The 72,089-nt window shown below is 36.6% G+C and overlaps 1 protein-coding gene and 2 long non-coding RNA genes across 6 annotated transcripts; 1 reads left to right on the top strand and 2 right to left on the bottom strand.

Moving 5' to 3' along the window:
- Positions 1–29,485: 29,485 nt before the first annotated feature.
- On the bottom strand, positions 29,486–37,063 carry LOC145086415 (kinesin-like protein KIN-UB). 3 transcript variants are annotated; one of them, XM_079024164.1, is made up of 4 exons: positions 36,104–37,063; positions 35,794–35,979; positions 35,119–35,184; positions 29,486–29,739 (listed from the first exon to the last, which is right to left on the bottom strand). In XM_079024164.1, the coding sequence occupies exons 2-4, from the start codon at positions 35,947–35,949 to the stop codon at positions 29,596–29,598; spliced, it is 366 nt and encodes a 121-aa protein (XP_078880290.1). In that variant the 5' UTR covers positions 35,950–35,979; positions 36,104–37,063; the 3' UTR covers positions 29,486–29,595. The 3 variants fall into 3 exon arrangements, 2 of the variants coding, with proteins under 2 accessions (XP_078880290.1, XP_078880291.1); XM_079024165.1 differs by lacking the exon at positions 35,119–35,184 and having other exon boundaries at positions 36,104–37,042; XR_013700439.1 differs by lacking the exons at positions 29,486–29,739; positions 35,119–35,184 and adding an exon at positions 35,202–35,427 and having other exon boundaries at positions 36,104–37,033.
- Positions 37,064–37,851: 788 nt separating this feature from the next.
- LOC145086416 (uncharacterized) lies at positions 37,852–39,789 on the bottom strand. Its single transcript, XR_013700440.1, has 5 exons — positions 39,339–39,789; positions 39,131–39,249; positions 38,988–39,033; positions 38,530–38,628; positions 37,852–38,405 (listed from the first exon to the last, which is right to left on the bottom strand). It is a non-coding gene; the product is annotated as an uncharacterized LOC145086416 (long non-coding RNA).
- Positions 39,790–54,470: 14,681 nt separating this feature from the next.
- Positions 54,471–57,561, top strand: LOC145086414 (uncharacterized). Of its 2 annotated transcripts, XR_013700438.1 has the most exons (4): positions 54,471–56,675; positions 56,773–56,849; positions 56,928–57,020; positions 57,126–57,561. It is a non-coding gene; the product is annotated as an uncharacterized LOC145086414 (long non-coding RNA). The 2 variants fall into 2 exon arrangements; XR_013700437.1 differs by having other exon boundaries at positions 54,471–56,849.
- The last annotated feature ends 14,528 nt before the right edge of the window (positions 57,562–72,089 follow it).

Raw genomic sequence — 72,089 nt, 5'->3', positions numbered from 1 at the left:
TTTTGGTATTGATCAGTGGTGGAGTTCGTGTCGGAAGTTGGAGCAGCGTGATCTTACTTCTGCAGATCGGCTTAGCGAGGTGAGTTATCCTCACTATATCAATAGGGTCTAAGGCACCAAGGCTGGCCCTTTATCGGATGGAAATCCGGGTAGTTGTTGTGTTATGGCTTTGATATATGTTTGCATCCTGGTACTAAGAAGGTATATGTTAGAGACCTGGTTAAGGTCGGAATCCTAGTATATAGGATGATGCTATGTTAGTGACTGGTTAGGTCGGTATTCTGGTTAGGATGTTGTTATGTTATGTGATCCGCTATATCGGTTAATTAGTTGTGAATTGCTATATGATTATATGTTTATGTGCACATGGTTGTTTGACTGGGGGTTGGGTTGAGGCGGGTCCTGTTTTGTGCTGTAGGCCAACATACCTAGGGCGGACTAGATATCCCGAAGGCCCAGCGAGCGGTCCGGATAGGTTGTAGGCCCCATGAGGGCGGACCAGACGTGTCGAGGCTCGGAGAGTGGACCAGGCCGACTGAAGGCCCGGTGCGGGCGGACCAGTCATACTATAGACTCGGAGAGTGGACCAGGTGGGTTGAAGGCCCGGTGCGGCCGGACCAACCACACTGCAGACTCGATGTATACGGCTAGACTCAGAGGGTGGACCAGGTGGACTGAAGGCCCAGTGCGGCGGATCGGTCACACAGTAGACCCGTAGTGCATGGTTGTTCTGTTCTATTTATGATATGATATGTTATGTGTATGGTATATGTGGTTGGTATTTTGGGGGTATCTCACTAAGCTTTCGGGCTTATAGTTGTTGTTTAATGTTTCAGGTACTTCAGGAGACCGTGACAAGGCAAAGACGTGATCGTACCGCTCCTCATGTTTTATGTGTTATGACATGATTCTGGGAAATACTCTGATAATAGTCGTATTGAAAACCTTTTTGTAATAACTTAATGAAATTGGGTTGTTTTTGAAAAGTTTAAATTGGTTGAAATTTTTGGATGTTACAAGTTGGAATCAGAGCCTTGGTTTGAGTGAATTGGAGGAACATTCGTGTGAATCCAGTCTCAAATCAAGGAGGGTTTTCAAAGAGAAATTAAAAATGGTTTTCAAAAATAAGTAAAAGAGGACGCAGAGGGTACGATCAACCGGAGCCAGTAAGTTACCCCAAAATTACCGTACAAGTTATTTGTTTATGTGATATGTTAGAACAGCATGCTAGAGTTAGGCTAGGGATCTTCAGGAAGTGCATGATAGAGTTGCCTGATTGTGATGCCTGCTAGCCTAGGGTCTCCTTTTATGAGAGTTTCAGTGTTCCTCTAGGAGTGAGGATAGAGCGCTTTCCATGTTCGTTAGTGCTTGGGGTGTTGTGATGATACTTGAGACAAATATGGGTAGGTGTAAAAGGTAGTATGGGCCCGTACTACTGAAAGCATAGGACCCATACGCGTTTCAAGGAAGTCACAATCCCTAGGTGGTTGATTAGAGAGTCATTCTGGGTGGATATGCGGGGTTTTTGAGGATCTCATGGTGTATTGCAGAATGGCGATTACGAGACGTTTCGAGGAAGGATCCGGTTCGGGATCAGTAGCGGGAGAGGGCGGTCAGGAGGGGTCAGCGCCACCCGAGGTCGTTCGCCAGATGAGTACGGACGAGTTGGATGCCAGGATTCGGGAGATCCTCCATGATGAGGTTGCTTCTATGTTCCGGGCTGAGTTGTCGGAACTATTTGGGTCGATCAAGACCGTCATGATTGAGTACTTTGATGAGCGCTATGCAGCTCTTACGGAGATGGCTGCCGCGGCTGCTACAACGGCTGTAGCCGTGGCAGATAGGGGTGTTCAAAAATATCCGTATCCAAGAATCCGATCCGAATTATCCGACATCCGTATCCAAAAATATCCGAAAATTCGGATATCCGATTTTTCGGATTCGGATACTGATAGTGATTTTGTAAGTTTTCGGATATTTCGGATATCCGATATCCCAAATTTTTTTTCTTATTTATTTATATTTTTAATATGAAAAGGTGCAAAGTATTAATATATAGTCTCGAGTTTGATTGTTCACATTAGATCAAATGTGTTATTGCTAATGAATTTTATAATTTATTTTCACTAAGATTTTATTTTACGTTTTCTTATGCTAAAACTCTGAAGATTTTTTGATGAGATATATTCATCTTGGTCGTGTAGGCATCTCCATAATATTATATTATAATAGTGAGGGATGATAAAGATGTTTATTTTAGTCTACTTGTGCAAAGTTCAATACATATAAAGCCCTTATGTAAAACCCTTAGAGAATATATATAAACCATGAACTGATGATGGAATATATAATGGTAGAATTGCACTACAGGTCATGTACAAATGCAAAATAAATTTGAGTTATTATGTTACTCTTTTTTCACTTTATTTATTTGTTTTCAAACAATTTATTTAAAATATGAAGATGCTTATTTTAATCTACGTAAGTCTTAAGCGGTGCTTTATTTTTGAGATTTTTTAATTGGATTGACAAAAAATAAAAAACTTTCGGATATCCGAATTAATATCCGTATCCGTATCCGAAATTTCGGATATCCGAAATTCGGATACGGATTCGGATATCAATATCCATTATCCGAAATTTCGGATATCCGGTTTTGAACACCCCTAGCGGCAGGAGGAGGAGCTGGTAGAGGTTTTCAGTATTGGGACTTCGATAATACGAAGCCCCCTACTTTTGATGGAGTTCAGGATCCGATTGTTGCTATGAGATGGTTGTCAGACGTGGAGGGATGTTTCTTTACATGTTCATGCCCTGCTGATCAGAGGGTGAGGTGTGCTCTGAACCTGTTGAGGCTCGGGGAGAAGGATTGGTGGAGGTTTACTACGGGGTCGTATTCGAATACGCAACGGGCTGCGGTTTCTTGGGATCAGTTTCGGAGATGTTCAGCACTCGTTATGTTCCCCGGGTTGAGAGAGAGAGAGCGGTTGGCTCAGGAGTTCCTGGCTGAAGCGGGATTCAGAGTCGGTGACGAAGATCACCAGGATGTTCACTGAGAGGGCGATGTTTTGCCCGGAGTTTGCTTCGGAGCAGGCTCAGATGTCCCGATATCTGAGTATGCTCAAGAGGGACATCAGGCAGTTTGTGTCCACGCAGAGATGTGATACCTTGTTAGAGTTGCAGGAGGCCGCCAGGCGGTGTGAATTGGAAATCGATTTGCAGTTAAGAGAGCAGAGGCAGGCCCCGACGCAATCGCAGTCGGCGCCGAAACGGTCCTAGACCGTTGATTCTAGGTTGGGAGATCCCGCACTTGTGGAAGGTGCGGGAAGGGTCACACTGGAGTTTGTAGGTACGGTGGTGCATGCCACAAGTACGGGAGGGAGGGGCATTACGCGAGGGATTGCCGTCAAACAGCCCCAGTCCAGGATATGAGGATTTGTTATCAGTGTCATCAGGTTAGTCACATGAGGGCCAACTGTCCACAACTTACTGCTGGACCGGTGCAGGCTCCAGCACCAGCCACTTTGAGGATTACGGGTGGAGTAGAGCCTCTGAGGGCTCAGGGACGTGCTTTTCAGCTTACAACAGAGGAGGTCAGGGCAGAGCCGGATACAGCTGCAGGTATGTTTCCTTCTTGATATTTTGTTATCTTATGGTTGTTATGGAGTATTTTATATCTGCTAGTCTCGTTTGCATGATTCGTGGTATGGTATTCGTTCATCTTTTCGTCGGGTTTATCGTATGATCAAGGATTTTGGTGTTGGGAGTCTTAGTTGGTTATCATCCTTGGGGATTGATGGTGGGGAATTAGGCTTTTTGGTCCGAGTGTCGTGTATAGCATTTGCAATTTGAGGAATACTCAGCTCCGGGTCGAACTCCCTTAGAGTTCGAGATGTGCGGTATCGGAAGGTGATTTTGTAGAGGTTGCTCGTTTCAGAATCAGATCAAGTATAAGAGAATTTATTGAGTAGGATTGTGTAAGTGATGCCGGTTGGGTCACCGGTGGTTGGTAGTCAATGCTCTAAGTGGGGAGAATTGGAAAATTCTCAGGAGGATCGATAGCATGAGGGGTCAATTAGCTGTTTGGGTTTCAGCAGTGTTTCAGTCAGCCAAGAGCGTGGGTTGGTATGAGTAGATCAGACGAGTGGGGCGGGATACAGACCAAGGTTGGGCCTAGGGTTAGGGTGGGATTTGAGTATATAGAATGGAGTTCAAGTTCGGAACCCCGTGAGGGCTAGAACAGTATGTAAGGGAGAGGTTCCCGGAAGAAATGGTTCAGGGTAATGTTAGACAGGCTTGAGCGGTCCGGATAGACTGAAGGCCGGAAGGCATACCAGTCAAACCGAAGGCTCGGGGAACAGTCCAGACAGGCTAAAGGCCCAGGAGGGTGGTCCAGATATGCTGAAGGTTCCGAGAGTGGTCCAGATAGGCTGAAGGCCTGGTAAGGCGGTCCAGTCATGTTGAAGAGTTTGTATGTGTTCGTGGATCGGTACGAGGAGAATGAGGAAAAAGCGTCACCAGGGGATGATAATTGATATGGTCTGGCCCCAAGCATTGATCATGTTAGTGGAAAGTGGTGCATGGACCCGAGAGTCCTTGCGATCAGATTCAGAGTATATGGAAGTTCGAGGATAGCAGTTGCTCTACATGGATAATGTAGAGTGAAGTGTAGCTCAGTGGCACGTGTAGGTGCGGTAAGGGTTGTTGAGTGGATTTCCTGGAAAGGAAAGGCATGTAGCTCCGGAAGGAGCATGGGTACTCCAAAAGAGGAGGAAGTGGAGTAAGTGGATTATCGACAGTGCTTCAGCTATTGGTAGTAAGTACTGGGATTGTACCAGTGGTATGGAAACACATCCGGGTTGGGTGTCTGTTGAGGTTGCGGAAGAATTTCCGATAGTATAGAACCAGAAGAGTTCGGAGGGGATGCAAGGAGGGAGCCTTGGATTTTCCAGTATGGTTGTGATAAGGAAGTTGTATGTAGCGGTAATTCATCTTGGGGATGGTTGAAAGTATCGTCAGTGTGTCGGGTTTTCCAGCCCGAGGATGTTAGAGCAGGTTCAACATGCGTATGTGACTGCAGGGGGAGCTCATGAGAGTTGCTCAAGAGCTGAAGGATGTGCCATCCTGTCAGTTCGGAAGGAAATGAGTTGGTTTTGGAAAGGGAAGTGGGATGAGTCCCAGAAGTGAATTCGATGAAGGATATGCCAGTCGAGGAGAGGGGTAGCACCTTGGTACCGGGTCAGGACCCGGTGGTTCAGGGTGATATCTAGCTTGGTAAGGGTCAAGTGATTGTTGTGAATTGGAGGGATGAAAGTGTCATTGGGTGATCATTGATTATTAAGGGTTGTTATCAGAGAAAGAAGTCGGTGGCCGACTTGAATCAGTTGTCGTAACTCTGGGAGGGAGGAGTTGGACTTTATAGAGGTCCGGTATCAGTGTTCGGAGGAACCTGGGTCGGTTGAGACCAGGAACTGTATTTAGGGAGTGTCATCTGGGATGTGTCGCTACAGGCTTCGAGGAAGAAGTCTAATTTAAGTAGGGGAGAATTATAACACCCCGAGTTCAGAAGTGCAAGTTCAGGGTGCTTGGTGTAGTTAAGGAGGATCGACTCGATGAGTCCATGGACAGACTCGGCGAGTCGAGTCGCGATTTTGGTCGCGTGTTAAGTGACCAACTCGGCGAGTTGGTACTGGAATAAGAAAAACCATAATCCGGAGTTTGTGCTATATATAAAGAACATAATACCCTATCTTCAGCCTCTTTACATTCCCTTTGAGTCCCAGAAACCCTAATAGCCATGAGTGAGAGCTTGGAGAGTGTTTGGAGCTTTGAGAAGTGAATTTGGTGGAGGAGACTTGAAGAGCAAGAGGCAGCCATCAAGGATTTCGTGTGGATCCAGAACCCACTCTAGTTTAGGACACAATTGTGAGGTATTAAGTTTTTACCTTGACCTTTTCTTCTAGAATCATTCATATGTGGAGGCTAGGGTTTTCCTTGGTTAAGGGAATTGTTATAGAAGTTAGATCCGAAGCTGATACTTCAGATCTGAACCTCTTTTGAGTCCTAAGTTCATAAAGTTTCAGTCCTTGGATGATTGGTGAAGCCCCTTTTGTCTAAAACCCAAGCCATAGTATGTTTTGAGTTTATATCTTCTTGATATCACGTAAAGTTTGCAACTTTACATAAGGGATATCTTGTAGAAGGATAGATCTATGGATTTGAGCCCAAGCATGGCTTAAAAGGCCACTGCATGGGTTACGAGCTGGAGATACTCGGCGAGTCGCATGAGTGGACATCGCCGACACATGATTTTAGAATTGCTCGTTCAAACTTGAGCTCTTCGATTTCTGTGTTCGCATGCTTGAGCTTGACGGTTTAAGTGTGGAGTTGAGTGGTGCAGATAGCAAGTTCGTCCATTATTTTACTTTCAAGAGCCATATCGTCTTGAAACTTGGTGAGCCTCGAAGAAATGGAAAAGTGAAATGTTGTGTTATCAGTGGAGATACCTGTACGAAGCTATTCCAGTTTCTCTCTTTCAGTGTTAAGCGAAGTGATAAGCTTCGTGATCACATCATTTGCCTTGGTAGCATTCGCTTCAGCTGCAGTATGAAGCTCTATCATAAAAGTCTTTGTTTCCAAGATTAGTTTCTTGATTTTTTCAGTCGCTTGTTGACGTGAAAGAGTGGAATCTTCAACTGCTTGGTTTGCTTTTGCAAGATTGGCTGCATGTTCTTTTACAAGAGTATCAAGCATACTCTTAACCGCTGCTTCAAAAAAGGCTTGGCCTGAGGAGGCAGTAGAAGATGCAATAAGAGTATCCAGCTTGGCGTTCAGATCTTTGAGATGCTTCTGAGTGAGAGGGGCATCATCATCACTCTCGCCTTGGATCGAAAATGAACTATAGTGAAAAGTATCAAAGTCAAGTCCTTTAGCGCCGAGAAAGTCATCAGAACTATGTTGAGGTTGAGGGAAAATGGGAGATGTGGTAGTAGTAGTTACAAAACCTGAAGTCTTTGCCCCCGCATCAGATGTGTTGACATTGACAGGAGGTTCACCTGTGGTGGTAGTTGTAGTGGTTTCAGTGAAAATAGGTGACTGTTGAGGAATAGAAGTTGGTAGTTGAGTGATAACAGGAGGTGGGCAAGGAGCAATTATGATAGGAACAAATGAGGAACCAGGTGATGGTGGAGGGGATGGAATAATGAAATTTATCTCCTGGTTAGTTCGGTTGACATCCTCCTCAGATTCGCCTCAATTTGCATCATCAGATTCGCTTTCAGATGAAGTTAAGGAAGGGATGCGAATTTTACGAACTTGCGTCTTGACTCTCTTTTGTTTTGGAGAAGAGGGAGTTGACTTGGAAGAATCTCCCTTTGTCTTTCGCTTTTTAGAAATCTGAGTAAGGGCAGATGGACCCTCTTTCAGTTGCTTTGGTTTTACCCCTTTCTTGACCTTATCAACTTCATCAAGAGTATGTTGCATCTCAGGAGTGATGGCCCTAGGTCCTGAAACTTTAAGCTTCTTATATTCCCCAATAAGTTTGCTTGCCCCAGACACGCACCTGTACACGGATTCAGGAATGGAACCTACGAAAGAAAACTTTGAGTTGTCAGCCACAATGATCTTGGTAGTGTGAAAGGTAGAAATCGAAGACATCAAAGAATCTGCCATCACTGGTATGTTGAGCTTGGCGATTACATGCTGTACCACTATGGTCCAAAATCGACCACAAGAAAGCTTGCTATATCAAGTAGTAGAGTTTGTGCTTTGCACCAATTGAGCCCATAAAACTAAACCATAGTCTAGGTTGATCCCATGGTAGAGCCCATAGAGGATCGTCATGAAGGACTTACTTGTGCAATCTGAGCATGTTACCCTTTCAGAAAATGCCTTGAAGAGAAGGGTATAGAGTCCATTCCATAGGGGAAGAAGGTTAGATTTCTTGAACATGGTGACGGAGGGGATGAGATCTGTGTACCCCATCGGATAGAACATGTCGATGATTTGAGCAGTGGAGATTGAATCTGGGTTGACCATTGAATCATCATGAGCAAGACCTAGAAGAGAGCAAAATCTAGCCTTCGTGAGGGAAGTCTTCTTCTCAAATATCTAAAAGGTAATCCTTTCCTCCTCCTTGATGTAGGCTGTTGTAGAATAAGCTTTGGATAGTAGTGACATCGGAACACATTCGACCTTGGTTAAAGAGATGACTAGAGGTGAGTATGTCACACCCCGAACCAGACGGCGGAAACGTCCGAGGGCGCGTGTGACTTAAATTGAATATCATCACAATGAATATACATGAATCATAACATAAGCATCACCATGCATCATTATATTACAACTGACATTGTTCAGATCAAGTACATTGTTTTAACATTTCAAATCCATACATAAATTGTCTGATAGTTTTCAAAAGCAAAATACACTGACATACTTGGTACTTATTCCTCAGCTTACCTGTTACCTGAGAATAAAAGTTATTTTGAAAAATGGTCAACATATGGAATGTTGGTGAATTCATAAGCAGGTTTGATATGAAAATGTTTTATGTAGTTTGAACGAAAACAACCCAGAAAATCCGATATTTTCTGTAAAGACCATTGTTTATAAAAAAGTGTGAAGATCCGTAAATATATGCATGATGATTTCAAAACATGTAAAATTGAAAAACTTTGTATTAAACGTACAAGTGAAAATGTTGAACTTCCCCGGAAAACCCGATGTTTTCCAAAATAAAAATATCATATAACGGTTTGAATGGTTATCCATTACGTGAATGATTTTGAATTACCTTGATTACTTGATTTATATTGGAGTTATTTATGTGAGTCGTTATAACCATGCATGATAATGACTAGTTCGTTTGTCTTGGCACTCTGGTGAACGCCGAAATTGATCTTAAGATTTTGTCACCCTAGACTGGCCGAGTCTAACTGTAGCGAACAGCTGAGGTGTGGGGGAGTCACCCTCGTATAGATCTATACACACTCTCGCTCTCCCTCCAGGAGACTTTGATTATAACTACAGACTACGACCTACACACGTTGGTGCCACCCGTTATTACTCACTAAATCCCAATTGACTTTGATTACTATTGATTATCGACTTGTATTTGTTTACTTTGATTACGCATATGCCTAACAAACGAGGATAAGAGGAATACAAAGCCCTACTTCTTTCGTGAGTTATTTTAGGCTGTTGGGTATACGAAGGACACGTTGCCCATTTCGCATTTGATTACTTGGACCTTACTAGCAATGATAATGGGCCACTAAGGCCCAATAGCACTTAAAAGCCATTGAGGGTCCCTTAAATATGAAATTGGGTCATAGAAGGCCCAATAACATTTATAATTACCCCTTGGGCCCAAAAATCATGTTAATGGGTCACAAAGGCCCAATAAGCATGTTTGGAACTTTCAAGCCCAAAGAATTTAATGTTTACTTGTTTTAGGTATAGTATAGTTGTCGGAATGTTTAATTGAACAATTGTTAAATTTGTATCGATACGAGACCGGTTGGTCATTTATAACGATATTTGGAAATTTATGTATATTCATCTTGCCATTTTTCCTAAGTTGTGGTTTGGTATTTTTGACCCAAATATCTTAATAATAAAATAATCGACTCAAAATGTTGGTTTGACCATTTCAGCCCTTCTTTGATAAAAATGACAATTTTAGCCCCTTATATATATAAAAATACATTTTAGGCCCTAAAAACCATTTTCTTGTCATTTTTGGCCATAGACTTTGTTTAAGTAATGGTTTTAGCTCAAAATTTACTTTTATCAGTTTCAGCCCTTCCAGAAAAAGTATTTTTCGGCTGAAGTACAAACTTTTTGCAACTTTTACAATTTTGGCCCAAAATCCAAAAACTTTACATTTTCGATCCTTTTTGGTAAGGAAAAGCATTTTAACCCCTGAAATGATTTTGTTTACCCTTTTTATCCCCTGTTTTGAGAAATTCTTCATTTTAGCCCTTTAAAAATCAGACTTTTCGCAACCTTGGGCTTAATGGGCCGAAAAGCCCAAAAATTGGCCCATTGAGCTATTATTTACATTTCAAGTCCTTTGAAGAGCATAATTGTCACAAAAACATTTATTTTAACTGTTTTGACTCTTTTGACCCTCAAGAAAACCGTGAATAGCAACTTTTCACCCAACTTTTGTTTATTTGACAATTTAAGCCCCAAAATTTGTTTTATGATACAATATGTCTATTTTAAATCTTAGAGGGTAGTTTTCTTGACTTTTTTTTAGTGTGGTATACCTTAGATCATGTTTTTTTCCTTATTATGTCATAGATCTCGATATTTCTTCTCTTTTTGTTGCATTTTTACCACATAAACACTTACAATCACACATACATGCATAAAATCATACATAGCACACACATACACATAGATCTACACATTTTACTTATATTATCCCCCATAAAACTTGTAAAAAACGAAAAAGAGGGGTATGAACTCACATTTGCTTGTTGTTTTCGATTTAGAAGGAAGAGATGAAGAAAATTTGGTCCTAGCAAGCCTTCTTGGAAGGTCTCGAACTTAGAGGTTTCTAAGATGGTGATCATGAGTTTAAATGAGTTAAAAAGAGATTTTTGATAAAAAAAAAAAAAGAAAAAAGAATCTAGATCATGGATCCAAGCATCGACTTACCTAAGATGATGATTTTTGTGGAAGAAACTCTTTGAAAAGCTCTAAGTCTTGAAATTTTTGAAGAATGAGTGCAAGTGTTCTTGAGAGGATTTGGAAAGAGTTGGAGTGAATTTTGTGAGTGTGTGTGTGTGTGTGTTTTTCCCCTTGGATGAGAGTAATATGAAGAGAAGAAGAAGAAGAGAGAGAGAGAGAGAGAGTTGCATGGATGGATGGGATGTTGCATGGGAATCCACAAGGTAATAAGGAGGTGGCTAACCCTCCTTATTTCACTAGTTTTTTTTGTTTGTTTTCTTCTTGGGCTGAGAAAAGAGAAAAGAGAGAAGAAGATTTTGGGCCTTGCATGCTTAAGCCCATATCATGATCCAATTAGATGATTTTTGGCCCAATTGGTCTTGGGAGAGGGTTCACGGCCCAAATAAATCAAGTATAAGTTTTTATGGCCCATTAGGGATAATTAGGTAAGTTATGGCCCAATAAGGTCCATTAAGGTATTTTATTTCATTCTAGGCCCAATATGGCCCAAAATATTAAAATAATGGAAGTGGGTCCAATTAGAGCCCATTTAAGAGTTCTAAGCCCAAGATAGTCAAATTGGAAGCTTATTGGCCCATTGGTCCCAATAAGGGAATCCTAGTCCAAAATGGATTTAAACCGGGATTTCTCGAGTTTCCAATTCTTTGTTGACTATTTGCAGTGCTTGTATAAAGTGTTTGATGGAAGTTTTGTTGTTATTGAATAAGCATCATACATGCTTTCCCATTTTTGGTTCACATTTGTTATCATTGTTGTTGTTACAAAGCATCAAAATTCCTAGTTATGACAGAGTACTTTAGGCATTCGAAGACGGGCAACATGAATGCATCGTATTTGAACAGAGCCAAATCGAGAATCAACTTTTGATTCAGTTTGATAGTGAGGAGAGACGACTGAGCAGACTGTTCTTGAACTGAGGAAGAGTCGGCCGTTGTTGCAGATAGGAGAAGAAGATGAACAGTTTAAAGAGAATTCGATTAAGGGTAAGTGGGTATCCCACGACTTTCCAAAGTCTATCACACATGCGCGAAGCATGTCTTCAAGCGTTTGAATGGTTCGCTCGCTTTGACCATCCGTTTGCGGATGATAAGCAGTGCTCATGTCGAGATGTGTTCCGAGTGCTTTTTAAAGTGATTGCCAAAAGCGTGAAGTGAATCTACAATCTCTATCCGAGATGATAGATACTGGCACTCCGTGAAGTCTCACAATTTCCTTGATGTATATCCTCGTCAACCTCTTTATCTTGTAGGATTCTTTTATTGGCAGGAAATGAGCGGATTTCGTCAATCTGTCGATTATTACCCATATGGTGTCCAACCCATCTGTTGACTTGGGTAACTTGGTCACAAAGTCCATACTAATCCTTTTCCATTTCCACTCGGGAATTACTAGTTGTTGTAATAATCCTGAGGGATTCTAATATTCCACCTTCACTTTAGCGCAAGTAAGGAATTTGCTAACATAAGTTGCAATCTCTGCCTTCATGTTGGGCCATCAATAATGTTGCTTAATATCCAAGTGCATTTTATCTTGTCACACCCCCAAACCAAGGATGGCGGAAACGTCCAGGGGTGGAGGACTTCATGTACAGTATCACAACAACATGTATAATAGTGCTCAAAGTAAATACAACCATCATAAATATAATTGAAAAAAGTTACACCAAAGTATATGCTTACATGTTTCAAAATCAATTACATTATGATGACAAAAATAAATTGTTGACGGTTTAACGTCCCATCCTCAAAGTGCTGAAGTTTTCCTGTTTCACTGATTTCCTGAGAATACAAGTAGTTTTGAAAAGTGTCAACAATTAAGTTGGTGAGTTCATAAGAGTTTTTTTTGGAGTAGAAACCGTTTTCCTTTTAAAAGCGATAGGATATGAATCCAGAAAATCCAATATTTTCTTAGTTAGGTGTAAACAGAATATTCCTATATGATGTGTTGATGTATCCTAGATTGACCCGTAGATTTCCCCTATAATTGTCCAGCGTATATAAGTTATATAAGATTTAAGTTAGATAAAACGTCGAATGTAGTGGGTCTGCCCTAGGTCCACAACCCAACGAGGAACAGGAGATGAGGCGGGCACCACCAATTCTAAGCCAATCTAGACTAAATTCTTGTATGACTCAAGCATATACGCTCAACGATTATAGTTGAAGTCTAACAATGCGAACCTTTAATGTGAATATAACCTATACATATCATAGTTCACCGAGGAGTAATAGAGATTAGTGAACCTGAACTATGCATATGAATAGCTTATCGAAAGTGATGGTGATTGTGAATATAACCTATACATATCATAGTTCACCGGGGAGTAATAGAGATTAGTGAACCTGAACTATGCATATGAATAGCTTATCGAAAGTGATGGTGATTGTGAATATAACCTATACATATCATAGTTCACCGGGGAGTAATAGAGATTAGTGAACCTGAACTATGCATATGAATAGCTTATCGAAAGTGATGGTGATTGTGAATATAACCTATACATATCATAGTTCACCGGGGAGTAATAGAGATTAGTGAACCTGAACTATGCATATGAATAGCTTATCGAAAGTGATGGTGATGGTGAATTCCTTTCTTGTAATTAAGTTCCTAGGGTAGATGAAACATAAACTATACCTATTATAGTTTATCACTTTGTTTGTAATATATATTTACCATAACTATACCGATTATAACTAGCGTGTTCGTTTGTGGGGGTATAATGGCTTAACTATACTTATTATAGATTATCATAATTGTCCATAGTGGCAATAACTCTTTTGTATGTGTGAAGCCTTTAATAATGTGTTTGTTATATAAATAACCCTAAACTATACCTATTATAGTTTATCAATTATTTGTGTGGGTAGTGAGCATAGGCCTTTCTTGTCATAATTTACCAATGTTTGTATTTTAATGGGTATAGCCTTGTAATATCATTTATATATTTACCATACTTGTGGAGGTGTAAATCCATTTATTTTCTGATGTATGTCTATATAAGAATACAAAATTGTCATATATTGCAACTACACATAAACACATAACGATGTATACCTTGCTCAACATGTTACAAGGTGAAATGAAATTTATAGTATTTTTCTGTTAATAACGTTTTCTGTAACTGTTATTGGAAAAATTGTAGAAAAATCATAAAATGTCCAAATCAAGTTCTGTAACTTCTGAGAGTTTGGAAAATGAGTCTAGTTTGTTCATAATTTTTATTATAATTTTTAATGACTTCTTACTTATGTGAAAAAGTCCATAATCACAGACTGGTCCGGATTGATGTTTGAAATGATAGGCAGTTTTGTAAAAATCACAATAAATTGTAGAAAAATCGTATGGAGATGTGCAAGTAGTCATTTTAAAGCTAAGAAGTGGAACTACATGTACCTAAAACAGTTTTGAAAAATAAAATGTTTAAGTTGTCCAAAACAGTCCGTGAATGGGGTTGAACTTTTCTGATGAAGGCTGTTAGAAAAATTTAGTTATGTTCTTGGTGTTTTAACTTGTATTCCCCCCCTAAAAACTTGAGAAAACATGAAAATGTAGGGGTATGAACTCACCTTGTGTGATTTCAGTAGATAAGTGTTGAAGAAGAGAAGTGTTCAACCCAAAAACACTTGAAGAATCCTTGAAGATTCGAAGCTCTAACACAAATATAATGGAGTTTGTGTAAGATACCCATGATTTGGGTGGAAATAATTGAGATAATCATAAAGGAAATGGATTATGCTTACCAAATGTGGAGGAAAAACTCAAGATCAGCCCTTGAATCTCGAATTTCTAGAGAGAGAAAGTGAGAGAGAAAAGAGTTTGATCTTCTTGTGAAATGAGAGCAAATGAGAGAAAATGAGGAGAGAGGATGATTATCCAGCTCTCAAAAACGTGGGGATGGCTTGTGAAAAGGGGTAAAAGGTACAAGGTATGGTGGGGAGGAGTGTGGGTTGTCATGGAGTGGGTGTGGGGGTTGCTTGTGTCATAAACTAAGGTAAGGTCAACACTCTTCTTTTGTACTTTACCAACTCCTTTTTGGATAAGGTTTTATCCTTAAAATGTGATTAAATTATTAATTTAGGGGTCTTATATTTTAAAATAAAGTTTTGAGTGAAATTCCTATGTTAAAATAATTAAAAACGGGCTTAAAACGCAAAATTACGCGAAACCGGGTGAAAAATGAGCTTTCCAGCGAGACTCCTCGGATCTCGGCCGAGGTTCGGTCAGAAGGGGGCATGGTTCGGAAACGAGAGGCTGAATCCGGAGGCGGGAAGCGAAGCAAAGGCTCGGTCCGATGAGAAGCAGTCCGAAGCGAAGGCGAGGGTTCGGTCCGAAGTGAGGCCAGAACCGAAGGAATTGTTGTGAACAGTAATGAACAGTACTTTCGGTTCGGACCTTCCTTCTATGCGGGGTTCGGCTCGGATGAACAGTGCCTTCGGTTCGGTTCATGGGTCAGCAGCTTCGGTTCGGTTCATGAACAGTACTCTCGGTTCGGTTGATGAATAGTACTTTCGGTTCCTTAAGGGGGGTTTCGGTTCCTAAGGTCCGTTTTTCGCGTAGACTTCAGTTTTTGGGCTGATTTCGCCAAATTCAAGGGTCGGGATGCCCCGAGTGATTATAGAAAGTTGGGAGAGATTTGAGAGAGATTCCTCGTTCTCAGAGAGATTTGGGAGAGATTTGACATACTTGGAGAGATTTCACATACAAAGAGATATGTGGGAGAGATTTCACATACTTAGAGAGATTTGGGAGAGATTTGACATACTTGGAGAGATTTCACAAACAAAGAGATATGTGGGAGAGATTTCACATACTTAGAGAGATTTGGGAGAGATTTGACATACTTGGAGAGATTTCACATACAAAGAGATATGTGGGAGAGATTTCACATACTTAGAGAGATTTGGGAGAGATTTGACATAAGAAGAGATAGAGTGAAAACGATTGAGAGAGGTTTCATTGGTGACCTTTTTGAGTGTTCGGCTTTGCAATGCAGGGTCCGTAAGTCCCGTTACGCCTTGTTTAAGGATCTTGCATACTCCCGATGAGTATGCGACATTGTTTTATCGGTTTGGCTCGCTACGTACCACAGTTTTAGGTTAAGGAGATCTAGATGTATGCACTTTTTGATTTAGGATCTCTTGTTAGAATAGAGAGTTGTTTAGGAGTTACTTAACGTAAGCTCTAGTACTCACGGCAAAATGAGTGGACCGGTTTGACTTGTTGACTTTCGTTGACTTTGACTTGACTGAAAATTGACGGTTGTCACATATCTGAACCCAGATGGATGGAATATTGTGTCTTATGGGCTTCATTCATGATTACCTATCTGAATCCCCCAAGTTTAGGGACCTAAATACGGTTCATGAAATAATATGCTCCGTCCTCTTTCTCTTCGAGATTCTTTTCCATTCCTCGTAACGCTTCACTCGCTTTGTTTTCCGTCTTCATGGCATCTGACTGGGCTGTTCTGATTTGCGAGGTCAGGTGGGATTGGATGGTTATCGAGAGAGTTTTCACTCGACTATTCGAGTATTATTTCCTACTCAAGGCATCAGCTACCACGTTAGCCTTGCTAGGGTGGTACTTGGTTTCACACTCATAATCGTTTAGTAGCTCAACCTATCTTCGTTGCCTCATGTTCAACTCTTTTTTATTTAGGATGTGTTGGAGGCTCTTGTGGTCCGTGAAAATGGTGCACTTTGTACCATAAAGGTAGTGCCTCCAAATTTTCAAGGCGAAGACCACAACTCCCAATTCCAGATCGTGGGTTGTATAATTCACCTCATGTGTCTTTAGTTGTCGGGATGCATAAGCTATCACCTTCCCACGCTGCATCAGTACGCAACCTAGACCCTGATTTGACGCATCACAGTAAACTACAAAGTCTTTTGTTCCTTCTGGTAGTGATAGTATTGGTGCACTGTAGAGTGCTTGTTTCAGAGTTCGAAATGCAACCTCTTGCTTCTCTGCCCATTCGAAGGGAACACCCTTTTATGTAAGCATGGTAAGTGGCTTGGCCGTCTTAGAGAAATTTTGGATGAATCTTCTGTAATAGCCTGCGATGCCTAAAAATTGGCGAATTTCTATGGGTGTCGTTGGGATTGCCCATCCTTTGATGACTTTGACCTTAGAAGGATCCACGTGTATCCCTTCTTGACTAACAACATGACCCAAAAAGTTCACACTACGGAGCCAGAACTCACACTTAGAGAGTTTCGCGTATAACCTTCGGTTCTCAGGGTTTCTAGGATTTGCCGGAGGTGTTGGACATGCTCCTCTTTGCTTCGAGAATAGACTAAAATGTCGTCAATGAAAACGATGACAAAGTTGTCGAGGAATGGTCAGCAGATTCGATTCATTAGGTCCATGAATGCGGCAGGGTCATTCGTTAGACCAAAGGGCATTACGACAAATTCATAATGTCCATAACGAGTTTGGAAAGTGGTTTTGGGGATGTCCTCTTCTCGGACCTTGAGTTGATGGTACCCAAATCACATATCTATCTTAGAGAAATAGCTTACGCCTTGAAGTTGGTCAAATAGATCGTCGATTCGCGGGAGTGGATAGAGATTTTTGACAGTGAGCTTATTTAGTTCCCTGTAGTCAATGCACATCCTAAAAGATCCGTCTTTCTTCTTAACAAAGAGAACTGGAGCTCCCCATGGTGAGAAACTGGGTCGGATGAATCCTTTGTCCAAAAGTTCGCTGAGTTGGCTGGACAATTCTTGCATCTCCGCAGGAGCCAATCTGTAAGGCGATTTGGCAATGGGAGTAGCTCCTGGCACAAGATCAATTCAAAACTCGACTTGTCTTTCTGGGGGTATCCCTGGAAGTTCTTCAGGAAAGACATCTGGGAACTCACAAGCTACTGGAATGTATTGAATGTTGACCTCGTCCTTGGATTTATCCACTATATGAGCCAGAAACGTCACGTCCTTCTTTCGCAGATACTTCTGGGCCTTAATGCATGATATAAGACGAAGGTTTGTGCTACGTTTGTCTCCGTATATTATTAGGGTTTCGCGATTCGGAAGGTGAAGGCGAACGGCCTTCTCGTGACACATAATCTCAACATGGTGGGCGCTTAACCAATCCATGCCAATAATCACATCAAAACTCCTAATGGAAACATGCATTAAGTTTATTTGAAAGACGTGTTGGTTTAAGGCTAGGGTACATCCGATATAGATTTCCCCAGTGGATTCTGTTTTCCCATTGGCGATTTCCACTGTAAAGGTTTCATTAAGCTTCTGGGGTTGTTGTTTTAACAAGTGCTTAAATTTATTGCTCACAAAGCTTCGTTCTGCTCTGGTATCAAATAGGATGCATTCATAAGTGTGGTTTAGGAGAAACGTACCGGTGACAACAGCGGGATCCTGAACCGCTTCTCCTTGAACCATGGTCAACACTCTTCCTGTTCCTCCATTCCCAGGGTTGTTGTTGGGGCAGTTTCGACGGAAATGCCCAGTTTTTCCACATCCATAGCAGGTGTGGCTCGGTCCTGCATTGTTGCCGCTGTGTTGGTGTTGTTGTTGTTGTTGTTGTTACAGTTGTTGCTGTTGTTGTTTCCTTGCTGCTGATTCTGAGGAGGATAGGTCCTGCAATATTTTGCCGTGTGACCCTTTCGATTGCAGCTGGTGCTATACATCTCTCTGCATTCTCCATTATGATGGAGACTGCACTTGTTGCACTTTGGAAGAATTCCAAAATACTACCTAGGAGCACTTGGAGCAGCTGAGGCTGGAGCATGTGGTGTGGAGGGAACTTGGGTGGTTGCAACATTGACTGTCACTGTTTGTTGCTTCTTGGACGATTCCGAGCCTTGACGTCCCTTCCTCTTGTTATTCTTTCCTTTCTTGTTGTCACTCTCCTTCTTGCCTTCAGCCTCCACTGGCTTCTCACCCTTCTTGTTGTTGTGGTCGTATAATTTCTTAGCCAATCTCTTAGCACTGTCGAAGGTTTCAGGATTTGCTGCTACCACATTTCCTTGGATTGGGGAGGTTAATCCCCAGATGAATCGTTCAATTTTCTTTCCTTCCGAAGTAATCATGTCAGGGCACAACAGAGACATTTCACTAAACCTTGATATTTATGCGTCAATGTCGGAATTTCGGACGGTGAGATTCCCCAACTCTTGTTCCATCTTCTGAATTTCTCCTCGCGGGCAGTACTCGGCCATCATCATTTATTTCATCTCCGCCCACGACATAGAGTTGGCTACGGGAAGAGTCATGGCTTCTACGTGTCCATTCCACCAAGTGAGAGCTTGATCAACGAAAGTGCATGCGGCAAACTTCACCTTCATTTCCTCAGGGATTTCGCATATCTCGAACACCAATTCCATCTTCTCGATCCATCTTTTTAGAGTTAACATTCCCCTAGTGCCATTAAAGGTTCATGGCTTGGCATTTGTGAAATCTTTGTAGGAGCATGTCTTGGTGGGGACTTGATTTATTCCGTTGTTTGAACTTCCAACCCCTTGTCCGTTGACTCCACCATTGTTCCCTTGGTGGATTTGCGCCATGGCTGCAGTGACTATCACAGATATAGCTGCTTGGAATGCAGCTGAGTTGACTTCGGGTGGGGTTGGCCCAGGGTTTCTGCGGGTTGGTTGTTGAGGCATCTTTCTGTCATGGAACGGAAATATGTTGAGTGCCTATGGGTTTTGTGAGATTGTGGTCCTATAAACTAGGCGTGTGGCACGAACTTAAGTAATTTCACAAATTAGCCTACAATCATGGATATATAACACATAGCAGATTACAACATCATAGTAGAACACATAAAATTTTCCATAAATATTATCTGCACTTTGATACATGAAAATTTTGCTCGAAAGAGCATACATAAGTGGTGCAAGGTCGGCAGCGTAACGACTCTATGAGTAGTGTAATCACTTAAACATAGAGTCGATGGTAAATAGAATAGATCATAGTACTAGTAAGGTAAGTCTACTCCTAACACTCTATGGACGCCCTATGACTGCAGCGAGGTCATATACCGAAGTGTTGTGCCAACAACTCGGCCATCTTAGTCATTTCTCCAATGACTTCATCCCTCTCCTGCTCAACTTTCACTTCTCGTGCTTCCATGGCGAATAGCTGTTGCCGCAGAGCAGCAATATCCGCTTCTGGAGAGCGATTCTCCCTTGCGGGATTCCCTAGTGGGGCGGGGTGGTCCTGCCGCATCTCGCTGACAGGTGATGTGGCAGAGTCCTCGCCGGAGTCTTGCTCTTCCTCCATGTCGTCATCGGTCTCATCAAACTCGTAGTCAGTGTCTGTGTAGTCGTCAGGCCCAACGCTGTGTGCTTCTCCCTCGGGCTCGTCCTCGATCATCCCGTGGGCCACTAGGGCCTAATAAAACTGAATGCCCTGCTGCTCCCCTTCCATAGCGACTGAGAGGAGGTATATGAATAAACTATTATTACTCCTAAGATGTTTTAACTATTGTATAATTTGAGTTGATGTTCTCTTCTTGGTAATAAAGGGGTATGTTTTTAGGTTTACCTACCATCGCGATTTCCTTGGGGCATGTGATAGTTGTACCTCAGAGGAAATGTAGTTGATCAGGCTACATTCACCCCTTAATACGACTATGAACAGTCCCGGCTTAACCGAGATGCTAGCATTATCTTGTTTGATTTGGTATTATGTTATTTTTCCTGTGCCTTACGAGTAGGAGTGTTTTTATCGTTGTGTTTTATTTGTTTTGTTTTGTTCAGAGTTGTTTTATCCCTCTTTGGTTTATAGTTGCATATCAATGTGTGGTTAGATATGCTAGTTCACTACAAACAGAGCTCTGATACCAACCTGTCACACCCCCGAACCAGACGGCGGAAACGTCTGAGGGCTCGTGTGACTTAAATTGAATATCATCACAATGAATATACATGAATCATAACATAAGCATCACCATGCATCATTATATTACAACTGACATTGTTCAGATCAAGTACATTGTTTTAACATTTCAAATCCATACATAAATTGTCTGATAGTTTTCAAAAGCAAAATACACTGACATACTTGGTACTTATTCCTCAGCTTACCTGTTACCTGAGAATAAAAGTTATTTTGAAAAATGGTCAACATATGGAATGTTGGTGAATTCATAAGCAGGTTTGATATGAAAATGTTTTATGTAGTTTGAACGAAAACAACCCAGAAAATCCGATATTTTCTGTAAAGACCATTGTTTATAAAAAAGTGTGAAGATCCGTAAATATATGCATGATGATTTCAAAACATGTAAAATTGAAAAACTTTGTATTAAACGTACAAGTGAAAATGTTGAACTTCCCCGGAAAACCCGATGTTTTCCAAAATAAAAATATCATATAACGGTTTGAATGGTTATCCATCACGTGAATGATTTTGAATTACCTTGATTACTTGATTTATATTGGAGTTATTTATGTGAGTCGTTATAACCATGCATGATAATGACTAGTTCGTTTGTCTTGGCACTCTGGTGAACGCCGAAATTGATCTTAAGATTTTGTCACCCTAGACTGGCCGAGTCTAACTGTAGCGAACAACTGAGGTGTGGGGGAGTCACCCTCGTATAGATCTATACACACTCTCGCTCTCCCTCCAGGAGACTTTGATTATAACTACAGACTACGACCTACACACGTTGGTGCCACCCGTTATTACTCACTAAATCCCAATTGACTTTGATTACTATTGATTATCGACTTGTATTTGTTTACTTTGATTACGCATATGCCTAACAAACGAGGAGAAGAGGAATACAAAGCCCTACTTCTTTCGTGAGTTATTTTAGGCTGTTGGGTATACGAAGGACACGTTGCCCATTTTGCATTTGATTACTTGGACCTTACTAGCAATGATAATGGGCCACTAAGGCCCAATAGCACTTAAAAGCCATTGAGGGTCCCTTAAATATGAAATTGGGTCATAGAAGGCCCAATAACATTTATAATTACCCCTTGGGCCCAAAAATCATGTTAATGGGTCACAAAGGCCCAATAAGCATGTTTGGAACTTTCAAGCCCAAAGAATTTAATGTTTACTTGTTTTAGGTATAGTATAGTTGTCGGAATGTTTAATTGAACAATTGTTAAATTTGTATCGATACGAGACCGGTTGGTCATTTATAACGATATTTGGAAATTTATGTATATTCATCTTGCCATTTTTCCTAAGTTGTGGTTTGGTATTTTTGACCCAAATATCTTAATAATAAAATAATCGACTCAAAATATTGGTTTGACCATTTCAGCCCTTCTTTGATAAAAATGACAATTTTAGCCCCTTATATATATAAAAATACATTTTAGGCCCTAAAAACCATTTTCTTGTCATTTTTGGCCATAGACTTTGTTTAAGTAATGGTTTTAGCTCAAAATTTACTTTTATCAGTTTCAGCCCTTCCAGAAAAGTATTTTTCGGCTGAAGTACAAACTTTTTGCAACTTTTACAATTTTGGCCCAAAATCCAAAAACTTTACATTTTCGATCCTTTTTGGTAAGGAAAAGCATTTTAACCCCTGAAATGATTTTGTTTACCCTTTTTATCCCCTGTTTCGAGAAATTCTTCATTTTAGCCCTTTGAAAATCAGACTTTTCGCAACCTTGGGCTTAATGGGCCGAAAAGCCCAAAAATTGGCCCATTGAGCTATTATTTACATTTCAAGTCCTTTGAAGAGCATAATTGTCACAAAAACATTTATTTTAACTGTTTTGACTCTTTTGACCCTCAAGAAAACCGTGAATAGCAACTTTTCACCCAACTTTTGTTTATTTGACAATTTAAGCCCCAAAATTTGTTTTATGATACAATATGTCTATTTTAAATCTTAGAGGGTAGTTTTCTTGACTTTTTTTTTAGTGTGGTATACCTTAGATCATGTTTGTTTTCCTTATTATGTCATAGATCTCGATATTTCTTCTCTTTTTGTTGCATTTTTACCACATAAACACTTACAATCACACATACATGCATAAAATCATACATAGCACACACATACACATAGATCTACACATTTTACTTGTATTATCCCCCATAAAACTTGTAAAAAACGAAAAAGAGGGGTATGAACTCACATTTGCTTGTTGTTTTCGATTTAGAAGGAAGAGATGAAGAAAATTTGGTCCTAGCAAGCCTTCTTGGAAGGTCTCGAACTTAGAGGTTTCTAAGATAGTGATCATGAGTTTAAATGAGTTAAAAAGAGATTTTTGATAAAAAAAAAAAAAGAATCTAGATCATGGATCCAAGCATCGACTTACCTAAGATGATGATTTTTGTGGAAGAAACTCTTTGAAAAGCTCTAAGTCTCGAAATTTTTGAAGAATGAGTGCAAGTGTTCTTGAGAGGATTTGGAAAGAGTTGGAGTGAATTTTGTGAGTTTGTGTGTGTGTGTTTTTCCCCTTGGCTAAGAGTAATATGAAGAGAAGAAGAAGAAGTGAGAGAGAGAGAGAGTTGCATGATTGTATGGGATGTTGCATGGGAATCCACAAGGTAATAAGGAGGTGGCTAACCCTCCTTATTTCACTAGTTTTTTTTTCTTCTTGGGCCGAGAAAAGAGAAAAGAGAGAAGAAGATTTTGGGCCTTGCATGCTTAAGCCCATATCATGATCCAATTAGATGATTTTTGGCCCAATTGGTCTTGGGAGAGGGTTCACGGCCCAAATAAATCAAGTATAAGTTTTTATGGCCCATTAGGGCTAATTAGGTTAGTTATGGCCCAATAAGGTCCATTAAGGTATTTTATTTCATTCTAGGCCCAATATGGCCCAAAATATTAAAATAATGGAAGTGGGTCCAATTAGAGCCCATTTAAGAGTTCTAAGCCCAAGATAGTCAAATTGGAAGCTTGTTGGCTCATTGGGCCCAATAAGGGAATCCTAGTCCAAAATGGATTTAAACCGGGATTTCTCGAGTTTCCAATTCTTTGTTGACTATTTTGCAGTGCTTGTATAAAGTGTTTGATGGAAGTTTTGTTGTTATTGAATAAGCATCATACATGCTTTCCCATTTTTGGTTCACATTTGTTATCATTGTTGTTGTTACAAAGCATCAAAATTCCTAGTTGTGATAGAGTACTTCAGGCATTCGAAGATGGGCAACATGAATGCATCGTATTTGAACAGAACCAAATCGGGAATCTACTTTTGATTCTGTTTGATAGTGAGGAGAGACTACTGAGCAGACTGTTCTTGAACTGAGGAAGAGTCGGCCATTGTTGCAGATTGGAGAAGAGGATGAACAGTTTAAAGAGAAATTGTTGTTTAGGGTTCGTAAAATCTTTGAGAGTGGTAAAGGTTGAATCTTTGATGGAAAGCTCTATTTATAGTGAAAGTGAGAAACCAAGCAACGATTGCATTACAATCCTTGATTAGACGCCTAGAAAAATAGGATATAACAACTGTAGCAGCTGACAGGGTGTCAGGTGACATCAGGCGGTATGAGAATTGGAACCATTTTAAATTCCACGTGCCTTTTATTTCGAAAATATTATCCTTAATTTTCGTGAATAGAAAATTATGGATTCCATCAAGTCTTGGCGGTTCGGAAAGTCGTTTTTCGTGATAACGTCAAATTTTCTCGACTTTTTCAGATTTTATACCTCATCGTGTATACCATTTTGTTGCGGGGGAGCATAATAATTTTTTATCCATTCCAGATCATTCTCATGACCATTTGAAGGCTTTATAATTATGTTTTTTTTTATTATAAATCGGGGGAGAATTTGGTATGGCCATTCGAAATTGTATTTGTGACTTTTCACATTTGAAGATTTTTGATAAAGCTTGTGGTAGAATTATGAAGGTAGCTTTTACAGTAGCAATTTCTCATCGAGCTCTTCTAAAGCTTTTACAGAGAAGTATCCTTTACAGTAGTAGTTCTTCATTGAGCTCTTCTAAGGACTTGTTATATCTCCGACTTCTAGTATTTTCTCGATCAAGTGATGTTACAAATCTTAAAATTTGGGTTGTTACATGATAATTTTTGGTGGCTTATATCATTAGCTTATTTGAAGATCATTGTGACTTGGAGGGGGAGTTCTTAAAAAAAAAAAAAGAAGTGATTCGGTTTCTTAATTCTGAAATGGGTTTTTATGGCGGGTTTGGCTTTCTTGAAAATCTTTGGGATTGCATCAGAAAATGAAGTTTAAAAATATTACTTCAGTGCTTGGTATATATATATATATATATATATATATATATATATATATATATCCTAGAACCCATTTTTGAAGACTATTGAAGAATCAAGATTCGTGGATTGCTTCAAATATTCCTCGTTGCAAGATCATTTCTTATTTTCTAGATGAAGTTGAAGCATTGTCATCCATTCCATACTTTGAGGGGGAGATTGTAGGGTTTCAAACTACTCCATGGATTATGGCAATGGCCCCCTTTGATGAAGTGTAGGTTAAAAGCCCAAGACTTGTCTTTTCCCTATAAATAGTCATGTATTATTCATAATTAGGTCAAGAGTGAGACAAAATGTAGTCGCCACATTGTGAGGTTTCTTATGTAGAGTTAGATTTTTTTAGTCTATTCTGAAAGTGTAATCTATTCCGCATGTTTTGAATAAATCAAGTGATCATTCGACATATCTTCATATTTGTGTTTGTTCTTATTTTCCACATCTTGTTCATCAAATCTCAATTAGGGTTTTAATCCCAACATGTTAAAAAGTTGGGATTTTATGTATTAAGCACTTAATGGGCATGCAAAGTCATAAAGTTGCATACTTTATGACTCTTAGTGGTATTCTGGCATTGGATCTGAAATTTGGACATGAAAGCTTAATACATTAAGCTCTTATTGAGGAAAGAAGGAGTTTATGCATACATAGTGTGTTACCCAGAGTATGTCACGCGTACAGGGTCAAACACCCGACTCTGATCAAAGCCTAAGAACACCCAACGTAGGAGCTGAGTACACCCCGCGTACTCAGCTGAGTGGACCGAGTTGACCCGTTGACCATGAACTTTGACCAAAAGTCTTGACCAAATTGACCTAGGGGTATTTTAGGTATTTTGAGTTAATTAATTAAGATTAGGTCCTTGGTTTTGGTTAGATGATCATTGAGCCGATTTTTGGGATGGAGATTTATTCAGCTTGCATTCAGACTAAGAGGTGAGTTTTCCTCACTGTACCAGTGGGTTGAAGGTACAAATGCCATCCTAGTCAAGGTAGTGATATGATAGTTTGTAGTTGTTTAGCAGATCTATATGATTATCTGTATTTTTTGGCTCTCTGTTATGTTTATTTGTTGCATATATCGACATGTTGTGGTGGGTTGAGGCGATCCTACTTTGTGTTGTATGGCAAGACACCCGGGGACGACCGAATAAGCTATAAGCCCTACGAGGCATTCCATTTAGGCCGACGGCCCGTGGAGTTGTCTGGATAGGCTGTAGGCCCTCCGAGGCAGTCCAGTCATGTCGAAGGCTCATAGAGTGATCCAGATAGGTTGTAGGTCATGCAAGGCGGTCCAATCAGGCTGGCTGCTCATATTGTATGCTTGTTTGTTATGTGGTGTGCTAGTAGTTTGTGGAAACTCACTAAGCTTTAGCTTACAGTTTTACTTTATCGTTTCAGGTACTTCTAAGGATCGTGGGAAGGCAAAGGCATGATCATACAAAGATTCTTGTTTTTATGTCTCCGGGTTTTGGAAAAAACTTTGACTTGAAATAATGCTTTTGAAACAATAACTATTTTGTAAACAATATTGATTCATGTTTGGTTTTGAAAATTTTAAATTTATTATGATTTTTAGAGTGTTAGAAGTTGGTATCAAAGCCTTGGTTTGAGAGAACTGGATGAGCATTCGTGTGAATCCAAACTCAAACTAGGGAACTGCAAAAGTTTTTCTTAACTGATTTTCAAAAATTGTTTTCAAAAGTAAACAAGGAAGGATATATATGATCAGTCAGATCAATATTGTCTACCTCAAGTTACCCACACTGTTATTTGATACTATGTTTATGTTAGAACAACATGCTAGTGATAAGCTATGGATCTTTGGGAACTGCATGATAGAATTGCCTGATAATTGATGCATGATAGTCTAGGGTTTCCTTTGTAACACCCGATTCCAAGTATGAAATTATTTCCAATTGTGATGGTTTCTTTTTTGCCATGATGTGGTGAAGCCTCACCACAACGTGCCGATAAGCTTTTTGGTCGCGGGTGTTAAATGAACCACCACAATGTGGTGATTTTGGCCACAGTATGGTGTTTCGGGTAGCAGTGCTCTTCCGAAACAAGGGGAGACAAAGAAGACAAAGAAGAACCCTAGGCAAAGCAAACGACTAAAGAACATGAACAAAAACCGAATACTGACGATCAAAAGGGTAATGAAGCTTCTGCATCAAACAAAGGAAAAGACAAAATTACTGAATATGGTGAGGAAGATGAGCTTTCTGAATTTGAGAAGCTTATGCGAAAGAAGAGATCCAAATAACTTGATGATCTTTTGAAGCTACGAAAGGAGTTAGAAGCACAAGAAACGGAGGCTGAGATTGTGAAAATTACTCTTGAAACTCATAATTCACTCTTTCCTCCATGGTCGATTAATAGAATTCAGAAAGAAGCCATTGATGATCCGAGTGTCTATTGGCTTGAGCCTACGGTATCTTTTGAGTTAAATAACGAAGCAGATTCTCAATTTGATTTTCCTATTACTCCCATGGCTTTTTTTTTGTTTCGGTGTTTTGAAGTGATAGAAAAGGCTTTGATTTCTGACAAAGTGATGAATCTTAAACTCTTCAATTTCTACTTGAAGTATGCCAAGCCTCAGTATCAAACTTGGAGCTTAAAGGGGATTATGGGATTAAAGGTTTGTTTGCCTGCACTAACTGAAGATTTTGTGAATATAAAGTTCAAGGGATTTCGATGAGCCAATAAAGTTTTAGATGAATTTACTTTAGCAGATTTGTCGTTTATGAATCTATATGATTGGATCTTAATGCTCAACATTGTCATGAAAGATGAAAAGAGATTCGAGCCCATTGTTGCCCATCTGAAAAGAATGATCATCTATTATATTTTAGATATTGCGAAGATGGATGTGGAGATAGCATTAGTTTTGCAGAAAAGGCCCATTTTTAAACCTAAAGAGCAGCCTAAGGATGTTCAGAAGTTAAAGATGGGAGTTATTCATAAATAACATTGGAACTTTGTGTATAACCAACAGGTTGGTGATACATTTCATAGGAGTATCTTCTTTTTACGAGACAAACATCTCTACTCAACCACCGCACTGAAGACTATTCTCACAATGGTTGAAACATGCAAGGAGAACTCAGTTGCGAATCAGAAATGCTTCTCAGATATGATCAGATGGTATCTATGTGTCCGAAACACTCTTCTGAATTTGATGCCTAAACTTTTCAACATGCAGAAAAGACAAATGGTGACCCCCCTTCTGAATCTGATACAAAGAGGGAGATTGTTGGGTTTAGTTGTACTATGCAAAATGTATGCTTATTATAGTTTATTTTATTCCTGTTTGGGCCTGTCCATTCTCGGTTCCACTTTGTAGGTTAAATATAGTGCATGCATGTAACATTAGGGTAAACGTCTTTTACAACCCTAATTGATGTTTGTACGCTCTTACATAGAATTTCTCAAAGAACTCTTCTAGAGTTGATTAATCAAAGCATTAGGCACTCTTTTGATCTTCATTGTTCTTGTATTTAATTCACATCATTATTATAGAATCTATCGATCTTATTTATTATTCTCAGACATATGAATAAGTGTGTGTGTGTGTATATATATATATATATATATATATATATATATATAGGGCTAGGTTATAATGTGGATGGACAACTATTGTGCGGACGTGTGGACAGTGATAATCTATGAGAATTACTAAGAGAATAGATTATTTAATAATGTGAATGCTTTCAACCTCACACAATTATCGTTATTTTCAAGCATTCTCACTAATTCTTATTCATTTTTGTTCTCACGCATCGTTTTTCACTCATTTGCATTCTTACAGAGTACGACTCAATAAACATTTTGATAGAATGAGAATAATAATAATAAAAAAGTCTATAATAACCTTATAGACGATTTAATTTGTGATTATGTGTGATAACAATAATAGTTATGTAAGATTGAACGTATTCACATTATCAAACAACATATTTTCTTTGTCATTCTCACATAATAACATTATCCACACATCCATACAATAGATGTCAATCCATATTTGAACATAGCTCTCTCTCTCTCTATATATATATATATATATATATATATATATATATATACACACACACATACACATATATATACCTACATACATACATACGCATACACATACACACACACACACACACACATATATATATATATATATATGCATAATAATAATTATATGCATATGAATAACTATATTCATATTCATAAGTATATGCATATTCATATAAATGTATGCATATGCATATCAATATGCATATTAATATACATATATGGTTAAGCTACCTTCTTTTATAATGACAAAATAGAAGAATCATTACTATGATTAATACCTTCAAAGATTTGTAATACTGACAATTGGCAAATATGTTACTTTGCTTAAAACAAGAAAAGGGAAAACTGTTATTTTTATGAAACCCATAATTCACTTTTTGGTCCAATCACGTGTACATTTTCAATCATTTTGGCATGCTATGTCCCTTTTTTCGCCTTAATTAGTGTGACCAAAACATTCCAATTAACAAAAGGGTGTATGAAATTGAATTAATAAGCATATAACATTAACCAAAGCTAAAGTATCATTTAAACTAACAAAAAAACGAATGTATATGGTTCATAAGCAGCATAAAAACATTATAATATGAATATGTATGGCCAAGAAGGGCAAGAACATTATCCTGGTATCCATATAACAAAAGTTACTTCACAATCACAAGAACATAACTTTTTAATCCATCAAACCTTTTGAAGACACCAAAAATCTTTGCACTGAATATATCAGAAGAAACTGATATGAAGCTGCATTTTCTTACTGTTGAAACTTTAGTAATATGTTCGATTACCTGCAAAGAAGAATAGTGAAGATTTTTTTATATGTTCTAAACCCGTGTTGACATCAACATAATGCTACTAAAATTTATTATTTTTACCTTCTTCTTTTTTTCATTTTCTAAAGGCAACATGGCCTTAAATACTCTCCTATATGACCCAACATCACATACCTCCAATTTTGTTCTAAGAATATGTATAATAGCCCTTACTAGATGTCAATTTTCCATCATTAATTAAAGGGTAAAACGATAAAAGTATCAAGATCAGCTTCATCAAGTTTACCTGATCTACCTAAAAGATCTATTATACATGAAAATTGTTCTTCTTACGGTTTAATGTTAAACTTTTCAATCATTAAAGAGAAGTATTTTCATCCATCTTTGACTTTTCCTGTGTGCACATACTGATAAGACGGATATGAAGGTTATACTTGTAGGGATATGTTTGTGTTAAGCATGTGTTAGAAAAGATCTAATGTTTTTATTTGAAACTCATGATTTGAGTAGCCTGTGATCAGGGATTTAAGTGTGACTGTATTGTGCTCTGGCATTTTGTCGAACAATTGGTGTGTGTCTTCTAAGTTTCCACATTTTAAGTACATGGTGATTAGTGAATTGTGTATAGAGATTTTGTTTGATGGGATGTTGGATTTAAGAACGAGAGAATGAATTGGTTTTCATTGAGATGGATTGGGAGATGAGAATAGAAACATTAGAATTCAAGAAAATCAGATGTATACAATGAAATTACGGAGATGGAAAAAAGATAAAACCCACATTATTTCTAATTTTAAAGAAATAAAAATAAAGGACTTGAATTTGGGGAGAAAAGAAATTCTAAAAATAACAGGAAAAGAACCCTATGAACTAAAACGAGAACGAGATACAGATTTGACAAAATAAAGTTGGGGACTGTTTTCTTATAGAAAATCTCAATTTGGCTTCAGATTAAATTAATTAGATAGATGAATGTTGATATTGATACAACTAGAGAAAAACTCAATTTCCACTGATGACACAAACAAAGGAGAGATGACATTGATATTGATATAACCAGAGCTACAGGAGGCAACTTTGCAATCAAATCATGAAATCTTGAAAAATATAAAATCTTATGCATCTAATAGATGCATAACTTTTTTTTTCTTGTTTTAAATATGAAGTTATTTGATGGTAATCTGAAAATCAATTGACTTTCTCTAATTAGGGTAAAAAATGTGTGTGTTGTTGAACACTAGAAGCAAGTATAACAAAATTAGAACCCAAAATTTGTAGAAACATATACCTGAAAAATAAGAGTGTCTCTCAAATGGGTGTGTCGATCCAATTTGATGGGCATTTGAGTGATATGGCGTCCTTGGAACAAACAATGTGTTGTAGATGGAAGCAGATAATAACAGTTTATATATAAGATGAAGCGTTGAAGGAGAAACGACGTTACAAAAGATTGAATCGACGTAGTGGAGGTTAGGATAGTTGGGATCAATTGGAGGGTTTGAGAGAGAAGGAAGAGAATAATTAGGATCGATTGGAGAGGGTGGGATCGATTGTTAATAGTTAAATATATCTTCCACTTTCACAGGACTATATGTTGGTGTACATGGGTTTAGACTTTTGAAGCCATTCGCCTAAGGCTTAAATTTGGTCGGTTTCAAAAATATGGTAGCATCAAAGTTCTTTTTCTTATTTTTGTTTATAAAGAGGAGGCATGCATTGGTGATTCATTCTTTAAAAATGATGTGTTGTAATTAAAATTGCAGAACTAATTTTTTTGGGTGGTGAACAAATTTAAAGTCTATTTGTAAGAGAATCACTTTAATGATTTATAAAGTATAACCAATTTTGATTAAGCTCTAGAATTTTTTATGCTTGATACCAACTTAAGACTCTATCAATAATCTTCATTTGTGTTAAAGTCTTTACTAAAGTTGGTTTTTTTTCGTATGCCCAACAACTGTTTGTTAAAATGCTCAGAATCCAACACTAAAGTTTTGACTTTTTATTACATTTGTGATTGGTGGAGACCAGTACCAGATTTTGAAAAGGGTCGAATCCATGGGGGTATATGTTGGTGTTTTGCATGAGTACTAATTCTTACACCATTCAAATATCTTCTTTATTAATGTGTTTTCTAGTGCCTAAATTGATGAATGATGGTAAGGTTGAGGTTGAGGTTTGGTCGCCATTCAATTCTTATATTGCCAATTGGTTCTTTTATAACATGTTCAATAAGGGTTAATGATACAATTGACTATTGACATCAGTTAAAATAAAACAAAAAACAAAACGAACATGAAGTCAGGGACATGGACTAGGATTGATGCATTTGGTTAGTTGAAACAAAATGCAACAAAAGATAAGAATCGACGACTTGATTGAACATTAGTTAAAGAAACAGAACATTCGGGATATATGAAGGTGAGTTTGGATGCACTACTGTTTGGAAGGAATAAGAATCTGAATGAACATGATTTTTATGATATTTTAGCTCAACTATTGAAATTTCACTAGATGAAGCCCAAGTCAAGGTAAAAATAAAAAATAAAGGGCTATATAGGTAATTTGCTCTGAAATATAACTGTTTTGTCATATAAATTAAATTATCATGTGATTTTAATTCTTTTTCAGGTGGTTTGTGGTGCCATTATGTATGAAGTACTTGTGGAGTATTCACAATCTCAACATTGTGTTTAGAAGGGTAAATAGAACATTTTGAATTACATTAAAAAAAAAACTCTAAATCATACATTCAACTATTTTATGTATTTATAAACAATCGTATTTTATTTTGAGCATTATAAGAAACAATTTTTCATGATTTTTTTATTTACTATCTATGAAGGCTTGCATAAATGTTTTTTAGCATGTATTTTAAATGGTTAATTGTTTCATTGCAGTTTGGCTCAATGATTAGAGAAACTAAGATTGTTACCGTCACTAATTTGTGCAAACAAAAAATAGAGAATTATATATATATATATATATATATATATATATATATATATATATATATATTATATATCTTCTTTTAACTGTTGATTAAGATGTTTGACAGGTTATGTTATCATTTCTACTGATATTACTAAACTTGGATACAAGTATGTAAAAATATGTATGTAACTGCATTATTATCGGTCTTAGTTTCTTTATCTTTATATGGGTCGTTGTTTCGATTATGTCTTAGAACTAAGAAACTAATTTGGAAATCCAGTTATTTATCTAATTGTAGATAATTGTCAGTCTAAATCAAGTCGTGATCACTCATCAATATGTTTACATATTTTTTTAGTGTTTCTAAAAGTGCTTTTGCACAAGTTGGGTTGATAGATTTCTTTTTGCAAAAATTGGGTTGAAGAAAACTAACGAAAACAACAACATTTTCTATTAATCTCACCAAATTAATGTGTAATTAAATATTTACAAATCACAAAGTCATTAAAAAAAATACAATATTACAATTCATAAGTTTTCTAAATTAATGATATATTATTTTATTACATAGTTAATTTTTTAATTCTATTTAAAATTAACACCAATGGTTCTACGGGTTTAACTTTGTGTGTGTGTGTATATATATATATATATATATATATATATATATATAGGGTTAGATTCATGTGAAACCATCATATTTTGTGAGACATAAAGACGCAATCCTAACCATTCATTTTGGAGATAAAAAATATTTTTAAAATGCAAACTAAATGAAAATTTTTGATTTTTTTTAAAATATTATTCTCATCATTTTTTTATCAAAAAAAAAAATTTATCGTGCTTTTCAAAAAATACATGAAATATTCTAATAGAATATTATACTGTAAATATTCAAATCCAATTTTAGAATGTTAGAATATTCTACAAGAATATTAAACTATAAATATTCAAAAAATTCTAATAGAATATTAGAATATTCTAAAAAATATAAAAAATCTAGTAGAATATTAGAATATTTTAACATGTCCACCATTTTAGTAGAATATTAAAATATTCTAACATTCTAAAAATTCGATTTGATTATTTACAATGTAATATTCTATTAGAATATTTCACTCATATTTCGAAAAAAAAATGGTGATTTTTTTTATTTTTTAGATAAATTAAATAATGAAAATAATATTAAAAAAAGAATTTATGGATTTTTCCTATTACTTTGCATTTTATATTTTTTTTTATCTCCAAGATGAGTGGCTAGGATCGCGTCCCCATGTCTTACAAAATTAGCATGGTCTCAAATGAACCTATATATATATATATATATATATATATATATATATATATATATATATATATATAGAGAGAGAGAGAGAGAGAGAGAGAAAGAGAGAAAGAGAGAGAGAGAGGAAGGATCATTTGGGAACTCAAAGTTTCCTAAGAACCTGAGAATAAAACGAGGGCCGTTAGATCAAAATAATAAATGGTTAAGATGTTTTGTGGTATTTTTGTAAATAGTTAGTAAAAATAAGACACTAGGGTAACGAAATTGAAATGAATAGGGGACATTTTAGGAATAAAATAATTATGTTAATTCCCCTGATTAAACCTCTCATCTACGTCTCTCTCTCTCTCTCTCTCTCTCTCTCTCTCTCTCTCTCGCTCGCTCGCTCTTTCTCTCACGTTTTTCTTTTTCACTGTTTTCTTCTTCACCGTATATCTTCCCTCTTCGTCCCTCCTCCCTCGATCGACCACCTCTACCACTGCAAACTACTACCAATCCACCACCATTAATGTCTAAATCATCGACGAATACTCCACAATGCATGAAATCGATGCCAATCGTGTTCATCTTCGATTGCATCAGTGATTGTCGAAGACCTAAATCGTTCGATGGTGGATCGATCTTCTCCTCCTTTCCGCCTCACATTCTTTCACCGTTACAGGCGATTGATCTCCTCCTCGTCTCTGAAGGCTGATTCACATCTCTTCTTTATCCTGACGATTGATTCACGTCTCCTCATCTCTCATCGTTCCAGATCGATGCTTTAATCAAATTAACTTGTTGAGAAATTGAATCCAGGTAACACTCATAGATTGATTATAGTCATAATGTAAAGCTATATCAATTCATCTAGTATTGATTCATATGTTGATGATTGTGTCAATTCTTTGAAGTTGATATGATAGATAAACAATGTGTAGATAAGTTAAAGGTAACAGAAGAAGTATAAATGTATCAAGTATCACCTCTTAAAAGAATATCTTTCTATGAAGTTACTACTTATGGTATGTGATGGGTTTTGAGCACTCTAAAAACCTTAAGGTGCACATACAACCCTAAATGCTTTGGATCTATGTTTATTCTAATTATACATGAAATTTGATTTTCCAAAGCATTATCCTAACTACCATACAAAACATGAGTACTTGTATAACAAAACTAGTTAGATGACATACCTTTTCTAGTAGCTTAATACCTTGGACCTTTAAGAGCCTAGCACTCCAAATGTGATGCCTCAAATGCTTCACACGACACCACCAACAATGGAGGACTTGAGAAAGGATTACTTGCATATAAATCGGCTATGCTCTTCCATAGATCATTAGGTGTCGATTTTAGTAGCCTAGGGTCTTCTTATATAGTTTGGCTAGGATTAGGGTTACATCCATGTAAACCCTAATGTGCATGACTTTTCATCTTACTTAGGATCCATGGGTTAAACCTCCATGGACTATCCATGGACTACCATATTGGTTTAGCCCATCCTAAATAACCATAAGGCCACACCATAAGAATGATTGATTTACCAAATCAACCCATTATATTTAATTAGTCTCTTTTGATCACTAAATTAATTCTTGATCAATACAAATTAAATAATAATATGGTTTCATATTAATATATTAGAACTTAGAGTATATTAATATATTAGAACTTACAGTATATTAATAAATCATAAATATCCTCTTCTCAAAAGTCCATCCTTACAAAGTGTTCTGGTGACATGCAACCCAAATGAATCATGCTACTCTCGGGTCAAGTACATACCAATTATAGTTATGGGCTTAGACACTAAATCCAATAGTATGTTCCTAATAAAAGTTAAAGCAATAACTAGATCTTAGTATTACCTGTAGATAGGACATCTTCACACTATCAGATGTTGGATATGCACTAGCAATGATGTCCTCTAAAGCCCTAACCATAATTCCTCTCTCAGATGCATCATCCTTTCCCAATTTTCCAAGTGTAAAAGTTTTGCCAGTTCCTGTTTGACCATAAGCCATAATTGTTCCATTATACTCATTCAACACAACCTGCACACAGGTAAATACAAGAGCTTTGACGATGACATATAGATATGAGAATATAATGTTCAAAATATTGACATCTGTCAAACAAGCATGATTGAGTTTTCAAAATCAAGCAATGTTCACATACCTCAACTACAAGTTTTGCCACTGCTTCATAGACATGCTTTTAAGATGCGGATTCTGTAAATACTTCATCAAATCTTGTTTAGGTAATATAGAGATAATTGGAATTGTTTGGATGTGAAGTTAGATTATCATTACTAATTTGATATTTCTCCTTTGTTCATTGAGCAGGATTCTTATAAATATACAGATATTGTTGAGGACTCTTGTTGTGATTATGAGACTGTTGATATTGTTAATGAAGATGTTTTATATCCCTTCTTGCAAGAGCTTGTTACAACTCCATTCTTCCGATATTTTAAGGTATTGTTTTCATTGATATTTGGCTACTTTGTAAGACTAGTGATGAATTGAAAATCCCAATGTGTTCACATCTTTCACAGGTTAAATTATGGCAAGGGCAAAGTGGTCCAAAATCAAAGCAACATATACATAAACAACTTAGAAACATCAGGCTTCACTCTCAACTATATCATATTCCCTGTAGCCAGAAAATATCCATATTTGATTGGTTTCTTTTATGTTAAATAACCTATTTTAGAAAAAAAAAATACTAAACTTCACATACTTAGTTTTTTTAAGGAGTATTTTTTTTCCTGTAATGAAAAACTTAACAAATCTACTATGATTCACATGTAAATTATAAGTGAATCACATATGAATTACATGTGATTAATATGTACATCAAATATGAATTACATGTGATTCACATGTAATTCACATATGAATCACATGCGATTCACGTGTAATCACATGTAATTCACATATGTATCACATGTGATTCACATATGAATTAAATGCGAATCACATGTAATTCATATGTGAATTACATGTGATTCACATGTAACTCACATATAAGTTACATGTGATTCATATGTAAATAACATATGAATTACATGTGATTTACATATAATTCATATTTTCTTTTTAATTTTCTTGTAGATTTGGAAGAAATTGTGGTGAACATTGAAGATGTGAAAAATGATAAATTGAAGAAAATATAGAAATATTGACATAAAGACATGAAAATGCTTTGAAATTTTGTAGTATTTTTTTTATATTTTATTTTGTATCGAATAAAATATTTATTGTATTGTGTTTATTGATTAGTAAATAAAATGAGTTTTCTTATGATTTCCTTACAAATATTATAGTATATGAAATATGTATATATGCATTTGTAAAAATATGCATAAATGCATCTAAAATGTTGATTTTTTTGTTAAAAAATTAAAGCGTTCTTAAAATATTCCATTTTTTTAATTTTGCTGATTTTTAAATGCTTTTAAGAAAATTGCCGTTTTTTTTAAAAAGTATTTTTTTCAATTTTTTTTCAAAAATTCATGTTATTTATAAAAAATTAAAAAATCTGCACTTTCAAAAAAAAATTGAAAAATACTTTTTTTTTTAAAATCTGAAAATTTGATTTATTTTGTAATTTTAAACATTTCTATTAATATTTATAGTAACACAAAAAATAAACATTAAATGGGTTGATAATATTACGATCATGCCCTTAATGAATTAGTTTTGATCTAACGTTCCAGTTTTAGTTCTTGGATTCTCGGAAAACTTTGAGTTCTCAATCGATTTCACACACACACACACACACACACACACACACATATATATATATATATATATATATATATATATATATATGTATATATATGCTTAACCTTTTTAGCTATAGATATAGACAAAGGACCAACCCGGCAAAAACATCACCTGATTTCACACGACAAAAATAAAAATCACAAACATTTAACATCACATTTACGTTAGCATCTCTATAGGTAAGATCAAGTTTGAAGAAAACATACAAACATCATTCCATGTTAAAGAATTTAAAAGCCTCTACCTTTCTGGTGCCAACTTTGAGATCTAGTACGTGCAGAATGTAGAAGGTCAGTGATGGTCCCTATTCTTTCTAATTTTCATCATGTTTAGTCCAAGTTTGATTTTTTTTTTTGTAATATTTAGACCTTGTTTCAGGGTTCCATACAGATTTTGGTTCCTCAAAACTTGAAATAAGGACCACAATTAGAAAGACACAAGGACTAAAACTGACACAGTTCTTGAAATAAGAACAAAAAGTGAAAAAGGTTTTAATTTTGGACTAAACATTGTAGAAATCAGAAAGCATGGGGACCATTTTTTGCAATTTACTCTAAATGTTATACCCCTTATATACGTTAAAACTTAAAATATAGAAGAAATTTACAAAATTTGTCCTTGTGGCATATAGTTATTTTTTTCCTTGTGTGCCCTTTTGTTGTAATTAACAATCTCATTCATGTAAGGACCTGCCATGGAATTTAAATAACACTTATTAGCCATAGAAAAAGAAACTCAATTATTTCTTCCAAGTATATATTGTGAATTGACAATAGTAAAATGTTGACGACAAAGTCTAAAAAAGCAATTTACCTTATTCAAATTGAGGGCCCATGCTTGATGTGTCATGCACGGTTTAACCAAACTATGCACCCGTAAAAATTACTTCTTCATCAGCCAAAAAGCATCAATCTGTAGAAGAAAAAAAAAACCTATGAAAGGAACATTTATTTAAAAATGGTTATTTTATTCCATAAGAAAAAAAATTGCAAATATGGTGTATAATAAAAATCTTTTATTACTTATATTACACACATGACACATCATACTAAGATTTTAAAGATTTGAAGGGATTCACGGGGCCCTTTTGCTTTTCCCAAAACCGATAAGAATTTTGTGTTTACAAACGTATACATTAATAATCAAAACTCTTTAGGGTTGTGAACCAAATTTACGACAAACAAAGTATACTTCCATTCATCTTTATCACCAATTCCACCACCAATCTTTAACATTTGATCTTTGAACTGTAGTTATGAATGTTTCATTACCTCCAAAATTTTGCAGTTCTTGACATTCGGTTCTGTCTCACGAAGGCTACAAAACATACAAAAAAGCCCCATTTTTACTGTATTACAAACACTTATATCTGATACATACTATAAGAAACATGAAAACCTTGATTGATGGATACCTATGGGTAGGTGGGGATGAGAAATCGGTTACCCCTAACACCCGACATCACTATATACAAATTGCGAAATAAAATTAGAGTAGAGTAGTTTCTTGCTCACCTGCGGTAGAGGAAAGCAACTAGTGGAGAAGAACATCTATCAGTGATGGGAGAACTTGGAGCAAAACAGAAAAAAGAAACAAATAAAAAATCATAGAAATAAACATACATGAGAAGCTGAGACTTTGAGTGGAGATGAAGATGGAGACTAAGTAGTTTGGTTCATTCGACTTCAACCACGGCGGTGGTGTGTGGAAATAGCAAGAGGATTAAAGCTATCGACAAAGTGAAGGCGTAGTCCCGACTGCGTTTTCCTGCTTCTTCGACGGAGGCTCTTATCGATGGTCATCTTCATCATCAAAGTGGAACATGATCAATTTAGGGTAGAAGATTGGCGGTGGAGGGAGCAGTGAGATCGGTTAACCGGGTAAAGTAACAAATGAGCTCAGCTACTGTTGACAACGAAACTCAAAATAGATCCGATAAACCTTACAGGGGCGGTGGAAGCGGTGGTACAGGTGAGAGAAAAACAATGGGAGATGCAGGCATGGTGAAGAAAGAAAAAAACATGGAAACCACTATGTCCAAGAACAATAACCAAGTAAACCCACCAAAGAAAAAAAAATACATCCTAATAAAAAAGAATATTGTTCACAAAAGTCTTCTTTAAATGTCATGTCTTTTTTTTAAGGAAAAATTATTAATTTAATAAAAATCATTAATGACTTCTTACCTTTTAGCTAAAATTTAGGATTTATTTTAAAATAGTCATTAAAACCATAGACGGTTAAAATTAGGGATGAGCATCGAAACCGGTTATCTGCTTTTGGAACCGAAACCGCCTCGGAACTGCCGGTTTTGGAACCGGAACTGCCTTAAGCGGTTCCGGTTCAGGTTCCTAAAGTTATGGAACCGCCTTAAGCGGTTCCGATTCCGGTTCTCGTTTTTTGGAACTGCTACCCGCTGGGTACCCGCCGGAACCGGTTAATATATATATATATATATATATATATATATATATATATATATATATATATATATATAACTTTGTGTGTTACTTAGAGCGGTTTAGAATATATATTGGTCCGGTTTTATCCGTCTTTGGTCCGAATTGACTTGATTTGAATCGAACTAAATTGCGGTTTTATCGACAAAAGTTAACAAAATTAATGTAACCGGGTTACCCGCTCCCGGAACCGGAACCGCCGGTTCCGGGATTGGTTCCAAACATTTAAGAACTGTCTAGAGCGGTTCCGGTTCCGGTTCCGGTTCTCGCCAAATGAGGCGGGTACCCGCCTATGCTCATCCCTAGTTAAAATGGCATACTGTTTCGCCCATTACCGACGGTTTTGATTTTAGTATATAAGGATTTTTTTTTTTGATTTTTCACTACGAAACCGTAGATGAAAAAAATGGTCTACGGTTTCCTCTGAGAAGTCTACTGTTTCCCAAATAATAGATTAAAAATGGTCTACTATTTCGTCTAAAATCTACAGTTTTCGTTTTTTTTTTTTTATATTTTTAAGATGAACAAAAAACACTAACTTTTACTATAAAAGAAAATTTTCTTTTAATATATACTAGGTACGATATAGTAGTCAAAATACATGAATTAGTAGTCAAATATCCAAAAAAACCCCAAAACCATAGGTTTTTAGACGAAACAGTAGATCATTTTTAATCTACTCTTTGGGAAACAATAGACTTCTCAGAGGAAACGGTAGACCATTTTTTCGTCTACAGTTTCGTGGTGAAAAATGAAAAAAAAATTCCTTATATACTAAAATCAAAACCATAGGTAAATGGGCGAAACAATAGACCATTTTAACCACCTACGGTTGCAATGACTATTTTGAAATAAGTCCTAAATTTTGGCTAAAAGGTTAGAAGTCATTAATGAATTTGGTTAGATTAGTAATTTTCCTTTTTTTTTTTAATCACGATTTCTTAATTATCTGTTAAATATAAAATATTGGGGCAATTACTAAACTAGCCAAATTAGAGAGGTGATTAACAATTTTTAGCCAAAAATTAGGCTTTGTCCCAAACTAGCCCACGAAACACTGGTTATTTATGATGGGTTTTAGCCATATGAACATTCCTATGTGCACATACAAACCCTTATGCTTGGATCTAGGTTTCTCTAATTGAACATGCATTGAATCCAAGACTTCTAATGACTATTAGAGTATAATAACATAAGAAATCATATTTGAAAGATTACCTTGAATCACTTGCTTGAATCTTCTTGTCCTTGGAGCTTTAGAGTTATAATTGTCACTCCTCTAATGGCTTACAAACACCAACTAGCAAGAGGATGATTATGGAGAGAGGAGAGATGAGCTAGAAATCGGCCAGGGTTCTTCCAAAGGCAAGAGTGCTGATTTCATCAACCCCTTGGGTCTATTTATACTTGTAAGGCTCCTAGGGTTTCACCCTTAAAACCCTAATTGGATAACTTAGGCCCTAAGCAATCCAATACCCTAATGATAAGCCTTGGACGGTTTTAAGGTCTATCCAAAGCCCTCAAAACCGTCCCCCTTTATCCTTAAGGGATTATAGCCCAAAATACAACTATCATTCAATTGACAGTTTATGCCCCTTTATTCAGTTAATCTCTTTAAGTCACCAAATTAATTCCTAATTAATTTATGACTTATATTAATCAAATAATAATATTATTATTCCTTATATTATTCTCATAATATATTAATAATATCTCTTCTCTCATTATAAATCATCCTGTCGAGTTTTATGGTGAAGGCAACCCAAAAGGATCATGCACAACCGGGTCAAGTACTTGCCTAATATAGTTACAGCCTTAGACACTATTCCAACAGTCTCCCACTTGGATAAGTCTAGTAACTATATACAAGTATAATCCGATTAGCAATCGTAGCTCTCAAAGACGTTGTCAAACTCTGATCTAATCAATCTTGTCCTTTTGATAAGGGATCGTACAGTCCTCTGTTTAGATATCATGCAGACATTTACATGGAACCAATTGTCTAGCATTTGGTTTCTCGATCACAAATTTATTTGACATAGAACTTAATCGAACACATCAATTCAGTTCTGACTGGGCCCGACACATAAGTCAAATCAAATCATCGAGCGACCGAGATATCGCTTTTACCCTCTTAGAATAAAAGTAACAGATAAACTTCGACTTATATGCATTTACTTATTTATTAATCAACTATACACAACAATGCGTTTTATAACATCAAGTTACTGATGCGGTTTCGCATTATCAATGTACAACCAATCAACAAATAACAAACCATATATCTAGGTTTTAAGACCATATGATATTATCGTCTTGCGATCACCCTTTTTATCACATTCCATAAGGTGATTCCAGCAAGCGCATGTTTGTTCCAATGCTCAAAACTAGTTCATAAGCACTCATGAACGTTGCAACAAACTTTTGCTATGTCTAATACCATTTAGACAGTCTACACACCAATTCATGACAATCTTCATTCATACCTACTTCCACCATATGAACAATTATGGACAATTTGAATAATTCGATTATTCTTAATAAACTCAATTATTTTGGAAGTCAAAACATGCAAAGTGAAACAATAGTTAAACAATTAACATAAGAGAGTAACATTACTCATAAATAATACTCTTTTATTTAATCATCAAATGTTAATTACATTTATCTATTACACGTTTCCAATACTATCTAATCTATACTAATATCATCCTTCAGCCCAATACTCCTAGTATGCTGCAAGTGCTTAACCCTACTCAGTCCCTTCGTAAGCGGATCTGCTGGGTTATCTTCTGATGATATCCTCTTCACTATGAGTTGTCCTTCTTCTACTCGATGTCTAATAAAATGATATTTTCTGTCGATATGTCTAGATCTACCATGATCCCTCGGTTCCTTGGTCAAGGCAACCGCTCATTCATTATCACAGAAAATCTCCATGGGCTCTTTTATGGCAGGTACAACTCCAAGATCACCGATGAAGTTCTTCAACCATATTGCCTCTTTCGACGCTTCGCTCGCTGCAATGTACTCTGATTCGCACGTGGAATCAGCTACAATTTAATGCTTGGAACTTTTCCAAGTTACTGCTCCTCCATTTAGGGTAAATACCCAGCCCGACTGCGAACGGTAGTTGTCCCTGTCGGTCTGAAAGCTGGCGTCACTATACCCTCACACCTTCAAGTCATCACTCCCTCCGAGGACTAAAAACCATTCCTTCGTCCTCCGAAGGTACTTAAGGATATTCTTGACCGCAATCCAATGGGCTCTGCCAGGGTTCCCTTGATATCTACTAAGCATGCTCAAAGCAAAGGCTACATCAGGGCGAGTACAAGTCATAACATACATGATTGAGCCAACTGCGGAAGCGTATGGAACTCGACACATTTCTGCTATCTCAGCTTCGGTACTCGGACTTTGAGTCTTACTCAACTTGGCATTACTTTGTATCGGTAATTCTCCCTTCTTCGAGTTTTCCATACTAAAACATTTTAGTACTTTATCTAAGTAAGTGTTCTGACTAAGTCTTATTAGTCTCTTACTTCGTTCTCTCACTGTCCTTATTCCCAGAATATAGGAAGCCTCTCCGAGGTCCTTCATAGCGAAGCACTTCCCGAGCCAGGACTTAACCTCCTGCAGTGTCGGGACGTCGTTTGCTATGAGTAGTATGTCGTCGACATACAAAACGAGGAAGCTTACTATACTCCCACTAGCTTTGACATATACACATGATTCATCTTTGCTTCGTACAAATCCAAAATCTTTGACTTTCTCATCGAAGCAAAGATTCCATCTGCGAGATGCTTGCTTAAGTCCATAAATGGACTTCTCAAGCTTACACACTCTATTCGGATGCTTCGGATCAACAAAACCCTCTAGATGAGCCATGTAAACATCCTCAACCAACTTTCCATTAAGGAAAGCTGTTTTGACATCCATTTGCCAAATCTCATAATCATGAAATGCAGCAATTGCTAGCATCACTCTAATAGATTTTATCTTCGCAACTGATGAGAAGGTCTCATCATAGTCAACTCCGGGAGTTTGAGTAAAGCCCTTTGCAACCAATCGCGCCTTATATGTGTGTACATTTCCATCCACGTCGGTCTTCTTCTTGAAGATCCATTTGCACCCAACGGTCTTATGTCCGGGCACATTATCAACCAAATTCCAAACTTGGTTGTCATACATGGACTGGATCTCGCTGTCCATTGCCTCTTTCCATTTTGCAGACTCCGGGCCTGCCATGGCTTCCTTATAGCTATTAGGTTCATCTAGCTTTATTAGTGTACCATCACTAATATACGTGTCCCCTTCGGTAGTAATATGAAAACCATAAAACTGGGGTTGAACTCTAACTCTTTCGGAACGTCTAAGAGGTGATGATTTGTTAATTGGTTCAACCGGAGCTTCCTCCTCGGGTTGAGCGCCAGCAGTAGAGGTTCCTTCATCAATTGACTCTTGAATCTCTTCAAGCTCGATTTGCCTCCCACTGTCTCCTTGTCTTATGAGTTCTCGCTCTCGGAAAACTCCTCTCCTCGCAACAAAGACAACATTGTCCTTTGGTCTATAGAAGAGATATCCAAAGGATTTCTGCGGGTAGCCGATGAAAATACATCGCTCACTACGAGGTTCGAGCTTGTCGTGAGTATCTCGTCTTACGAAAGCCTCATAACCCCAAACCTTGATATGTGCTAACGAGGGAGCTTTCCATGTCCACATCTCGTGAGGTGTTTTGGCAACCTTCTTAGTAGGGAATCGGTTAAGGATATGGGCGACAGTCTCTAAGGCATACCCCCAGAATGAGATAGGTAGTGAAGCACGACTCATCATAGAGCGGACCATGTCCAACAAGGTTCTATTACGCCTTTCTGCCACACCATTCAACTGCGGTGTCCTAGGTGGCGTCAATTGTGAAACTATTCCACACTCCTTGAGATAGTCGTGGAATTCAAGGCTTAGGTACTCTCCTCCTCGATCGGATCGAAGCATCTTGATTTTCCTGCCCAATTGATTCTCCACTTCATTCTTGAACTCTTTGAACTTTTCAAACATTTATGACTTTTGTTTGATTAAGTAGATATACCCATATCTACTATAGTCATCGGTAAAAGTCACATAGAAGCGGTTCCCATCCTTTGTGGTTGACCTAAACGGTCCACATACATCAGTATGTATGAGGTCCAATAGACCCTCACCCCTTTCACATGTACTAGTGAAGGGTGACTTGGTCATTTTTCCAAGTAAACAAGACTCGCATGTGTCATCTTCCCTAAGGTCGAATGACTCCAACACTCCATCCTTTTGGAGTTGGGCTATGCGCTTCTTGTTGACATGTCCAAGACGACAATGCCACAAGGATGCTCTATCCATACTATTGGAAGAATCCATTCATAAAACATCATTTCCTAGGTTATCTACAATCATAACAGTTTCATAAATTCCATTACATGGTATTGCTTCAAAATATAAGACTCCATTTAGATAAGCATAAATAGAACCATTCTCATTATTAAAAGAAAATCTAAATCCTTGTCTAAACAAACCATGAAATGAAATGATGTTTCTTGCCATTTCTGGCGAATAGCAACAATTGTTCAAATCTAAACGTAAACCATTCCTAAGAACTAGAGAATACACTCCAATCTTGGTCACAGGTGACGATCTTCTGTTCCCCATGATTAGATTTATTCTTCCATGCTCCACATCCCTATTTCTTTTTAGTCCCTGCAATTCAGAACAAATGTGGTAACCACACCCGGTATCTAGTACCCAAGAAATAACATGAGATGAATCATTAGATTTAATTGTGTATATACCTGCGAAAGACGGTTTGATCTTTCCTTCCCTGATGGCTTGCAGGTAGTCTGGGCAGCTTCTCTTCCAATGTCCTATTTTATGGCAGTGGTGGCACTCTGCCTCCTTTGGGTTGGGGTTAGGCTTAGCGGGATCAAATTTGGTCCCACTAGAAGAAGAACCATCTCGGGACTTTCCCTTGCGGTGGCTCTTAGACGGAGCCTTCCTCTTCTTGCCTCTTTCTTGCCCAATGGCCAAAACAGGAGCAGCGGATGGATTGGGAGTGGGTGTAACAAACTTGTCCTTGAGGTTGCTCTCAGCAACCCTAAGGAGACCTTGGAGCTTACTTAGGGTGACCTCTTCCTTGTTCATGTGGTAGTTCATCCTAAATTGATTGTAACACGGAGGCAAGGAGTGAAGCACCATGTCGATTGCCAAGTCTTCCTCAAAGTCAACATTCAACTTGCGAAGACGATCGACATACCTTTGCATCTTTTGCAGGTGCACGGTTAGAGATTCTCCATGACCCATTTTAGCGGAGATCATGTTAGTGAAGATCTCGTAACGTTCCTGCCTCGCGTTTTGGTGGTATCTCTCCAACAAGTCTTGGTGCATTTCGTACGGATACATGTCCTCATAGGACTTTTGGAATTCGGCGTTCATTGTGGCTATCATGATGCAATGAACCTTCGTTGCATCACGTTCATGAGTCTCAAAAGCAGTCATTTTAGCCGGAGTAGCGATTTCTGGGTTGATCTTCTCGAGCTTCTCATCGAGGACATACTCCTTGTCCTCGTAGTGAGCAATCATGCGAATGTATCTTATCCATTCGCTAAAGTTCGTCCCATCGAAAGTCACCTTTTGGCAAAGGCTCATCAATGTGAACGAGCTAGCAGCAACGTTGTTCGCGTTCGACATCTACAAATAGAAAGGACAAAGATAGATTAGAATTTGAATCCCTAATTATCACCCAATAAGAAAAATTAGGGCTAGGATCCAACAACAATATTTACATATTAGAAAAGGGATGTCGTAATCTAACATGCAAAAAATTTGAAGGTAAGTGAATGACGATTCACTAATTCTCCACCATGAAAACATAACTTTAAGTTCTAAATGTATTGAGAATTCCTAGGTTTTTGTTGAGATTCATTGAACTTTTCAATGACATGTTTAAATCTCTATATGCCCCTCTCGTTTGTGACTGGGATACCAAGGATCACAAAGTGGGTGTGAATTACCATGCAAATTCACACGGTGCCTTCATTGTAACAATCACCTATTCGATGTGCCGGTAAACCACAAACGCTCCATCGAACTATGATAAACAATGAATCACCCTTTGCCACCTTTGCTTAGAACCAATTAGTGTGCCGGTAAACCACACACGCTCCACTAACTTCTTAGTAAGGGTGAAAAGTGTAATTTCATGGGATTGCATCAATTCACTTTTCCTAAAGTAACTAGGATTGAGAATTTTTGAAAAACATGTAGTTACTTTGTATTTCATATTATATTTTTAATGAGGAGATGAGGTTGCCCTATCCTACTCGTTCGGCTAACGACCCTCCACCGATCAAGCAAGCGGTGGGTGTGAGTGTACACCCATTAAGCGCCATTTTATAGGCAGCAACCTTATACCCACCTTATAGACCGGCTTCGTGAATGAGGCCTACTAACGGTAAGACTAACATTTTTAATCATACATACATACATACATATATATATATATATATATATATATATATATTAATCTTGTAATATTATATTAGTATAGGGTTCAATTTTAAACTTGTAAAATTCTAGGGTTTGAAATTTAAATTGTCTAAATTAAACTTTTAATCACAAAACATAAATTTTAAAACTTGAGGGCAAGTTTTAAACTTTTCAAAACATGGGGGATCAAATAACAAATAATCTAAATTAACATTTAATCACATAATTATCCATATTTGATTTATTTAATTATTTCTTGCAAAACAATTTACCAATTTAATTAAAATAATTAATCAATTATCATATAAGGAAATTAATATTTAATTAATTGATAAATATCTTCAATTAGGTGAAGAATATACTCAAATATATCATAAAATCGGATTTATATTGACCTATTAAGATTATGGTAAGTATCCAAAAGATAAACAGCAAGAAATCCCGAAATTAGCTTATTCTGACGCTCGAACTCGCCGAGTACCACAATGGACTCGCCGAGTTGAGCCTACTCGCCGAGTCCACTATGGGACTCGCCGAGTTCATCAGGCAGAAACACAAAATTCGAATTTTGCAAGCAACAAACAAGCAACCAATGCATCAATTTAATATAAACCAATCTAGGCTCTGATACCACTGATGGGTTTTAGCCATATGAACATTCATATGTGCACATACAAACCCTAATGCTTGGATCTAGGTTTCTCTAATTGAACATGCATTGAATCCAATACTTATAATGACTGTTAGAGTATAATAACATAAGAAATCAGATTTGAAAGATTACCTTGAATCACTTGCTTGAATCTTCTTGTCCTTGGAGCTTTAGAGTCACAATTGTCACTCCTCTAATGGCTTACAAACACCAACTAGCAAGAGGATGATTATGGAGAGAGGAGAGAGGAGCTAGAAATCGGCCAGGGTTCTTCCAAAGGCAAGAGTGCCGATTTCATCAACCCCTTGGGTCTATCTATACTTGTAAGGCTCCTAGGGTTTCACCCTTAAAACCCTAATTGGATAACTTAGGCCCTAAGCAATCCAATACCCTAATGATAAGCCTTGGAAGATTTTAAGGTCTATCCAAAGCCCTCAAAACCGTCCCCCTTTATCCTTAAGGGATTATAGCCCAAAATACAACTATCATTCAATTGACAGTTTATGCCCCTTTATTCAGTTAATCTCTTTAAGTCACCAAATTAATTCCTAATTAATTTATGACTTATATTAATCAAATAATAATATTATTATTCCTTATATTATTCTCATAATATATTAATAATATCTTTTCTTTCATTATAAATCATCCTGTCAAGTTGTTATGGTGAAGGCAACCCAAAAGGATCATGCACAATCGGGTCAAGTACTTGCCTAATATAGTTACAGCCTTAGACACTATTCCAACAATTTATATTCGTCTACTGTTTCACTAATTCGTCTATTGTTTTGTGTTTTGTATAATTTTTTTTTTCATTTTCAAGATATAAAACTGTAGGTTTTGCTATAACCTACGGTTTGCTCTATATAAGCTACAATTTCCTAAACCGTAGCCTACGGTTTTGGGGTATAATCTACGATTTTGTCAAAAAAACTACGTTTTTATTTTTATTATATATATATATATATATATATATATATATATATATATATATATATATATATATATAAGGTTAGGATTAAATATGAATGATATACATTGTGTGACTGTATGACAAGTTTTGGATCATTAGATTTAGATGTGTATATGGCTAAGATTATATGGTATACCATAATTATAATGGAACACAACACACATAAACATTTCTTTTTAATAAGAAATTAAAAATAATTATTATAAAGACATAATTTATATTTTGATTAATTCTCAATAAGGAATGTATTGAATGAATTTCTGTAACCGATTGCAACCACATTTAATTTTTGTAAAAAGAGAAGTTTAATATTATCCGTGCGTTCTTTAAAAATACGATATAATATATTCTGCATATTTAAATTCTTTAAGAATAACTTCATCATTTAGCATGATTAAATTTTTTAATACCATCAATTGGAGTATATTCTTTTAGAATGAGTGCTACCTTCGTTCTTGTATTTCAATTTTGTTTATTATTGTTTGTGTATTCTTTAAGACTATGGTATAGTACAACATATATTACTGAAAATAATAGTTTGAATAAAAAAAGTCTTTAACATGATTAATTTGTTATAATTGAAGAATACTTTGAGAATTCAATAATTCTTGAAGAATACAAGGCCTAAATTTCTTTATGTTTCAACCTTTTTGGATCGATATCCATTAACAACGACCACAACTAATATTCTTTAAGAATAATATTAACATTCTAGAAAAAAAAATTTAACTGCAAATGGTTTGAAGAATACTTTAACATGGTCTATATAATCAAAAACAGTAGTTAATAAATAACAAAAAAGTAATTAGTATTCTTTCATGCTTGTAACCGAAATTATGATTGAAGGAAAATATACGACTTCATTTTTTGGTTAGTAAATAATTATATTTAAACTTTCAAAATTACATTTTACTTATTTAATTAATCATTTATTGTTTTTCTAAATTCTCATTGGTTCACGCATTCACACAATAATTAAGGTTTATATATGAACCTAACTCTCTCTCTCTCTCTCTCTATATATATATATATATATATATATATATATATATATATATATATATATATATATATATATATATATATTAATTTTGAAGTGCCAGCCGAACAGTTCTTTGATTTCATTGACTTCTTTTTTTATATGTTTTATGCATTTATGCAATTATTTTTTTATACAGTGGATTACATGTGTTATCTCCTCATAAAACCACCGCTTCCCCGACTCGATAAGCTTATTACATTACCACCCCGTTCCTGAGTTCAACTTAACGAGAGAAAGGAAAGGAAATGGGTGGAAATGAGAAGAAAATGAAAAAATTGGTGTTCCCGAGTTTCATTAAAGGAAGGAAGTGGAGAGAAATGGAAGGATCACTTTCCCTCCTATCTTTCCTTCCGATTTGGAAGGAAAGAAGAAAATGATTAATGTTCCTTCCACTTCTCTCTAACTCGAGAACACATTTTTTTTCCTTTTCTTTCTCTTCTTTTCTCTCGTGACAATTTTTTTTTTCTATCTTTTGATAAACTCTAGAACGGGGGTGTACGATTAGTGTTATCACTTCTTCCAAGAATCACTACTTCATCCAGAATTTCCATCCCACCGCCTCATCTCTCCAGCGACTAAAAACTTCCTTTGCATCTCTTTGCTACTTCGATGGTCGTTACCATCGCTTAACCACCGACCAACTACACTAACCCTTTTTTCTCATAAAGTCGGCTTCAGGTATTCAGCTTCGGCTAAAACCCCTCAAAATCATCGAATTTCTCCACCGCTTTTGTTTCTGGGTATTTCTACAATGTTCGATTGAAGCTTTTTAATTTTGGGGAGGGTACGTTGAAATTACAAAGAGTTCGAGACTGGGTTTTGATTTCCTAAGGGTTCTACAGTTCGATTCAGCGTGTCTTACAAATCTTACGCTTTCTGGTGTCTCCGTTTGTCGATCACAGAACCAAAACGCTAACTGCACAATTGGTGGCGCTCAGCAGCGGCGGTGCTAATTGCCGGTGGGTGCAGCGACAGTGTTCTAACCTGCGGCTTCACTCTTGAGAGCTTTCATCTTGACAACGCCTTATGTTCCAACAATCTGCGAGCATGTGTGAGAAATCGGAGGAAAGACTTACGCACCCAACTTCTCACCACCATCATCGGCTTCGTTATTACCCTATTTAGTTCTTAAAATCGACCCTCTGAGGATTTTGAATCAGGTGATTATCCTTCAAATTGGTGCTTGGTTCTTACATTTTTATTGTTATTTGAAGGTTTGATACAATTCTGAATAAGGTCTGATGCAATTCTGCTTTCTAAACCCGAACCTGTAATTTCTTTTAGGCAACCACTTATGACACCAAAACCTATCAAATGTTCTTTGTCAGGAAGAAAAAGATTACCCGTTTTTGCAGAAATATCTACAATTGCTTACCAATTTCGCTATATCTTGAAATCTAAATTCTTTTTAGTTTCTATTTTCGGGTTATGTGAGGAGGATGACTCATCGTATCACATGAATACAATTCAGTTATACCCACCCAGTTGGTTTTGAGATTTCAAAGTCAATTTAATGTTGCACACAACTGTTTGATAAAATGCTTAAATCATATTTTTGAATTACTCACACAATACCCATCATGTTACATCTCAATTAACATCATGTACAAATGTCGTACCATTTAAGGTATCTGATATGACCGGTACCAATTAACTTCAAGCATAATTGATCCGTAGGATCCAATTCCAACATGATTCATAGCAACTATCAACCCTCAGACAATAAAAGATTTGTATAATATTTTTGTAAAAAATGAAACTATAAATTTTGAACAACAAAAAGCGAGTAATCAAGTCCGACAACGGGTTTTCCAACAAGCCTTACAAGGAGCTCTAGGAACTCTGAATAGTTGTTTAAACAAGTTACATTTACGTACTATCAGTGCCAATATTGGCATATTGGGGGCGATGAAAGAAATAACGGATTAGTCCTTCTACTTTAGGCATTATTTTTGATTTATTTTTTTTCCAAAAAAGAATTAAGAAATACTCATGATAACCATTCAAGCCGACGAAATTAGTAATATTATCCGTGAACGTATTGAGCAATATAATAGAGAAGTAAAGATTGTAAATACCGGTACCGTACTTCAAGTAGGTGATGGCATTGCTCGTATTCATGGTCTTGATGAAGTAATGGCGGGTGAATTAGTAGAATTTGAAGAGGGTACAATAGGCATTGCTCTTAATTTGGAATCAACTAATGTTGGTGTTGTATTAATGGGTGATGGTTTGCTGATACAAGAAGGGAGTTTTGTAAAAGCAACAAGAAGAATTGCTCAGATACCAGTGAGTGAGGCCTATTTGGGTCGTGTTATAAACGTGCTGGCTAAACCTATTGATGGTAGAGGTGAAATTTCATCTTCTGAATATAGGTTAATTGAATCGCCCGCTCCAGGGATTATTTCTCGACGTTCTGTATACGAGCCTCTTCAAACAGGGCTTATTGCTATTGATTCAATGATTCCGATAGGATGTGGTCATCACGAATTAATTATTGGGGACAGGCAGACCGGTAAAACAGCAGTAGCAACAGATACAATTCTAAATCAACAAGGCAAAAATGTAATATGTGTTTATGTAGCTATTGGTCAAAAAGCATCTTCTGTGGCTCAGGTAGTGACTAATTTCCAGGAAAGGGGCGCGATGGAATATACCATTGTGGTAGCCGAAACGGCGGATTCCCCTGTTACATTACAATACCTCGCTCCTTATACAGGAGCAGCTCTGGCTGAATATTTTATGTACCGTGAACGACACACTTCAATCATTTATGATGATCCCTCTAAACAAGCCCAAGCTTATCGCCAAATGTCTCTTCTATTACGAAGATCGCTTGGGCGCGAAGCTTATCTAGGGGATGTTTTTTATTTACATTCACGCCTTTTGGAAAGAGCTGCTAAATTAAGTTCTCTTTTAGGTGAAGGAAGTATGTCCACTTTACCAATAGTGGAAACCCAATCGGGAGATGTTTCGGCTTATATTCCTACTAATGTCATTTCGATTACTGATGGACAAATATTCTTATCTGCTGATCTATTCAATGCTGGAATCCGACCATAAAAAGTTGTAGAGGGATTCTGCGCATATTAATGATACATAGAAAGATCTCTATGTATATTTTTTCAATGAAAAATTTAACTAATAATTCAATATTTTTTATTTTTAATATTTTCAAAATTTTTTGGGATGATTCTGCATTATTAATTTTTTTTTCATTATTTCTATTTCATTTCTGATTGTCTTTCTTCTATCAATCCTATGTTTCATTTCTTCTTCTGCCTGTGAATAATTTGTCCAACCTGTAGATCGAATTTGACTAAGTGATTCATGAATTATCTGATTGCTGATTATGGAATCCTTTTCTGTTTGAGTTTCACTTGATTCGTATGTTTCTCTTGGTAGAAATAATGGAATTTTATTTCCTTTTAAAAGTTCTTTTATTTTTTGTTTTATAAAGAAAAATGCTTTTGCTTCTTTCTTTTTTATTTTTTTAAAAATTCTTCGAACTCTAAAATTTAATTTTCTGATTTCGACTTTATAGTCTATATCTTTAAAAATTGGTTCAAAAAAAGAAGGTGTTTTTCGAGGAGGACCAAAAGGATGTTCCGTTTCCATTCCCAAAATTGTTAAAAAACAAGAATCAAAATCCTCTTGTTGCTTTAGATCTCTATCAGAATCATAGAGTCTTAGCTTAGATCTGTGCCAAGGTTTCAAATGAAAAGGATATAGGATTTTTATCTGAAAACCTCCGCGTAACCAATTTTTAGGAAATTTTGTTTTGGAGAATTGAAGACCATTAGAGCTACATTTTAGATAAATTTCTCTATTCCAATCTTGGAAATCCTCATCCCATTCTGGAGATTGCCGTAATAAAATACGGACAATATTCTTAGCTATTATCAATAAAGGTAATTTAATATATTTTCTAAAAGTTGATTGAGCTAGTAACAGAATACCTCTTGTTTTGTGTCCATGTGGAATGGTCTCCTAGAATTCCATTACGTCTTCCTGGTTGTTTCATTTTTGGGGGGATTGTTTATTTAAAATTTCGAATTATGACTTTTTACCCAACCGATCTTTAATATTTAAAAAAAGTTTGATTAGGTTGGATATAGGAAAAGGGAAATCTTGCTTTTTTTCCAAAAAAAGCGGGGAATGAGGATTTCCTTGATACGGTCCCCAAATAACCAATTTACGCCTTTGAGCGCGCATAGATCCTTTGATTAAGGATCGACGAAAATCTGGTTCTTCCAAATAACTTATAAAACCCAAATCTTTATTATTAAATTTTTTATCAATATTAGAATTAGAATTATTTAAATTAGACTGTTTCAAAGTTTCTAAAGTTCGTGTCGAACGATTTAAAAAATATATATGTTTATATTTTCTTGTTCGAAGCTGGTGTCTCAGCCCTTGTATTATGCCTTGTTCTTTTTGTCGTTTTTTATAATTTTGGTGTAACTCGTTTATTAATTTGTATGACCATCGAGGGGGTTTTTTTTTTACCGATTTCGTTTATTCCACTAGAGTTTTTTTGACCTCTAAGTTTAGCTATAATTGTGGTCCATAAAAAATGAGCCGATTATTTAAATCAATTTGGGCTTGGATTTTTTCTAATTTTTCTATTTTCCGTTCCTAGTCTGGAGAATTAGGATCTATTTTATGTTCATATTCTCGAGAATTAGGATAGGGAAGAAGGCTATAATGAATTTTATTTAGTTCATATATTTTTGCGCAATTGTCTATCGAAATTTGATTTATGATTGAAGATGAAAACAATTTATTGATTCTTCCGCGATACATCCCGGTCAAAAAGGGATCTTCCATTTTAACTAGGTAATTCTTTTTGTTAACTAGGCAATTCTTTTTTTTTTTTTCAGTCTCAACATTACACAATCTAGTCTTTGTGTCAAGTATGTTTATAGAAAGAAATACTGTCTCTAAAGCCTCAATTCTATTTATAAATTCATTATTTAAGTTGTTATTTTTCTCTTTATTGGTATAAAGCCACTCGGTGTATAGTGCATCAGCAGAGAGTTTTTCTAATGTAGACAATATCCTTCTTGCTATCATTTCCCCAAAAGTTGACAATCTGGGAGGATATGTAAAAGATATTCTTTTTTTTTTCCATCACTTTGACATGTATAAAAAAAATATTGTGACGTTTCTTTTCTTACAGACAAATTTTAATTTATTTTTCTTATGTATCGTAATGGACGATTCCATCGGTTATAATCGAAAAAAAAGGTACTTATTTTTTTTTTTATTTCATCATGCAAACAGTTGACAAGTACATTTTATTATTTTATATTAATTTTTTTTATAAAAAATGTAACATCCTTTTTAACAAAGTGACCACATAGCTAGAATCTCATATGTAGACAGAACAGAACAGTGATTGGATGCATTCTCCTTCCAGAATCGAGGTACATACTATTACTCTAATACTCTTTACTTCTTGCCAATCACCTCAAGAATCACTGATTCCAATGTTCTATTTTTCTAGAGACGGATTAACTAACATCCAGAGTTGATGTATCGAATGGCTATCATGAGATGTGGATAAAAACACATTTTTGGTAAAAGATTTCTCACTTCCCATTTTAATTTATAATATATATTTATTTAAAGTTGTATTATAGCTAGCTAGAACCTTTTTTTTTTTTTTGCGAGTTTGTTTACTTATATTATATGTCTTTATTTGTTTTATTTAGCTCATCCTATAAATAAGTGATGTCCCTTGAAATCCTATACAAAGTTTTGTTTTAATTCAATTTTTCATGCACAATGCTAATTTTCACAGTTTTTACTGTGAAGGTTTTTGTCATAGCGTAGGAGTACCCTTTTACTCAAGTTGCATCAGATAGTATCATATCAGTGAACTTCACCATTTTTACCAAGCTAGGCAATATACATTACTTTTTACCCACAATAGCAACGAAAGCAACTTATTTCTTTCTACTGGTATAAGCAAGTATCTAACCTGTTGAACATGTTACCAGCAACCTGTCAAAAATGCAATTATATGGGTATTAATATTATATTATTAGTATTAGGCGACAAGAAACAAGGTAGGAACAAACACAGATGGTAAGGTAACAATCCTAACCATTTGTCCCCTCTAGATGTACTCCATTATCATTTCTTTTACCTATGGACAAAATGTGAAGGGCAATAATTACCCTTCTCCTTCCAATTCCTTAAATCATCCGTCAATCGATACATTGCTTTGTCGATAACTGCCTCCCATCGCTCTACCGCCTGGCTAAATTTTTAAATGACTATAGTAGCATGCCTGATCAACAACTTGGTATTCAGGTATTTTCATTTGCTATGAAACTAAATAGAGAAAATAGTAAAAAGATAAAACTATTGTATAATATAAATATATAATGTTTTTTTTTTTTTTTTGGAGTGTTGGGGAATCATGACTATAGGGGAAATGTCTTTACACAACTGACCCTGCCCTTAAATAAAGGGATAACAATTGAGGTATTTTATTTTATTTTTTCATTTAAAAAAAAAAGTCTATATTTTTTATATTACTAATATTATTAGTATTTTGGAAAGCTGGTATCTTTCCGAATTGCCCAAAGATTGTGGCATTCAGAGAACAAGCTTTTCCACTCATTCGATGTTATCAGCATTGTCATTACCCTGTTGGTGAGTTTCTATATATTATGCTATCTATTCAAATTAGTTTTTTTTTTTTTTTTTTTTTTTTTTTTAATTTCTTGTTATTTTTTGTGGGTTCTACTCTTTTTGCAGCCACATCAGAACTCTCTTATCTTACATGCATTTATGGACCTATTTTGTGACCATGGGACCATGGATAAAATCAAGACAATAATCATCCCAATATTAAAAATTATTCTATTCATATGAATGTAATATAAATTTGCATAATCACCTGCTAAATATTTTTTGCATAATCTTTTAGGTATTTGAGACTAAACCAAGCAAGAATATACTTACATGTGTGGTGATTTTCCTTTTGGTATATTATCTCTTAGGGCACTTTTGTTCATTAAAACTATGAGTAATGTTTCAATATTTAGGTAATTATCTTAATATTCTTTAGCTTTTTTTAGTCGTGTCAATCTTTTAGGATGTTAACCATAAACAAATACCTTAACTCATGTCCATTTTACCAAAACTTCCACATATTTTAAGTTTCAACTTTTCTGCATGCATTTAGGGTGGTAAAAATACTTTTAATCATATACTTGATGGATAACATCTTTTACAATCGAACACTTTTTAACTCTAACTCCTGCAAAGCAGGATCCTTTCCTAGTTATTTTTTAATAGAGAGTATTTTTTTTGAAAGTTATTTTGATTAAAAAGATTGTTTATAAAATGAAGAGTTGTTTTTCGACAATTATTTTGTTAATTTTTTTTTTTGTAAAATATAAAATAGTTTTTTAACAATTAATAAAATATTTTTTTTTGCTAAAATGTACATTACTTTTTTAGAATTTGTTGACTAATTTTATTTGTAAATTTGACTACTTTTTAGGTAAATTTGACTACTCTTTTGCTAAATTTAACTATTTTGTTGCTAAATTTAACTATTTTTTTTTGTTAAACTTGACTACTTTTTTGTTAGAGTGGGCTACTCTTTTGAACCTACTATATATATATATATATATATATATATATATATATATATATATAAAGAATTCCATATTTGTGGAGTTATTTTATAATTAGGAAAGTTTTTTCTTCTCTAGCTTCTTTATTCTCAAAATTAACATATTGAGTTGTAATGAGTATTTCATATTGCTCTACGGATGGAAGATGAGAGTTTGTTAATTCCTAATTATCATATGTTTGACCACCGGGATACAATCCGAGAATGTTTTATTTAGGTGTTGAATTTTACGAAACCACCATGTTCGCCGAATTTGTTCATTTGGTGAACTGCAAGATGGGTCTTTCCGAAGAATCAAAAGTCATTCTGGCTTATCAACATCCAGAACAACTCTATTATTATGGTATTGTTGATGATCGTGATATTAGAAAGCTAATCAAGGTAATAAATGTTGTTGGAGATAAATTTGTGTATGTTTATGTGGTGGTTGAAGAATGTGTTTGGCGTAACAAAGTGAATGATAGAGGAAATGCATCTGCAGCTAATTTATCAAGTGGAAAAGGGAGCAACTACCCAATAGGTAATTTTAAAAGGCCAAGTAAAATTCAATATCATAGTGTCGCTGAAAATGTAAATGTAGTGCCAGAACCGATTATGCGTGTTACACCAGAGAATTAAACGTATATCGTTGATAATGATGATGATACATATGTTAATGATGTTGGTGCAAATATTTACTTTGACAAAAAAAACACTAGACGTGGTGAATAAGGTTGGTAATGAATCTGGAAAACAAGAAGTTCTATTTTTGCATGATGGTGAACTAAAAGGATATGACGAGTGTGCAGATTGTGACAAGTTGGATATATCCTGCCTAGAGAGTGATTCTAACGGAGAAGAATTTGATGATGAACCTAAACTTATTTATTTAGATACCATGTTTCATGGTATGCTCCTATTGCCTTCGTGTCTTGTAAACGATGATGTGAACATTCCATGTCAGAGGGTGGATATAACTGAAGAGATTAAGGTTCTAGACATTTTTTATAACAAAATGTTGCTCAAGCTTGCAATTGGAAGACAATGCATAGAACAAAGTAAGTAGTATAAGACTACCAAATCGAGCAAAGAAAGGTTCGATGTGGTTTGTTTGGTACAAAATTGTTCTTGGATGGTTAGGGCAATGGGAATCAAATCGACTACTACTTTCCAAGTCACAAAAGTTATTGACTAACACACATGTTGTGCAACAAACTTGGAGCCTAATCATCGACAATCAAAGAAAAAAAGGTACTCAGTCATTTTATCGTCGAAGTATTGGCTGGATATTATAATAGAGTTTATCGGGGTAATGAAATTGTGAGGGACATGAATTCGAAATTTCCAATCAATATCTCATACTAACAAGCATGGCGGGCAAAACTGCTGGATTATTGTCTAAGTTCATAACTATATTTGGTATGTACTTGACCCGATTTTAGCATGGTCCTTTTGGGTTGCCTTCACCAAAGCAACTTGACTGGATGATTAATAGAGAAAGAGGTTATTATGGTTTATTAATATATTATAAGAATAATGTATTAGAAGAGTAATCATATTAGTTAATTAATATTGGTCAAAAATTAATTAAGAAATTAATTCTATGATCAAAAGAGATTGATTGAACTTTAGGGACTGGAATTGCAATTATAAGATAATTGGATTTGGGTTTATAAGCTTTGGATAATTTCGCATGTACACTAGAGAAACCTAGATCCAAAGCTTTAGGGTTTTGCATGTGCACCATAGGATTGTTGTATTGCTCAAAACCCATCAGTGGTATCAGAGTCTTGCTTGGTTTCTATTGTATTTGATGCATTAAGTGTTTATTCATTGCTTAAAATCGAAAATTCTGCCTGACAGACTCGTCGAATCACGAGATGAACTCGACAAGTCAAATGGTGACTCGGCGAGTCGGAGTGTCAGACAAAGGGATTTTCAGAATTTTGACTTATTTTGACTTGGGATAATTACCAAAAATGTTTTTAATTAATGAAATCCGATTTTTATTATATCATGTGATTATCCTTGTCAAAATAAAAGATATTTATCAATTAATTAGATAATTGTTGCCTTATATGATAAGCCTTAATTATTTCAATTATTTGATTAAATTATCTTGCATGGAATTGGATTAGGTCAAATTTAGATAATCACTAATTAATTGTTTAATTATATTATTTGAATTTTGATCTAGATAGTTTTGAAAAGTTTTAAAACTAGCCTCAAGATTTGGAATTTAAATTTTGATTAAAAGTTTAATTTTGAAATATTTAAATTCTAAACCTTAGAATTTTACAAGTTTAAAATTCAACCCTTATACTATTATAATATTATAAGAATAATAATTATATATATGATAAATGCTAGTCTTACCGTTAGTAGGCCTTATTTACGAAGCCAATCTATAAGGGGGGGGGGGGGTACAAGGAGTATGTCCTCGATAAGGAGCTGAAAGAAGTTAATGTCGACACTGCTACTCCCGAGGAGATTGCTGCCTTTGAGGCTTATGAGCGCGATGCTACGAAAGTCCATTGCATCATGCTCGCGACTGTGACTGCCGAACTCCAAAAGTCCTATGAGACTACTCTCCCTATGAGATGCATCAGGATTTACTAAACAGGTACCACCAAAGTGCCAGGCAGGAGAGGTACGAGATCATCACTTCGATGATCACTACCAAGATGAAGGACGGAGAGTCTGTCACATCCCATCTATAGAAAATGCAGAGATATGGTGACCGCTTACTGAAGTTAAATGTTAACTTCGATGAAGAGCTGGCGATTGATATCATTCTTCACTCCTTGCCACCTTGTTTCAACCAGTTCCGCATGACCTACCACATGAATAAGGAGGAGGTCACTTTGAGCAAGCTTCAACTCTTATTGAGGACTGCTGAGAGCAACCTCAAAGACAAATATGTTCCATAAACTCCTACTAGTGCCCGCGTCTTGGCTATTGGGCAGGGGAAGGGTAAGAAGAAATAGGCTCCTTCTAAGAGCCATCATAAGGGAAAGTCCTAAGATGGTACCTCTTCTAGTGGATCCAAGCTTGGTCCTGCTGCAACCTCCTATAACCCGAAGGATGTAGAATGCTAGTACTGCCATGAGAAGGGGCATTGGAAACGAAGTTGCCCGCAATATCTGCAAGATATCAAGGATGGGAAGATTAAGCCGTCATTCGCAAATATTTATTCTATTCAATCTAATAACTCATCGCATGCTATTTCTTGGGTTTTTGATACAGGATGTGGTTTTTACATTTGTTCTGATTTTCAGGGCCTAAGAAGAAATAGGGATGTGGAGCATAGGAAGATAAACTTGATCATGGGGAACATAAGATCGTCGTATGTCACCAAGATTGAAGTTTACTCTTTAGTGCTTAGTAGTAGGTTAGGACTAGAGTTGAATAATTGTTTCTATTCGCCAGAAATGGCAAGAAACATCATTTCTTTTCATGGTTTATATAAACAAGGATTTAGATTTTTGTTTGATAATGAAAAGGGTTCTATTAATGCTTTCCTTAATGGTGTTTTCTATTTTGAAGCATTTCCTTGTAATGGAATATAGAAACTATCATGGTTGTAGACAACTTAGGAAATGATGTGTTGCATATTGATTCTTTCAATGATCTGGATAAAACATGCTTGTGGCATTGTCATCTTGGACATGACAACAAGAAACGCATAACCCAACTCCAAAAGGATGGAGTGTTGGAGTCATTCGACCTTAGTGACGATGACGTGTGCGAGTCTTGTTTACTTAGAAAGATGACCAAGTCACCCTTCTCTGGTACTTGTGAAAGGGTGAGGGTTTATTGGATCTCATACACACTGATGTGTGTGGGCCCTTTAGATCCACCAAAAGGGATGCAAGCCGATTCTATGTGACTTTCACCGATGATTATAACATTTATGGGTATATCTACTTAATCAAGCACAAGTCAGAAACCTTTGAAAAGTTCAAAGAGTTTAAGAAAGAAGTGGAGAATCAGATGGGTAGGAAAATCAAGATGCTTTGATCCGATCGAGGTGGAGAGTACCTTAGTCTTGAATTCCACGACTACCTCAAGGAATGCAGAATCGTTTCGCAATTAACACCGCCTAGGACACCGCGGTTAAACGGTGTGGCTGAGAGGCGTAATCGAACCTTGCTAGACATGGTTCGTTCCATAATGAATCGGTCTTTGTTACCTATCTCATTCTGGGGGTATGCCTTAGAGACTTCCGCCCATATCCTTAACTTAGTCCATACGAAGAAGGTTGCCAAAACACCTCACGAGATGTGGACACGGAAAGCTCCCTTGTTGGCACATATCAAGGTTTGGGGTTGCGAGGCTTTCATAAGACGAGAGACTCACGACAAGCTCAAACCTCGTATTGAGCGGTGTATTTTCATCGGCTACCCACAGAAATCCTTTGGATATCTCTTCTATAGACCGAGTGAGAATGTTGTCTTTGTTGCAAGGAGAGAGATTTTTAGAGAGCGAGAACTCATAAGCCAAGGGGATAGTGGGAGGCAAATTGATCTTGAAGAGCTTCAAGAATCGAACGATGAAGGAACCTCTAACACTGGCGCTCAACCTGAGGAGGAAACTCCGGTTGAACCGGTTGACGAGTTCCTACCTCTTAGACGTTCCAGTAGAGTTAGTGTTCCACCGGAGTTTTATGGCTTTCATATTACTACCGAATGTGATACGTTTATTAGTGATAGTACACTAGTAAATTTTGATGAACCTAACAGCTACAAGGAAGCCACGGCCGTCCCAGAGTCTACGAAATGGAAAGAGGCTATAGACAGCGAGATTCAGTCCATGTATGATAACCAAGTTTGGAATTTGGTTGACAATGTGCCAAGTCGTAAGACGGTCGGGTGCAAATGGATCTTCAAGAAGAAGACCGACATGGATGAGAAGGTGCACACTTATAAGGCGCGATTGGTTGCGAAGGGCTTTACTCAAACTCCTGGAGTTGATTATGATGAGACCTTCTCACCAGTTGCGAAGATAAAATCTATTAGGGTTATACTAGTCATAGCTGCGTTTCATGATTATGAAATATGACAGATGGATGTCAAAACCGCTTTCCTCAATGGGAAGTTGGCTGAGGATGTTTACATGAGTCAGCTGAAGGGTTTTATCGATGCGAAGCATCCTAATAGAGTGTGTAAGCTTGAGAAATTCATTTATGGATTGAAACAAGCATCTCACAGATGGAATCTTTGTTTTGATGAGAAAGTCAAAGAGTTTGGCTTCCTGGGAAGCGAGGATGAGTCCTGTGCATATGTCAAATCCAGTGGAAGTATAGTTAGCTTCCTCGTATTGTATGTCGAGGACATACTGCTCATGGGAAATGACATCCCGAACCTGCAGGAGGTTAAGTCCTGGCTTGGGAAGTACTTCGCTATGAAGGACCTCGGAGAGGCTGCCTATATTTTGAGAATAAGGATAGTGAGAAACAAGAGTAAAAGGCTAATAAGACTTAGTCAGAATACTTACTTGGAAAAGTTACTAAAACATTTTAGTATGGAGAATTCCAAGAAAGGGGAGTTACCGATCCAAAGCAACGCCAAGTTGAGTAAGACTCAAAACCCGAGTAACGAAGCCGAGATAGCAGAGATGAGTCAAATATATTATGCATCCGTAGTTGGCTCAATAATGTATGCTATGACTTGTAATCGCCTTGATGTGGCCTTATCTTTGAGCATGGTCAACAGATATCAAGGGAACCCTGGCAGAGCACATTGGATCACAGTTAAGAATATTATTAAGTACCTTCAGAGGACCAAGGAGTGGTTTCTTATCCTCGGTGGGAGTGATGACTTAAGGGTGTGAGGGTATAGTGACGCCATTTTTCAGATCGACTGGGACAACTACCGCTCTCAGTCGGACTGGGTCTTTACCCTGAATGGGGGAGTAGTGACTTAGAAAAGTTCCAAGCAAGACACCGTAGCTGATTCAACGTGCAAATCAAAGTACATAGCGGCGAGCGAAGCGTCGAAGGAGGCGATATGGTTGATGAACTTCATCAGAGACATTGGAGTTGTACCAGCCATAAAGGAGCCTATAGAAATTTTCTTTGATAACGAAGGTGCGGTTGCCTTAACCAAGGAACCGAGGGATCATGGCAGATCCCGATATATCGACAAGAAATATCACTTTATTAGACATCGGCTAAAAGAGGGACTCCTTGTGGTAAAGAGGGTATCGTCAGAGGATAACCCAGCAGATCCCCTTACGAAGGGACTGAGTAGGGTTAAGCACTTGCAGCACGCTCGGAGCATTGGGATGAAGGATGATATTAGTTTATATTAGATAGCTTCGAAACGTGTAACAGATAAATTGCAATTAACATTTGATGATTAAATAAATGAGTATTATTTATGAGTAAAGTTATTGTCTTGTGTTAATAATTTATCTATTGTTTCACTTTGCATGTTTTGACTTCCTGAATAATAAGATTATTCGAACAATCCACAATCGTTTATATTTTGGAAGTAGGTATGAAAGAATATTGTCATGAATTGGATTTTAAAGTGTCTAAAGTGTATTAGACATAGCAAAAGTTTGTTGCAACGTTCATGAGTACTCATGAAATAAGAATTGAGTATTGGAATAAACCCACGTCCACTTGAATAACTTCATGGAATTAATCACGACTGATTGTGAGACGATAATATCATATATCCTTTAAACCTGGATATATGGTTTATTGTTTGCGAGTTGGTTATGTATTGATAATGCGTAAACGCATCAGTAACTTGATGTTATAAAACGCGTTGTTGTGTATGATTTGATGAGTGAACAGTAAATGCAACATGTCGAAGTTGATCTGTTCCTTTATCCTAAGAGGGTAAAAGCGAAATCTTGGGCCCCTCGATGATTTGGTATGACTTATGTGTTGGGCCCGGTCAGGACTAAGCTGACACGTTCAATTAAGCTCTATGTCGGACAAATTAGGGATCGAGAAACAAATTGTTGGACAATAAGTATGATTATGTTCCATGTAATTGTCCGCACAATATCTTGAGAACGGAGTACTATATGATCCCTTGTCTAAAGGACGAGTCAGAGTTCAATAGCGGCTTTTGAGATCTACGATCGCTAAACGGATTTTGAAGTCGTACTTGCATTTATAGTTATTAGACTTATCTAAGTGGGAGATTGTTGGATTAATGTCTAAGTCCATAACTATATTTGGTATGTACTTGACCTAGTTGTAGCATGGTCCTTTTGGGTTGTCTTCACCAAAGCAACTTGACTGGATGATTAATGGAGAAAGAGGTCATTATAGTTTATTAATATATTATAAGAATAATGTATTAGAAGAGTAATCATATTAGTTAATTAATATTGGTCAAGAATTAATTAAGAAATTAATTCTATGATCAAAAGAGATTGAGTGAAGTTTGGGGACTGGAATTACAATTAGAAGATAATTGGATTTTGGGCTGTTGATCTTGTGGATTAAGGGGGTGGACGAAATCAGGGTGGAAGCCCACCTTGAAATCGTGCATGGGCCTTATTCCAGAAGGTTCTTGGGGCTGCTTAGGGCCTAAGCTATCCAATTAGGGTTTTGACTGAAACCTTAGCAGCTCAAGCTATTTAAGGATCCCGAGGGCATCCAAAATCGGCTACCAGAAGAACCCTAGAGTCCTTAGAGCCCATTTTGAGCCACCATCTTCTTTATCCAAGATCATTCTTGTTGCCTTGGTGTTTGTGATCGATTAGAGGTATTACATTTGTGATACTAGGCTCTCAAAGCTTGAAGATTCTTGCAACAATCTAAAGGTAATCATCTGAACTTATTTAGATATTGATTTCGATTTGATATGCTAGAATTAGGGTTTATAAGCTTTGGATAATTTTTCATGTACAATAGAGAAACCTAGATCCAAAGCTTTAGGGTTTTGCATGTGCACCATACGATTGTTGTAATGCTCAAAACCCATCAAAAACAATATGCGTTGTTGATGTTAAGAGGGACCAAAGAGGATTCATTCACCAAACTACCAACATATTTGCACAACTTGGTCAAGCATATTTCAGGAACTATTACTTGGATAAGAACAGACGATGATGATCGGTTTGAGTTCGTGTATATCTCGTTGGGTTGCTCGGTAAGCAGTGATAATTTTTTATAACAAATATACCATATGAATCCTAATTGGTATTTGTTAATGCAATAGAAAATAATTGTAGGTACAAGTGTTCATCAAATATTGTAGGCCGACCCTAATAATTGATGGTGGTCACCTAAAGGGTGAATTCAAGGGTACGATGTTGCTCGCAGTGACAATGGACAGTTAAAACCAAATCATGCATGTTGCTTATGCCATATGCAAAAGTGAATGTACGGAGACATGGTCTTGGTTCCTTCGAAAACTACGTAAATGTATAGGCAACGTGGAAGACCTTACATTGATATGTGATAGGGCTCCATCCATAGTGACGTCAATTGCAAATATATTTCCTCACGCCCATCATGGATTATGTGGTATCTATTTGTATTTCAACGTTTCAGCAAAATTTGGAAGCAGCTATACAATAAACGCATTATTTTGGGAGACATGCAAGGCCTATACTATTAAAAAATTCGATAACGGGATGAAAAAAATTAAAAAGGTAAATGATCGTGTATGGGAATACCTACAAAACATCAATCCAGAAAGATGGGCTAGGGAACATTTTCCCGGGAATCAGTATTTTATTATGACATCAAATAGTGCGGAGTCGATAAATTCAATGTCAAGATTTGCAAGAAAGATGCAAATATTGATGTTGATTGAGTATTTTCGTGTAACAATGTAACAACGGAGTTTTCAGAAATGTAATTTTGTAAGTACTAATATTTTATATATAATAGTTTGAAATGTTATTTTACTACTCATATGATATTATGAAATTATGTCTATTTTTTTAGCTTAAGCAAAAACAACACTCACCCTATGGGCTGAAATGATTATACAAGCAAATAAGAATGCTTGTAATAATTGGATGGTGTACCCTATCTCAAGTAGTAGATTTGAAGTGAAAAATCTCTACTCACAAAAGTGTCATTGTTGATTTCCAACAAAGAACCTGTACATGTAGGCGGTGTAAAATAGATGGCTTACCTTGTGGCCATGTCATAAAAGTGATCACAATGAACCGTTACGAAGACTTTTCAGAATTTGCGTTAAAAGCTTACTTTACAGAGACACTGAGGAAAACTTACGAGGAGTATGTGAACCCCTTAGCAATTCCATCTGAGTGGGAGATCCCCGATGATTTGATGATTGTGAAGCCACCCATAATGGAGAGACGTCATCCGGGTAGGCAAAGAAACACTGACCGTATTCCGTCGCAAGGTGAACGTCCCATACAACAAGAATGTTCTACATGCGGTCAATTTAGACACACAAGGAACGATTGTATGGGTAGGGGATCGGGGAGCGGATCTGGGGTGAGGAAAAAATCAACACAAAAGAGCATAATGACTAATGAATTGGCATCCAGAAGCGGGTCACAGAATGAAAACGTGTACTATACTTTTGATTTCGATAGCACATTTGATTTAAATTGTCCTTAGATTAATGTAGGAAAGTAATGAATTCCCGTATTTGTAATTTGTATTGCCTGTATTAAACTGCACTTCTGACTGTTAGTATAGTGTCTTTGTTTTCGTCCTTGAAAGCTTCCTGTAAAGAAAAAATTAGATGCAAACGATGTGGCTGAGGCTCAAGTTGGACTCGATTCCCTTAAACATATTCGCCGTCTGTTCCCAGGGTACAACAACCTAAATAGTATTGTGTACTGCCGAATATCACCACTTGCTTGAAAGAATCACCGGAAGCAGGAGTACAGAGAAGGAAGAAGAAGAAGAGTAATTTCATTCGTGTGTTTGAATGAGAAGGCAAGGTCTTCTTTTATAGTTGAACCATGAAACGGAAACAAATCACTAATTGATTGAGCGTTTAATGGCAATAAATGTCATTAATTACGCAATTAATGCATCCGTTACAGAATTCAAAAATAGGGACCAAAACTGTCAAGTTTAGCAAAAATGAGGGTAGCGCGCGCCCAAGTTTTTCGGAGCTGCATTCGTGTTCGCAGGTCGTGCCCATGCACGAGTTCGGTGTTTTTGGTCTACAGAACCAAGATTTGCACCCCCCTGCGCGCGGGTAGGAATTGTAGCATAACCATAGACACATGCTTATAAGCCTTCCATGCAATGAAGCTTATAAACCTTGTTGAGTTTGGTCTCTATTCCAATGTGGGACTCATTCCCACATCCCTCTCTTTTCCTAAACTTATTCTCAAATACCCATCTTTGAGTATCAATATCTCATTCACTTATACTCTATTTTAGACATATAATATATCGTTTCGAAGTCCTCATCGAGGAGAACACAAACCCACTTAGAGTTCATTATATATACAACATATGTATATATTTATATATGTCCAAAGTTAGTAAAAAAATATAAATATTTATACTAAATTTCCAACAATCCCCCATATGAATGGAGATCGATCTCTGCACATCCAATTTCCAGACGAAATTTTCAACAGTTGAATCCTGCATAGGATCGGTAGGTATTACCCTTTGAACCCTCCCTTAAGAAGTTACACTTAATCTCCTAGCAGTTAGATCTCGATGTCTTTGAACTAAGCTGCCATTTATGTAGACGACAATGTAAATCTCACGGGACTCTCCCTGACAAGGTCATATCCTCATAGACGTGTTCGTTTTGGTCATGAACACTAACCTGGTTCTGCAAGAGCTTTAGGAATTTTTGCCCCTATAATTCCCTTCGAAGCGACCCCGCTTCTCTCTCACATAGGTGATTCCAAGAATCATTAAAAACCATATGTTTAGCCTAATTTTGTCACTACATAAAGGAATAGACTAGGAAGAAATGTTAACTCCCCCCACAGTGAGTTGCCCCATTCATACAATTAGGTTATCCTTTTGAACCCAGATCTTGGGATCTCCAGTCTTCTGGGTAAGGTTTCCTTCGTATGAATTTATTCATTCATGGGCTTTAGTCCCATTCCTCTTGACGACTTATAAACTACATCTATACTCAAGCCTTTTGTAAGCGGATCCACAATGCTATCCTTTGACTTCACCTAGTCAACCGTTATAACCCCCGTAGTGATTAGTTGTCATATCGTTTTATGTCTACGTCTAATGTGCCTTGATTTCCCATTATACATTGTAATTTGAGCTCTACCAATTGCTGATTGGTTATCACAATGTATACATATGGTCGTTACCGGCTTAGGCCATTCGAGAATGTCCTCTACAAATTGACGTAGCCACTCCGCCTCTTCAGCACAAATATCTAAGGCGATAAATTCAGATTCCATCGTGGATCTAGATATAACTGTTTGCTTGGATGATTTCCATGCTATAGCAGCACCTCCAAGTGTAAACACATATCCACTTGTAGATCTGGAATCTTTTATGTCAGATATCCAATTTGCATCTGTGTATCCTTCGATAACTGCTGGATGTCTACCATAATGTAGTCCATATTCTCGCGTGTATCTTACATACCTCAGCAACCTAGTAATACTCTTCCAGTGTTCAGAACTGGGTTTACTAGTGTATCTACTTAGTCTGCTCACAACATATGCTAAGTCAGGTCTGGTACAACTCATTAGATAGATCAGACTGCCAATAATTCTTGAATATTCCACTTGATTAACACTATCACCTCTATTTTTACGTAGATGTTGACTAGTGTCAATTGGAGTTCTAGCTATGCTAGTGTCTCCCTTAGCAAATTTTTCAAGAATTTTATCCACATAGTGTGTTTGATTCAAAATCAAACCACTTTGGGTTCTAGTGATCTTCACTCCAAGAATCACATCTGCTAAACCCATATATTTCATGTCGAACCTGGATTTCAACATATCCTTAGTGGATCTTATTATCTTGTCATCACTACCAATGATAAGCATATCATCAACATACAAACACAAGATGACATAACCATGAGTGGTGTTTTCCACATAGATACACTTATCACACTCATTGATTCTAAAGCCACTTTCCATCATGACTTGATCAAACTTTTGATGCCATTGTTTAGGAGCTTGTTTTAATCCATATAGAGACTTAACAAGTTTATAAACCTTTTTCTCTTGTCCTGAGGCAATGAATCCCTCAGGTTGCTCCATATAAATTTCTTCTGCCAACTCCCCATTTAGGAAATCCGTTTTCACATCCATTTGATGAACTTGCAAGTTTCTGATAGCTGCAATGGCAAGAACTAATCTGATGGACGTTATCCGCGTTACCGGCGAATAGGTATCAAAGTAGTCTAGACCTTCCTTTTGTCTATAACCTTTGATTACTAGTCTTGCCTTGTATTTATGAATCCGCCATCAGGTTTCATCGTTCTCTTAAAAATCCAATGGTAACCTAGTGGCTTGCTACCTGGAGGTAGATCCACTAGTTCCCATGTATGATTTTGTAAGATACATTCTACCTCATTTTTGATGGCTTCTTTCCATTGAGGCCCCTCAGAAGAAGTTACCGCATCTTGGTAGGTTTTAGGTTCACTTTCCACCACATAGGTGAAAAAATCATCACCAAATGATTTTCAACTCTAGCCCTCTTACTTCTTCTAGGTTCTATCTCTTCCTTCTCGGATTGAGCTTGTTCTTCCTCTCGAACAACTTCGTTATTTGGTAAAGATGGGCTTTCAACTTCCTTGTTCAAACAGGGAAACACATCTTCAAAGAATGAAGCATTCCTTGATTCCATTATGGTATTATTGTGTATTTCAGGATTCTTAGAATCATGCACAAGGAACCGATAAGAACTACTTCTTTGTGCATATCCAATGAATACACAATCCACTGTTTTAGGTCCTAACTTTTGTACCTTAGGTGGTGGCACTACAACTTTAGCAAGGCACCCCCACACTGGTAAGTACTTATACGATGGCTTTCTTCCCATCTAAAGTGCATATGGTGTTTCATTCTTTTCTTTGCGAGGTATCTTATTTAAAAGATAGTTAGCTGACAAAATAGCTTCCCCTCCACATTGACTGGTTTACACCTGAACTAATTATCATGGCATTGACCATTTCTTTCAAGGTACAGTTCTTTCTTTCAGCAATTCCATTGGATTAAGGTGAATAGGGTGATGTGAATTCATGACGAATTCCATTTTTAGCACAAAAATCAACATAGGGAGAAACATATTCCCCACCCCTATCACTTCTAACCACTTTAATTCTCTTGTTGAGTTGATTCTCAACTTCATTTTTGTACAAGAAAAACTTGTCTATTGCTTCATCTTTACTCTTAAGTAAATATATGTAGCAATATTTCGTGCTATCATCGATGAATGTAATGAAATATTTGTTCCCACCTTGAGTAGGAATTGACTTTAGATCACACACATCCGTGTGAATTAAATCAAGAGGTTCGGTGTTTCTTTTGATTGTTTGGAAAGACAATCTAGTTTGTTCGGCTTCAACACATGTGGGGAATTTGTGATTTGAGTCAATATTAAGTTTTGGTATGTATTCTAGTTTAATTAATCACTTAATTGAATTGTAATTTACATGTCCTAAGCGACCATGCCAAACATTTGAACACTCAAGAAAATAAGCAGAACTAGAACTTTCATTATTCATTTTGTTTGTCACCATTAATTCAATTTGAACATGCCATTCAAGGCATATCCTTTTCCCACAAACATACCATTTTTGGACAAAACAAACTTGTCCGACTCAAACACTAACTTAAAACCAAATTGGTTCAACAAACCACCTGACACTAGATTCTTACGAAGTTCAGGAACATATAAAACATCCCTAAGCTTTACTTCTTTCCCCGAAGTCATTTTTAGAATGACATCACCAAAACCTTTGATATCCGCGATAGCTGCATTTCCCATGTAGAGCTTTTCACCATCTTCAACTTCTTTGTAGGTGTTGAAAACACTTTTGTCATGACACACATGACGAGTAGCTCCCGTGTCAATCCACCACTCCTTTGAATTTGTATTCATGAGATTCACTTCAGAAACCATAGCCGTGAGATCAGTTATCATGGCCACCAACTCCTTGTTATCATTCACCATGTTTGCTTGACGG

Source organism: Lactuca serriola, chromosome 2, assembly GCF_051521515.1.
Source record: "Lactuca serriola cultivar US96UC23 chromosome 2, Lser_US96UC23_V15, whole genome shotgun sequence".
NCBI classification, from domain to species: Eukaryota; Viridiplantae; Streptophyta; class Magnoliopsida; order Asterales; family Asteraceae; genus Lactuca; species Lactuca serriola.
Note: the sequence above shows the minus strand (reverse complement) of the source record. Positions and strands in the feature narration are given on the sequence as shown.

Bases quoted from the DNA above. Each gene is read 5' to 3' on its own strand.
- LOC145086415 (XM_079024164.1), bottom strand. From the start codon at position 35,949: ATGGCTTATGGTCAAACAGGAACTGGCAAAACTTTTACACTTGGAAAA. The intron at 35,185-35,793 runs GTAATACTAAGA...TGTCGTGTGAAG, and splicing joins TGAAGATGTCCTATCTACAG to CATTTGAGGCATCACATTTG. The intron at 29,740-35,118 runs GTATGTCATCTA...TCTTCTTTGCAG, and splicing joins GTATTAAGCTACTAGAAAAG to GTAATCGAACATATTACTAA.